The following is a 68,735-nucleotide window of genomic DNA, read 5'->3' as shown; positions in this document are numbered from 1 at the left end:
GAAATGTAGAAACGTGTGTTTATATTGGGATAGACAAAAGTTGTCCAACATGGTATGTTCACAATGGCCTAAATCTATAAACTTACTGTTCAAACATGCTAAGTATAGAGCACCAAACACCAACTGTGACTTCCTTGTTCTAATACTTTTGGAAGGCACTTTATGTGGCTAAAATAGTTACCTTAGTCGCTGGATATTTGAGGTGACTCCCGAGAGCCTGTATATTCCATCCACAACACCATGTTTCTCAATGAACTCTGCACATGTCCTTAAAACTTGAGGTACTGAAAAAAAATATTGAAAAAAATATTGTTTTAACCATACATTCGACATCAAAAGACACACATACATAGCAAACCAAATTTCAAAAATTGGAGGGTCCAGTCTGGCAACATACAGATTTTGAGAGGTGAAGGTCAACATATAACACTGTCGTCACTATGATTTTGTTTACTAAGTTATGTGAATAAGGTATGATTTATGAGAGAAATCGTAATATAGGTTTTCTGTAATAGGCAACTTTTTCAGTCTAGGGAGGTGAATGGAAAACGTGGCAACTTGGGTTTTAGCAGTTAGGAAAATTCTGGCATTCCATTTCAACTGCTGACATGAAGCAGAAAGAGGAGTGCCTCTATGAACTAGACAGGGTCAGTTTAAAGGTCCAATGCAGCCATTTTATTTCGATATCAGATCATTTCTGGGTAATGATTAAGTACCTTATTGTGATTGTTTTCAATTAAAATGGTCAACAAGAAACAAAAATAGCTTTTTGGCTAGGACTGTCTGGGAGTGGTTTGAGTGTGGAGGGGAAAACAGAAAACTTGCTGTTATTGGCAGAGAGGTTTGGAACTCTTATTGGTCTATTAACTAATTTACCGACTGATGAGACCAAAACGCCATCCCGCTTATTTTCAAAAAGCTCTTACACTAAAAGGGCATAATCAATCATTTTCAGAATTTCACAGTATTATTCCAGCCTCGTTGTGTGAAAAAACAAATAAACCACACAAAAATCACGTTTTTTGACTGCACTGGGCCTTTAATACTGTGTGTGCTATAAACAGAATCTGGATCTTTGGCTCATTCTTTGAGTCAACCCTTTTTTTCCATGGCAGAGAAGGATAGAGAAGGGCAGTTTGGGAGAAACCGAATGCCATTAGTATAAATTGTATCAGTATGTATTTCTTCTAAACATACTTTAGACAGTAGCTCTGCTTTTTATTCCATAAGGTTGTTGATTGTGAAGAAGGTGTAATTTCTCAGGAAGTAAAACATGGTTTGTTTGTTTCAGAGGAAGGTGGACACACCCAATCCTTGCAGCTGGTATTACTTGTGACACTTCCTCTAATAGAAAATGGCCTTTCAAAATGTTACCACCCAATTCTCTATTGCTTTCGAAACTTTATTCCCTAGTGGGGTATCTCTTTTCTTAAAATATGTTATCTACAATTCTGTATTCAAGAGGAACGTAGGGTCGCTTTCTACACTAATATATTTTTGGAAATCAAGGAACACCTTTATAATACATTTAAACTGAAAATAAAAAATGAATAGCTACTCTTTTGCACAGTATAGCATAGACTACAGCAGTTAATATGTTAGTCTACCTCCTTGCTATACTGAAAGAAAAACAAACGGATATAGCTAACTTCGTTTTGCCAAGATGATTCCACTCTGGACTGAAATCGGCAAACCATTATATTCAACAACCTGAGAAGAGAAATGTAGCTGTACAGTGCACAATGTTCCTGTAAGCTCCCCTTTTCCACAAGTAAAGCATGAGACACATAGCTCAACTTCCCACTTTGCTACCAGGCATTCCCATTTTTTTTATTTTACCTTTATTTAACTAAGCAAGTCAGTTAAGAACAAATTCTTATTTTGAATGACGGTCTAGGAACAGTGGGTTAACTGCCTTGTTTAGGGACAGAACAACAGATTTTTTACCTTGTCAGCTCAGGGATTCGATCTTGCAACCTTTCGGTTACTAGTCCAACGCTCTAACCATGAGGCTACCTGCCGCCCCACGATGAGGCCCTTCCCAGAACTCTTTACAATGGGATGAGGAACCATCTAGCCAGTGGCGTGGCCCAGTGACAGTGGATTGTTTAACATTTTAGCCACACAATGACAAGCGTGGATGTCTTGTCCCCAGAGAATGCAGAGCTATTGTACATAAGCTATACAATACCTTATAGTGGAACAGTGGCATAAATCAATGTCTAAGCTTAAACATTGTTTCCCTTACTTTGACTCTTAACATATCTCATGAACAACACAACCTGAACAATAAAATCAGTAAGCACATAGACATGAGGATGTCGCTGATATGCAGCTGAACATTAGCCAAGCAAAACGAAAACAATTCATTCCATCTTCGGAGCTTTGAAACAATCTGCCCAGAGGTTCCCATGGGCTGTATGAATGAAAGTCTGTTCTCCCACATCTGAACAGACACTCACAGTGACATGCCTGTGGTCAAAATGGTAGCTGCCTGGTCCGAATGAGATTTGATTCACCATTACTTTTGAGTATTTGCTCAGAACGAAACTCCTGCTTGCCTGGAAATCTTCTAGTGGATTCAAAAGGAATCTAAGAATATGGCTTATTGAATAAGATGCTGTTGATTGTTAGATTGGATAACATCCTCGTATGTAAATTGTCTGTGTAAATGAAGTCATTATAAACATTCTTTCTCTTCCCTGTCTAGGGTCAGACAGAGTTGGTGACAGTCAACAACAGCTGATATCGCAGTGTCATGTCAACAAAAGCAGATATCACAAGCCACTTGTAATTGACAAATAAAAACTAAAAGTATCATCATATTAGCCATATACAGTAAATTATAGTCCCTTCTCCCCCTGTAACAGAAACATGTGTCTTGTGTAAAGAGGATCTACTTTATCAAATCTGTTTAGCTGTTAAATCGGTTCAATCTGTTCAAAGTAAAAGGTTTCCAAGTCACATCGCATGACCTCACTTCATGTAACTATTTTTACCTCCATTCAAATACTATCTGGGTAAACACACCCATCCTCAAATTGTTGTCTGAATTATGATCTGTCGGCTGCTACTGCCCCCTGTGAACAGTGTTGCCCACCCAGAATCCTCACACAGAGACAGAGGGAGAGAGAGAGAGAGCAAGACGCAGGCCTCTTGGTGAGAAGTTGACAAAAACACCAGGAGCCACACCCTAAGTCACAAATCCCCTCTGTTATTGCGTAAAGGACTTCATGAAATGTAAAACATATGTCCATTGATGTCCAAATTGCAACATACATCTGCATCACACACCTGAATAAACTAAATAATGTACTGTCTAACTGTTACTTATGTAAACAGCAGGGATCTTTCCTAACCAATTTCACACTAAGTTTACCAAATCAGAGGTTTAACATATTCTTTGCCCGAAAACATAGGTGTTGAATAAGGCTCAATCTAATTCAGAATTCTCCTAAAATCTTAGAGGTGTTCCATACAGAACATGTATTGATAATTCAACTGCACCATTACATATCCTGTATCGAACAGTCATCGAGAATTCGCTGTGAGTTTAGGAAAAGCTGTTCTCAGACCAAAGCACCAACATTGTAATAGCTCAATAAAAATAAAAATGTCTACCTAATCTAGACCAAGTTGTTAAATTGTTAAATGTCTGGTCTGAGAACACCTTTTCTCAATGTAGGTGGATTTGGAAAAGTGTTTTCTAAATCATCCTGTATTATTATTTTGTCATTATAACTATTATTATTTGTTGTTTATTCAGGTTATTACTATGTCTAATAAATCTGAAAACATGAAATATGACAATGCCCTCAATAAATCCAGTACACATTAAATAACGACTATATATGGACCAATAATTGGGCTCTGTTGCTGTAACAATTTGTTTGCATTCTGAATTCATGAGGTCATTATTATGGGACATGATGAAATCTGCTGAAATCTGCTAGAAAAGGGAAGCAACATAATAAACATTGAAAGAAACTAGTTTACCGTCTTTTCCTGAATTCTGTAGATGTTCTGTCAAGTCACAGTCAAATGCATTCTCACTTCCTTTCTTTTTGGACCTCTGCTTGGCTCCTTTATTCTTCATCTGGATCCAGTTATTAGTCCAGGAGTTCAGAACAAACAAATCCTCAAATATACAACCATTGATCCAACAGACCCTGGGAAAGGCAAAAATTGTAGCCCAAAAGTAAAAACCATACAAACCGCCCAAAAAGGATTCATCCACTCACATCTTGACCAACGACACTAACAGTTTGGGAGACTGAAAAGTCCATGTGAGAAGAATAATGTTGACGTCACTTTTCCTTTAAGCTTTTTAGTGCTTTATACATTCCAATCAATCTATCAAAAATATAAGGGAAAAACCATAGTCAGTTATAATTGTGAAATATCTGGAAATGTGGTTTGGGAATGGCAGTCCTCTGAAGTGATTTATCCCAGAAGGATTTGCAGAAACAGCATCAGAATTAGTTCGTTTCCTGTTGTAGTTTTTTTTACTCAGTCTGCCTCTGTCTTTTTTCGCTCCTCTTTTCCTCCCGCCCAGACAATCTCCCTTTTCTTTGGCTCCCCTGTATCTGTGGAGATGTACCCAGTGAGGCGCAGGAATATTGTTTCTGTGTTTGTTTCTTTATCCTTCTTGCGTCCAGTTTTCAATTTATCCATGTTTCGAAGGTCATGGTAGTTGTGGCACTGGAGTGGCATGGAGGTTTGAAATTTCAACTGTGAGAAGGGGAGGGAAGTGAAGTCAGGGGAGGGGAATAGCTGACTGCTGTTTCTCTGGTTTAGAGATTACTGACCCCTTTTATCCACACTTTTTTTGTTGCCATGGTCCTAACAGGAAATGTGCTCTCTGCCTTCCTGAATGCTCCCAAAGTACACAATTTCCTGTACAGAGAGCCTTGTTTGGAAAACAAAAACAGTTCTGAAGGAAGAGGGAAGTGGGGGGGGGGGGGTGAAATGAGGGCTTGAAGGGCGCAGATGGGGAAAGGGGGGGTGTACACATGGTTCTTGTTACTGACTGCTTAGCTGTTTCATCATTTTCCCTCTACAGCAGACTGAAGCTTTCCAACCACGTGTTTAAAGCACGCTTCCTCCTATCGAATTAAATGTTCAACTGATAAGAATGAACCAATACTTTAAAAAACAACATTAATACAATTAAGTTGGCCTAAATACAAGGCTACTGGGTAGGTTGAATGACATTCAAGGTTTTCATTTAATTTCAAAGCATACAGCTGGATCTATAACACTAATAGTGTAGGATGTGGACTACTCAACATTAGACCATTTGAGGTCTGAAAACAGACATGAATGAACAATAACTTTAACGAACTGCTACAGTTATACATTTGTTTGATTTAAATTGTTTCTTGGAAATCTGTAGATCTGCTCAAAGTCTTGTTGCCCTCCTTGTTCAGACAAGAAATGAGTGCACTACCAAATTAATTCATTTTACATTACATGTGTCATTTAGCAGACACTCTTATCCAGAGCAACTTACAGGAGCAATTAGGGTTAAGTGCCTTGCTCAAGGGCACAGACAGATTTTTCACCAAGTCAGCTCTGGGATTCAAACCAGCAACCTTTCGGTTATTGGACCAACACTAACGGCTAGGCTACCTGCCACCCTATTGACATACCCTTGATGTTTCTTAGGTAGTGTCAGAGCCACACTGTAAATAGAGTACAGCCATATTAGCACCTTTATTCAAAAAAAATATTGGTGTTGTATCAATACGAGAATTCCTCCCTCAATACCCTATGACTTGACCCACTGTAAACAAGAAAAATAGAGCAGTGAATTTAACAGATGTTTTTTATTGATTAACATTCAGCATAATGTGTATCCAAGTCTGTACCGTGTTGTGTTAACAAATGGCATATGGCATGGCATGGCATATTTGCATATTTGCTTTCACTGGACATTTCACTGGACAAAACTATCAGAAATAAACAGCACAATGCGGAAGTGTCAATTATCACTGAGCAAGTCATTAAAGTCATTAAAACTAGTTTTTCAACCACTCCACAAACTTCTTGTTAAACTATAGTTTTGGCAAGTCGGTTAGGACATCTACTTTGTGCATGACAAGTAATTTTTCCAACAATTATTTAGACAGATTATTTCACTGTGTCACAATTCCAGTGGGTCAGAAGTTTACATACACTAAATTGACTGCCTTTAAACAGCTTGGAAAATTCCAGAAAATGATTTCATGGCTTTAGAAGCCTCTGATTGACTCAAATGATGTCAATTAGCCTATTGGAGGTGTACCTGTGGATGTATTTCAAGGCCGACCTTCAAAATCAGTACCTCTTTGCATGACATCATGGAGAAATAAAAAAATATCAGCCAAGACCTCAAAACAAATTGTAGACCTCCACAAGTCTGGTTCATCCTTTGGAGCAATTTCCAAACGCCTGAAGGTACCGCGTTCATCTGTACAAACAATAGTACGCAAGCATAAAACACCATGGGACCACGCAGCCATCATACCGCTCAGGAAGGAGAAGCGTTTTGTCTCCTAGAGATGAACGTACTTTGGTGCGAAAAGTGCAAATCAATCCCAGAATAGCAGCAAAGGACCTTGTTGAGATGCTGGAGGAAACAAGTATAAAAGTATCTATATCCACAGTAAAACAAGTCCTATATCGACATAACCTGAAAGGCCACTCAGCAAGAAAGAAGCCACTGCTCCAAAACCACCATAAAAAAGCCAGACTACGGTTTGTAACTGCACATGGAGACAAAGATCGTACTTTTTGGAGAAATGTTCTCTGGTCTGATGAAACAAAAATAGAACTGTTTGGTCATAATGACCATCGTTATGTTTGGAGGGAAAAAGGGGGACGCTTGCAAGCCGAAGAACACCATCCCAACCGTGAAGCACGAGGGTGGCAGCATCATGTTGTGGGGGTGCTTTGCTGCAGGAGGGACTGGTGCACTTCACAAAATAGATGGCATCATGAGGGAGGAAAATTATGTGGATATATTTTAGCAACATCTCAAGACATCATTCAGGAAGTTAAAGCTTGGTCGCAAATGGCTCTTCCAAATGGACAATGACCCCAAGCATACTTCCAAAGTTGTGGCAAAATGGCTTAAGGACAACAAATTCAAGGTATTGGAGTGCCAATCACAAAGCCCTGACCTCAATCCTATAGAAAATTTGTGGGCAGAACTGAAAAAGCGTGTGCGAACAAGGAGGCCTACAAACCTGACTCAGTTACACCAGCTCTGTCAGGAGGAATGGGCCAGAATTCACCCAACTTATTGTGGGAAGCTTGTGGAAGGCTACCCGAAACGTTTGACCCAAGTTAAACAATTTAAAGGCAATGCTACCAAATACTAATTGAGTGTATATAAACTTCTGACCCACCGGGAATGTGATGAAAGAAATAAAAGCTGAAAAAAATATTTCTCTACTATTATTCTGACATTTCACATTCTTAAAATAAAGTGGTGATCCTAACTGACCTAAGACAGGGATTTCTACTAGGATGAAATGTCAGGAATTGTGAAAAACTGAGTTTAAATGTATTGGGCTAAGGTGCATGTAAACTTCCGACTTCAGCTGTATACACACACACACACACACACACACACATACAGCGCCTTTGGAAGGTATACAGACTACTTGACTTTTTCTACATTTTGTTACGTTACAGCCTTATTCTAAAATGGATTAAATAAAAACAAAATCCTCTGAAATCTATACACAACACCCCATAATTATGAAGTGAAATTATGTTTTAATTCTTTTTTTTAAATAGACATTTCAAGCCATGAGGTCGAAGGAATTGTCCGTAGAGCTCCGAGACAGGATTGTGTCGAGGCACAGATCTGGGGAAGGGTACCAAAACATTTCTAAAGCATTGAAGGTCCTCATAAACACAGTGGCCTCCATCATTCTTAAATGGAAGAAGTTTGGAACCACCAAGATTCTTCCTAGAGCTGGCCGCCCAGCCAAACTGAGCAATCGGGGGAGAAGTGACCAAGAGCCTGATGGTCACTCTGACAAAGCTCTAGAGTTCCTCTGTGGAGATGGGAGAACCTTCCAGAAGAACACCATCTCTGCAGTACTCCACCAATCAAGCCTTTATGGTAGAGTGGCCAGACGGAAGCCACTCCTCAGTAAAGGGCACATGACAGCCCACTTGGAGTTTGCCAAAAGGAACCTAAAGACTCTCAGACCATGAAAAACAAGAATCTGTGGTGTAAAGAAACCAAGATGGAACTCTCTGGCCTGAATGCCAAGCGTCACATCTGGAGGAAACCTGGCACCATCCCTACGGTGAAGCATGGTGGTGGCAACATCATGCTGTGGGGATGTTTTTCAGCAGCAGGGACTGGGAGACTAGTCAGGATTGAGGCAAAGATGAACAGAGCAAAGTACAGAGAGATCCTTGATGAAGAGCGCTCTGGAGCAGTTTAGGATCTCAGAGTGGGGTGAAGGTTCACCTTCTAACAAGACAACGACCCTAAGCACACAGCCAAGACAATGCAGGAGTGGCTTCGGGAGATGTCTCTGAATGTCCTTGATTGGCCCAGCCAGAGCACAGATTTGAACCGATCGAACGGCTCTGGAGAGACCTGAAAACAGCTGTGCAGCAACACTCCCCATCCAACCTGACAGAGCTTGAGATGATCTGCAGAGAAGAATGGGAGGAACTCCCCAAATACAGGTGTGCCAAGCTTGTAGCATCATAACCAAGAAGACTCGATGCTGTAATTGCTGCCAAAGTTGCTTCAACAAAGTACTGAATAAAGGGTCTGAATACTTAAGCAAATGTGACATCAGTTTATTTGCAGTAAATTAGCAAACATTTTTTAACCTCTTTTTGCTTTGTCATTATGGGGTATTGAGGGGGAAAAAACGATTTAATCAATTTTAGAATAAGGCTGTAACGTAACAAAATGTGGAAAAAGTCAAGTAGTCTGTATACTTTCCGAAGGCACTGTATGACTGTCAAGTAGGGTCAAACAAGGGTGTTTGTAGTTATAAGTTATAATTCGGGCCCATAGCTTTTCCAGGTGAGATCATGTCAGGACCCTTACTTTAGCAACAGGTCTTTAGCCATAAGGGTTATTTAATGGAACATTTGTTTTTGCTTAAAAGAAAGGTTCCAGTCAAGTGACCAGGCCTGCTGAGCCATATCTAACAACCCACACAGGGAGTCAACAGTTTCAACATATCCCATTGCCTTCATTGGTATTTTTTCCAAGGACAGCTGACTAATAGTACATGTAAGTAGGGAGTATTGCCTAGAGCAGGGGTGTCAAACTCATTCCACGGAGGGCCTAGTGTCTGCAGGTTTTTGGTTTTTCCTTTCAATAAAGCCCTAGATAACCAGGTGTGGGGAGTTCCTAACTAATTAGTGATGTTAATTCATCAATCAAGTACAAGGGAGGAGCGAAAACCCGCAGACACTCGGCCCCCCGTGGAATGAGTTTGACACCTGTGGCCTAGAGTGTTATCCTTATTCTAAGCTCTTGATGTCGGCTTGGCTTACATTTAAAATCCTACATCCTATGGTATCATGTGATATCTTGTTTGCTGGGCTCAAAGGTTAATGTTTCCAATGGTGCTCTGGCCATCCTGGCCTCCATTGAACTGCTTTCTTTCTGCACAACAGGAAAAAGGGATGACATCATTTTGTCCATACAAAGGCTCAGACATCACACTCCTTCCCCTCTTTGAGTCCTTCCACAAAACTGTACTGGTGAAACTAGTGTTCCTTTCAGAGCACATCCTTCAAACTTGTAGTCAGAATACTAGATACAAATGTTTTACATTGCATAGTGTCCATCACATGGAGAGCAAAGCAAAGTGGGTAAAGAACAGGTACTTCTGTTTAAATTCTGCTAAGTACCCTACTTTATGAATCAGTCAATCCATTAAAAACAAATTAAACATAAAAAACAACTTTACACTATAGGCTACTTGAAGCCATGTTGCAAAAAAGCTACATAGCAAATCAAAGACTATCCCTAACTGAAACACAGTTGAGAATGACCTTTCGCTGATAGAAATAGATAAATGATCTTGAATTCACAACTTCCATCTTATTCATATGGGTTAACCCACCATATGTGACAGTATTGCTTCCGTCCCTCTCCTCGCCCCTGCCTGGGCTCGAACCAGGGACACTCTGCACACATCAACAACTGACACCCTCGAAGCATCGTTACCTATTGCTCCACAAAAGCCGCAGCCCTTGCAGTGCAAGGGGAACAACTACTTCAAGGTCTCAGAGCGAGTGACCGATTGAAACGCTATTAGCGCGCACCCCACTAACTAGCTAGCCATTTCACACCGGTTACACATACACCCAATGAAAACCTACAAGACTAAACATGTGGTTTTCAAAGGAAATGTACAAAAAACAGAAAGGCCTCACCCAACATGGCACTCTTAATGAATCAGTCACTATGGCATCCCTAAATATTTTCTAACATGAATCATTCACTATCGTTTAGGTAGAGTAGGACCACAGAAACAAACCAAAACAATGAAGAACTTATATAGCTTTAACCTCACACTATTCAAATATCAATGAGGCATAAATTACAGAATATTTTTATGTTTTATTTAACCTTTACTTAACTAGGCAAGTCAGTTAAGAAGAAATTCTTATTTACAATGACGGCCCAAACCCGGACAACGCTGGACAAATTGTGCACTGCCCTATGGGACTCCCAATCACGGGCAGATGTGATACAGTCTGGATTCAAAGCAGGGACTGTAGTGACGCCTCTAGACCGCTGCGCCACTCGGGAGCCCAAGCATACAGTACCAGTCCAAAGTTTGGACACACCTACTCATTCCAGGGTTTTTCTTTATTTTTACTATTTTCTACGTTGTAGAATAATAGCGAAGACAAAACTATATAATAACACATATGGAATCATGTAGTAACCTAACAAAAATTGTTAAACAAATCAAAATATATTTTATATTTAGCTACCCTTTTCCTTGATGACAGCTTTGCACACGCTTGGCATTCTCTCAACCAGCTTCATGAGGTCGTCACCTGGAATGCATTTCAATTAACATGTGTGCATTGTTAAAAGTTCATTTGTGGAATTTCTTTCCTTCTTAATGCGTTTGAGCCAATCAAGTAGTGTTGTGACAAGGTAGTGGTGGTATACAGAATATAGCCCTATTTTGTAATATTTTGCCATATTATGGCAAGAACAGCTCAAATAAGCAAAGAGAAACAACAGTCCATCATTACTTTAAGACATGGTCAGTTAATCCAGAAAATGTCAAGGACTTCGAAAGTTTCTTCAAGTGCAGTTGCAAAAACCATCAAGCGCTATGATGAAACTGGCTCATGATGACCGCCACAGGAAAGGAAGACCAAGCGTTACCTCTGTTGCAGAGGATAAGTTCTTTAGAGTTACCAGTCTCAAATTGCAGCCCAAATAAATCCTTCAGAGATCAAGTAACAGACACATCTCAACATCAATTGTTCAGAGGAGATTACGTGAATCAGGCCTTCATGGTCAAATTGCTGCAAAGAAACCACTACTAAAGGACAACAATAAGATAAAGAGACTTGCTTGGGCCAAGAAACACGAGCAATGGACAGTAGACCAGTCGATTGGTCTGATGAGTCCAAAATTGCGATTTTTGGGTCCAACCGCCGTGTCTTTGTGAGATGCAAAGTAGGTGAACGGATGATCACTGTATGTTGTTCCCACCATGAAGCATGGAAGAGGTGTGATGGTGCTTTGCTGTCAGTGATTTATTTAGAATTCAAGGCACACTTAACCGGCATGGCTACCACAGCATTCTGCAGCGATACGCCATCCCATCTGGTTTGAGCTTAGTGGGAGTATCATTTGTTTTTCAACAGGACAATGACCCAACACACATCCAGGCTGTGTAAGGGCTATTTTACCAAGAAGGAGAATGATGAAGTGCTACATCAGATGACCTGGCCTCCACAATCACCCGACCTCAACCCAATTGAGATGGTTTGGAATGAGTTGGACCGGAGAGTGAAGGAAAAGCAGCAAACAAGTGCTCAGCATATGTGGAAAATTCTTCAAGACTGTTGGAAAAGCATTCCAGGTGACGCTGGTTGAGAGAATGCCAAAAGTGTGCAAGGCAAAAGGGTAGCTACTTTGAAGAATTTCAAATATAAAATACATTTTGATTTGTTGAACACTTTTTTGGTTAGTACATGATTCCATAGTTTTGATGTCTTCACAATTATTCTACAATGTAGAAAATAGTAAAAAATAAAAATAAAATAAAAATTGAATGAGTAGGTGTGTTCAAACTATTGACTACTATTGGTACTGTATGTGTGAAAGAGCAGGCCATACCAAATCCATATACTCAAATATATATATATATATATATATAAACAAATCTAAAACACACAATAGTCCTATTTCATTGGATAACATTTTTAAAATAGAATGTATTCTTGGTTTATGCCTATCTAAAAAGTGTCACATATAAAGGGGGTGTGTGGTTCATAACAGCCTAAATGGGACAACCCACAATGAACTATGAATCAGCAATAACAAAGTAGACCTCTGGTTCTATTAAAAACGTATTATTTAAAGATGCACTATGAAGAAATCACTCCGCTATTTCCGGTTTGCAAAAATTTGTTTAGTCACAAACTGAAATTATGCAATCAAAGTATAGTGTAGAGAATCATTGTACCATCTAAACCACTGTGAAATATATTTTCCTTAACCAAAAATATTGTAATTTCAGCTGGTGTACAAAACCAAAAGAAGTAAAACGAAACTTAAGAACGGGAAGCATAGAAATTGCACACAGAGCAGATCTGCCGCTTCTTAAGACTTGCTTTCAATGCGAATGGCAGATCTATAACACACATTTCTACGTGAATGTGGTCAAGTCGCCCAAAACGTTACATATTGCAGCTTTAAGGCAACAGAAAGTATCATACAATATTACACATTTGACGTCTGTATGAGTTACTTCACAAATCTTGAATCAGCATATCCAAAATGTTGATCCAAAATATCAACCTTGTGATAAGTGTATAAAATGAAGCCATCTACACTGTAATATTGTAACAAGATTTATAAAAATTACAATTCATCTTAATGTAACATACTTTCATAAATATGGAACCATGTGAGAATGATCAATATATGTAAATGAGTCCCTTGTGTCCCATATTAGCTACTACATTCATCAAATAGGAATGAATTGAGAGCAATTCTTCATTTTCATTTGACAACAAGAGATTTTAAGAAATGACCAAATCCAGGTCTAACACCCAGGATTCTTTAGAATCAAAAACATGACAACATACTCTATTCGAATGCATATTACTTGTTGAAACAATCAAGTAACAACACACCTTAGCGGGAAAATCCTTAGTTGAAACAATAACAAAGCGCCACATGACTCTGTTTTGGCAAAAAGCTGAGTGACGGGCCTGGAGAAATGTAAAACATTCAAATTAAATCGACAGAGCAAAGTACTGACCATACAAGATATCAAAATTATATTTTTAAGCATGTTTTGAGGCTATACAGTGTTTATTTACATGTACAATGTTTACAAACATTGGTGTAAAATAAGCTTATATATATATATGTTGGTTTCTGATGGGGTACAACAGTTGAACTAAGCTCATAAAGCATTTATAAAAGTTACATTCTTCAAGAATCAATGGATAAATATCATTAATTTATAAGTCCCAAAATTGATGTAGCAATTGCAGATTTCCCCTTTAAGTCTAGGATAAATCAAATAATGCTCTGTTGTAGAGAAAAATATATATTTTGGTCTTACTCTCACCCCTAGAACCTGGTCACCAGGTTTGACTGTATAGGGCTTCCAGACTTACATTATGAGGACCTAGCAATTTTACATGCCCTGCTTGGAATGGTTTACAGTGAAAACTGAGTAGATCACATTAATTATGGTCAACAGCTACTGCCACTAACCTTCTGTTTGCGACCCTCTGGTAAGTAACATGTAGGCATGGACATGCCAGATCAATAATCCTGTACACACTGCAGTAAATGAAGAGAGGTGCTCTGAAGCATCAGTGCATTGGTTCGCCAATGTCAACGGTGACATTAATGTACAGAGGCGGCCTCTCAACTGATAGAGTACTGTAGGAACAGGTGTTAAGGCCATCCTTTCTCCAGACTTTAGGTGTCCGTGCTAGCAAACGCATCCTGTGAAGGAGAAATTATTTCAGAATGAAATGAATTCAGCGACTAATAATATTTAGAATATAGCAAGCTATTTATTATTGATGTGTCCACCGTGACTCACCTGTCTTTATTGATTTCGTTGCCGCTGTCTCTTTTATGAAATACCATGGTATAGCGTGCTATGAGAGGGGGGGGTCGTATAATTTCCATTTTCTGGAGCTCCACCCTACCAGAGACAAATTAAATCAATCATCAATCAATCAATAACATTCTGTATTGACTAAGATGTAATGAGAGATATGCAGAGGTCCAACATTTAGCAGTGGTCTCACCTGATGCGAAGGTCATCATCCTCCCCTCCCCATCCCCAGTAAGTGTTTGAAAAGCCGTTCACTTTGTGAAACTGGTCCTTCGTCATGGCCGTCACCCCTCCAAAGTACCCTTTGTATCGCAATCTACGACAGCAAAAAGACAAAAAACAAGACATTACAGACCTGTCCCCAGAACGCAATTAATAACTGAAATGTTTATGTTTGGACTTGGTAATGAATACTTATATTGATAGCGGCAACATCACTTTGTCATACAAAAGCATGGATGCTGTTTTGATGGCATATAGACATTTACCTGCTTTTAGATATAGGTGGATATGAGTTGAGAGCTGAGATACTTACTTGTACCCTGTGGCGTTCCTGCCGACCACTAAGTGTTTGGGCTGTTGGTCACACTTGTATAGGTTGTAGTCGTTCTCTGGAACCAGATCCACATCATGAAAAACGAAGCAATCCCAATCGTAGTCCTTGAGTGCCTCCAAGTACCCAACATTAAGTAGCTTGGCACGGTTAAACGTCACCTCTCCAGCCTGTCAAAACAAACAAATCAACTACAAATATCAATTTCATATCAGACTCAAAATCAGTGCAGCACTTTCCCCCATCAATATTCTCCAGTCAAGTGAAACATGTTGAACATTTAAATACTCGTCATGAAACGGTTATACAAATTTGAATTCACTCACAAATTATTAGAGTGAAACTGACATAATTTACTGTTACTACACATCATGAGAGTAATACCTGGTGGATGACGTAGATGCTGTAGTGCAGCTGCTGCCTCTGAAGGAAGGGGTGTAGGTGATGCAGGAGGTAGAGGAGGTGTTTCTCCCGGTTACGATGAGGAATGAGGATAGCCACACTCTGCTGGGCGAGGCAGTCTGGAGGCTGGTATTGGCCCTCAGCCACTCCACTGTTCTCACTCTCCACCTCCTTCAGCATTAGAGAGTCCTCAAATGTGAGGTTTAGAGCTCCCTCTGTAGATAGACAATAGTAGGCCTAATGAATAGAGGCCGACCGATTAATTAGGGCCGATTTCAAGTTTTCATAACAATAGGTAATCGGCCTTTTTGGACGTCGATTATGGCTGATTATATTGCAAACCACGAGGAGACTGCATGGCAGGCAGACCACATGTTACGCGAGTGCAGCATCAAAAGGACCTTGTGGCTGCAAGGAGCCAAGGTAAGTTGCTGCTAGCATTAAACTTATTTTATTAAAAAAACAATCTTCACATAATCACTAGTTAACTACACATGGTTGATGATATTACTAGGTTAACTAGCTTGTTCTGCGTTGCATATAATCAATGCGGTGCCTGTTAATTTATCACCGAATCACAGCCTCCAACTTCGCCAAACGGGTGATGATTTAACAAAAGCGGATTTGCGAAAAAAAGCACAATCTTTGCACAAATGTACTTAACCATAAACATCAATGCCTTTCTTAAAATCAATACACAAGTATATTTTTTTAAACCTGCATATGTAATTAAAATTAAATTAAATAAATTAAAATGTATGTTAGCAGGCAAAATTAATTAGGGACATTTTGTCATTTCTCTTGCATTCAGTGCAAGCAGAGTCAGGGTATATGCAGCAGTTTGGGCCGCCTGGCTCGTTGCGAACTGTGTGAAGACAATTTCTTCCCAACAAAGACCGTAATTAATTTGCCAGAATTTTACATAATTATGACATAACATTGAAGGTTGTGCAACGTAACAGTAATATTTACTGTTGGTCCCGTGTGGCTCAGTTGGTAGAGCATGGCGCTTGCAACGCCAGGGTTGTGGGTTCATTCCCCACGGGGGGACCAGGATGAATATGTATGAACTTTCCAATTTGTAAGTCGCTCTGGATAAGAGCGTCTGCTAAATGACTTAAATGTAAATGTAAAATTTAGACTTAGTGTTGCCACCTGTTCGATCAAATACGGAACGGTTCCGTATTTCACTGAAAGAATAAACGTTTTGTTTTCGAAATGATAGTTTCCGAATTTGACCATATTATTGACCAAAGGCTCGTATTTCTGTGTGTTTTTTATTAGAATTAAGTCTATGATTTGATAGAGCAGTCTGCTTGAGCGGTGGTAGGCAGCAGCAGGCTCGTAAGCATTCATTCAAACAGCACTTTACTGCATTTTCCAGCAGCTCTTAGCAATGCTTGATGCACAGCATTGCTTATGACTTAAAGCCTATCAACTCCCGAGATTAGGCTGGCAATACTAAAGTGTCTATAAGAACATCCAATAGTCAAAGGTATATGAAATACAAATGGTATAGAGAGAAATAGTCCTATAATAAACTACAACCTGAAGCTTCTTACCTGGGAATATTGAAGACTGATGTTAAAAGGAACCACCAGCTGTCATATGTTCTCATGTTCTGAGCAAGGAACTTAAACGCTAGCTTTTTTTACATGGCACATATTGCACTTTTACTTTCTTCTCCAACACTGTGTGTTTGCATTATTTAAACCAAATTGAACATGTTTCATTATTTATTTGAGAATAAATTGATTTTCTTTATGTATTATATTAAGTTAAAATAGAAGTGTTCATTGAGTATTGTTGTAATTGTCATTATTACAAATATATATATATATTTAAAAATCATCCGATTAATCGGTATCAGCTTTTTTTTTGGTCCTCCAATAATCGGTATCGGCGTTGAAAAATCATAATCGGTCGACCTCTAATAATGAAAATACAGACAACCAAATAGTAAAGCCTTCTGGACAAATTCATTATCTGTGCTTTAAATCAATCAACTCCATTGCAATATATTTACATGCACTAGTTTCCTAAAAAAAAGTATCTAAATATTATGAACTGCAAATCATTCCTAGTTAAATAAAAGTTGTTGTTTTTTAATATGAAAAAATGCATAGTCTGGACCAGGGCTGTTCCTGGAGCGCTATCGTCCTCTAGGTTCACTCCAACCCTAATGTAACACGCAACTGGGTTTGGAGCGAAAACCCACAGGAGTTTAGCTCTCCAGGAACAGGGTTGGAGAGCCCTGGTATGGACAGATGATTGCAAACACGTGTGCGCGCATTTTGTTTGGGCCATTGACAAACACAAACTGTCTTCAAACTTGAATGTGTTTATGGAAACCCACTGTAATGCTGTGCAATCTGCATCCCATAGGTGTAGGCCTATAGATTGATTCCATATGAAACCAGGACAAAAAAAGACAATGATTTGGGTGATTGTCACAAGATTTAATCTATAGAATGGTCCTTTGGAGGAAGGATTGTTGACATTTGTATCTAAAAGCAGAATAATAAAATATATTAAAAAATCCAAGTTGGCATATTTATGACATGTGGGCCTTACCCACCTTACATTTAGAGTTATGATCCAATTTGTAAGCATCACCAACAGAGTGAATGTGAAAATGGATTCAAAATGGTCACCCTATGCTGGTGATTTGTATGATAAGTAATGATACAAGTAACAGGAGGGCTGTGATTGGTTACATTGTATACTATGCCACTTTCTCTGTATAAAATAGTCCAGAGATCTCACTCTGGAACTTTGATATGGTCATAGAGTATCTTTTGTTCAACAATATATTCAACAAATTGGGGAAATAATTTATTTTTTCAAAATTCATGTTTATATTTTTAATATTCATAAATTAATGTAAGAAAATTGTTATTGAATTCAGAATCCTACTCATATTACAGAGCAAGCAGTAAAGCTTCATATACCACCAATCTATGAAACATTACGGAGTCTTATGCGGTTAGGCCCACATGTCATAATTATTTCTCAATTATGCTTTTAGATACAAATGTCAAATGCATGTCAACAAACCTTCTTCCAAAAATGTCGATGGATTAAATATCGTAAAAATCCAAAAAGCAATTGTCTTTTTTTGTCCTGGTTTCGTATGGAATCACTCAATACAATTACAACAGCTGTACACTTCCTGTCAACAAGGAGCCGTTGTATGTCGGCTACATGCTAATTGTTACCGCATAGGTAACCTCATCCCCAAGCTATTGCGCACAGTGCATATAGCCTTGGATATCAACCACTCAAATTTAGCCTTAAATGGGAGTGACCATATAATTATATGGGACTGACCAATTTAGTACAGTACTTGTCATCATTTAATTTTAGTGAATCACACGACTGAGGTGTGGCTCTGAGCTTGTGGTGTGCTAGAGTACAGGGAGGGTTACACGGAACCCAAACTGGCTGCGCACGTGTGCCATCGTGCATAAATGTATTTTGTCCCCCCACACCAAACGCGATCACGACACGCAGGTTAAAATGTCAAAAACTCTGAACCAATTACATTAATTTGGGGACAGGTCGAAAAGCATTAAACCTTTATGGCAATTTAGCTAACTTGCACTTGCTAGCTAATTTTTCCTATTTAGCTAGCTTGCTATTGCTAGCCAATTTGTCCAGGGATATAAACATTGAGTTGTTATTTTACCTGAAATGGACAAAGTCCTCTACTCCGACAATTAATCCACACATAAAATGGTCAACCGAATCATTTCTAGTTCTCTCTCCTCCTATGATTTTTCTTCTCTTGACTTTATATTGCGATTGGCAACTATCATAAATTAGGTGCATTACCGCCACCGACCTCATTCATCTTTCAGTCACCCACGTGGGTATAACCAATGAGGAGATGGGAGAGGCAGGATTGCAGCGCGATCTGCGTCAGAAATAGAAAGGAGTTCTATTTTAGCCCTCGGCAACGCAGACACTCGTTGGTGCAATAATTGAATAATATAGATTTCTACATTTATTTTTGTGATGCTCGCGGTGTAGTCAGCCTGTTAGGGGTAGTGTTGTAGGAGATGATTAAGCCAATGCCTACGTGCCGGAAGTATTGAATAACGAAGGCCAAATTTGACGTTTTCGTCCATCAGACTGGGAATGAGATTATCACAGATTGCTACAGTATGTGAAAATAATCAAAATGAGCCACAGCCTAGCAGTGTTTAGGAGTAACAAATGCTTGTTACACAATCCCTACATAAAACATTAAAGTATTTACTTGATTACCAATGTTATTCTCTCCACATTAAGCCACATCGTACATAATGTTCTTTAAAAGGAATGATATAGTAACATGGCATTATCATCATTCTTTACAAGGAATTATACAGTAACATGGCATCATCAGTATGTAGTTTATAGAAAGGCCTGTATCAAGCTTACAATTACATCTGTGGATACTTGAGTCTGTACTTACGGAGCAGTGGCGATTTCTCAGGACAGCTTTGTTTTGATGGTGAGGTGTCAAGGAGAGGATTGGAGAAGACCTGTGTCACTGATCTCCACGAGTCTCCTTCTCCCCCACTCAGGACCTCAGTATTATCAGCAAGTGTTTGCGCTGGCAAAAGGGTTCCCTGAATTGCTTTCACTGTTTCACCGGCAAAAGTGGCGTACCAAGCCAAGACGGAGACGGAGAGCAGCAACAGTATCATATACTTGCACTTCCGGAAAAACATGGACACAGCAGGACAGACTCCCATGGTTTCTTAGTTGTAGATGTTCAGCATCAAATCCCCCAAAATGTGGTAGGCTTCAGTCTTGGTTTACGACATCTGGTTCTCCTCTGCAGCAGCCACAGGAGGAATAACTGGGTAGAGAGCACCAGTACCCCTGATCACTCATCCCATGATGACACAACATTCTGGGGAAGTTTCATAATCATTGTCACTAATGTAAAAATAAAAAGCATTAGGCCTACTTTGAATTATTTTGTTGATTTTCCACTGGTGCAAAGTTTAAATTCAGAGAAAATCCAGTCCATGTGAATGAAGGTGGGTCAGTTAAAAGGAACTCAATTCTTCTGCCCGCTGTACCTGGACATAAATTAAGAAATACTTAAATTTTCATCGACACTACCTACTTGCATTTGTAGCATTCCACCAGGGCATTATGTCACAACTAGCCTTGGGCACCCAGGCTTCAGTGAATACCTGTGACAGAGGCTAGGCCTATGCGACAACAGAATTCACAGTAGGCTACTTTACCTTGGCTGTACACTCACTGTGGTGTTTAATCTATATACTCCCGCCACCCAAAAGGAAAAGTAACTTAAGTGGAACGATTCTCTTTTCCTCTTCACTCACACCTGTTTGCTCTTTGGTTTCATGTTGTTGACACGGCTTCAAGCCATTGTCTTTCAATGCACACAATTCATGGATGTCCTGGATAGTAATCCTAGGCTGTAACTGTAGACTGCTTTTGTGTGTGCTTAGCTTAAACACATCACATTGCCAAGTTGTTCTTATTTCTCGTCACATAACCAAAATGGGATACCTATAATCCTAATCTAAACTGTGTTTAGGCAAGCTAAAATGACTAAAGAACAGGCCCATGACAAAAAACAAACAGTTGATGTAAAATGGTAACTTTACAAATTAGCAGCTAACTTGTTAGCTAGCTACCTATTAGGTGTTGTGGAATTGAAACATGACATAGCCAGTAGCCTTCTGCCCAACTGTAGTGACAGTGAGTGAATGTATTTGTTTTTTGAATGCTGCCTGCTACACATTCAATGTTACTCAAACTGGCTGTAGCTAGCTAACGTTGACTAGATTGGTGCCGACATATTTTTGGGTGGTCAAAGTTGGAAAGAGTTGATTAAGCACCACGCAAAATTAAATACTACGTTCACCTGATTTGCAAACTCTGAACAGTGACACATACTTTAGAAGATGACAAATGGCTAGTGTTACTCAACCAAGAGGCTAGCAGGTAGCTAACTAGCTAGCAGTAAGTAGCTCGTGAAGTGTATCGTTATCCAATGCAAATAGCATTGTAGTTAGCTAGCCAGCCAGCTAACAGCTACTGCGACCATTGTGTCAGATAGCTATCAAGGTAGAAATTAAATCCCAAAATACAAGTTACATTTTACACAGCATTTGCCGTTTTTAACGACAAATATTTTTTTCTTGGAGAAGGAAGATGTCTTGCCTGTGAGATGCCTCGAGTTCTGATGTTGTTTTTGGGCTGGATCCTGGCTGGCTACTACTTTCGCAAACACCGCTACGTGGAAGAATGTGAGTGTTAGGACCAGGTTCAAGACTCATGTCCAGTTCAAAACAACTGGGAACTCGGAAAAATACGTGGTCAAATATGTCATCTTCAGGTCGGAAAGTCGGAGTTCTATAAAGATTTGTAATTCCGAGTTGGATGACCGTTCAAATCGATTTTCCCAGTCGGAAGGCAGATAATTCCGAGTTCCCAGGTGTTTTGAACGCGGCACCACAGGTAAACATAAAGGGATATGGGATTATAATGATGACAGAACTACCCGAGTTTGTATTTTGAATTTCGTGGTTGCAAGTACAATTGGCAAATGTGTCATTTAATTTTGCAAGCTTGTATCATAATGGGTGAAAAATGTAACAACGATCACAAACATGTAATTTTACATTTGAATACATTCAATAAGATTTGTAAGAATAATTTTAATAATTATTACAAAACTATTTACGAGTTTAAATATTCTGCTGTGAATCAAAAATACACTTGCAAATTTTGAATCTGCGCACGCTCTGAATTCTGTCACATTACCATTACTTAATTCCACTGTCTATTTATTGATTAATTGGTGACTGAAAAAGTTGGCATGGTGGAGAAAGGCTGCATGTTGTCAGATGTTTAAATTACCATAGTAGTTAGTAAAAATTTGAAAAACAATAGGCGTGCGAGTTTCAGTGGCCTTACAGGTTCGTTACAAATAGGTGACAGAGGTGGGATCAGCACGTCAACTAGCGAGCTTGGCTAACTTTAGATCGCGGCTTGAACAGACGCTTTTTTTTACCGAGCTGCGCACCAAACTTCAGAAAGATTGTGAAAAAAACAAGTTTACAGTCATTACTATTACTGTTTTTATTTGTTCAAGATAAGAACTTTCCTGTGACTGGAATAAGAATTTGATCATTTATTTCGGCATGTCTATGCGAAGTCGTGACAAAAAAAAGAAAGGAAGAAGCTAGCCGTTCTATTGCTAATCAACAAGAGAGAAACGTGCTTATAGACAACTGCCATAACTACGCTTGCCCTATGGATAATATCATGCTTTCGAATGCTGTTGAAGATGACGAATTCCCCTCTTTACCGGTTACTCCGTGCAAACCTCCACCCTCCAATAAACCCAACGTGAACTCTGACATCATCAAATAAAATGTATTTATATAGCCCTTAGTACATCAGCTGATATCTCAAAGTGCTGTACAGAAACCCAGCCTAAAACCCCAAACAGCAAGCAATGCAGGTGTAGAAGCACGGTGGCTAGGAAAAACTCCCTAGAAAGGCCAAAACCTAGGAAGAAACCTAGAGAGGAACCAGGCTATGAGGGGTGGCCAGTCCTCTTCTGGCTGTGCCGGGTGGAGATTATAACAGAACATGGCCAAGATGTTCAAATGTTCATAAATGACCAGCATGGTCAAATAATAATAATCACAGTAGTTGTCGAGGGTGCAGCACCTCAGGATTAAATGTCAGTTGGCTTTTCATAGCCGATCATTAAGAGTATCTCTATCGCTCCTGCGGTCTCTAGAGAGTTGAAAACAGCAGGTCTGGGACAGGTAGCACGTCCGGTGAACAGGTCAGGGTTCCATAGCCGCAGGCAGAACAGTTGAAACTGGAGCAGCAGCACGGCCAGGTGGACTGGGGACAGCAAGGAGTCATCATGTCAGGTCGTCCTGAGGCATGGTCCTAGGGCTCAGGTCCTCCGAGAGAGAGAAAGAAAGAGAGAATTAGAGAGAGCATACTTAAATTCACACAGGACACCGGATAAGACAGAAGTACTCCAGATATAACAAACTGACCCTAGCCCCCCAACACATAAACTAATGCAGCATAAATACTGGAGGCTGAGACAGGAGGGGTCAGGAGACACTGTGGCCCCATCCGATGATACCCCCGGACAGGGCCAAACAGGAAGGATATAACCCCACCCACTTTGCCAAGGCACTGCCCCCACACCACTAGAGGGATATCTTCAACCACCAACTTACCATCCTGAGACAAGGCCGAGTATAGCCCACAAAGATCTCCGCCACGGCACAACCCAAGGGGGGGCGCCAACCCAGACAGGAAGATCACGTCAGTGACTCAACCCACTCAAGTGACGCACCCCTCCTAGGGACGGCATGAAAGAGCACCAGTAAGCCAGTGACTCAGCCCCTGTAATAGGGTTAGAGGCAGAGAATCCCAGTGGAGAGAGGGGAACCGGCCAGGCAGAGACAGCAAGGGCGGTTCGTTGCTCCAGAGCCTTTCCGTTCACCTTCACACTCCTGGGCCAGACTACACTCAATCATAGGACCTACTGAAGAGATGAGTCTTCAATAAAGACTTGAAGGTTGAGACCGAGTCCGCGTCTCTCACATGGGTAGGCAGACCATTCCATAAAAATGGAGATCTATAGGAGAAAGCCCTGCCTCCAGCTGTTTGCTTAGAAATTCTAGGGACAATTAGGAGGCCTGCGTCTTGTGACCGTAGCGTACGTGTAGGTATGTACGGCAGGACCAACTCGGAAAGATGGGTAGGAGCAAGCCCATGTAACGCTTTGTAGGTTAACAGTAAAACCTTGAAATCAGCCTTTGCCTTAACAGGAAGCCAGTGTAGGGAGGCTAGCACTGGAGTAATATGATCACATTTTTTGGTTCTAGTCAGGATTCTAGCAGCCGTATTTAGCACTAACTGAAGTTTATTTAGTGCTTTATCCGGGTAGCCGCAAAGTAGAGCATTGCAGTAGTCTAACCTAGAAGTAACAAAAGCATGGATTAATTTTTCTGCATCATTTTTGGACAGAAAGTTTCTGATTTTTGCAATGTTACGTAGATGGAAAAAAGCTGTCCTTGAAACAGTCTTGATATGTTCGTCAAAAAAGAGAGATCAGGGTCCAGAGTAACGCCGAGGTCCTTCACAGTTTTATTTGAGACGACTTTACAACCATCAAGATTAATTGTCAGATTTAACAGAAGATCTCTTTGTTTCTTGGGACCTAGAACAAGCATCTCTGTTTTGTCCGAGTTTAAAAGTAGAACGTTTTCAGCCATCCACTTCCTTATGTCTGAAACACAGGCTTCTAGCGAGGGAAATTTTGGGGCTTCACCATGTTTCATTGAAATGTACAGCTGTGTGTCATCCGCACAGCAGTGAAAGTTAACATTATTGATTGGTGATCGATGGTATTGGTGATCGATGGTATCAAAGGCAGCACTAAGGTCTAGTAGCACGAGGACAGATGCAGAGCCTCGGTCTGACGCCATTAAAATGTCATTTACCACCTTCACAAGTGCAGTCTCAGAGCTATGATGGGGTCTAAGACCAGACTGAAGCATTTCGTACACATTGTTTGTCTTCAGGAAGGCAGTGAGTTGCCACGCAACAGCTTTTTCTAAAAAATTTGAGAGGAATGGAAGATTCGATATAGGCCGATAGTTTTTTATATTGTCTGGGTCAAGGTTTGGCTTTTTCAAGAGAGGCTTTATTACTGCCACTTTTAGTGCGTTTGGTACACATCCGGTGGATAGAGAGCCGTTTATTATGTTCAACATAGGAGGGCCAAGCACATGAAGCAGCTCTTTAAGTAGTTTAGTTGGAATAGGGTCCAGTATGCAGCTTGAAGGTTTAGAGGCCATGATTATTTTCATCATTGTGTCAAGAGATATAGTACTAAAACACTTAAGTGTCTCTCTTGATCCTAGGTCCTGGCAGAGTTGTGCAGACTCAGGACAGCTGCGCTTTGGAGGAATACGCAGATTTAAAGAGGAGTCCGTAATTTGCTTTCTAATGATCATGATCTTTTCCTCAAAGAAGTTAATGAATTTATTACTGCTGAAGTGAAAGCCATCCTCACTTGGGGAATGCTGCTTTTTAGTTAGCTTTGCGACAGTATCAAAAATAAATGTTGGATTATTCTTATTTTCCTCAATTAAGTTGGAAAAATAGGATGATCGAGCAGCAGTGAGGGCTCTTTGATACTGCACGGTACTGTCTTTCCAAGCTAGTCGGAAGACTTCCAGTTTGGTGTGGCGCCATTTCCGTTCCAATTTTCTGGAAGCTTGCTTCAGAGCTCGGGTATTTTCTGTATACCAGGGAGCTAGTTTCTTATGACAAATGTTTTTAGTTTTTAGGGGTGCAACTGCATATAGGGTATTGCGCAAGGTTAAATTGAGTTCCTCAGTTAGGTGGTTAACTGATTTTTGTCCTCTGACGTCCTTGGGTAGGCAGAAGGAGTCTGGAAGGGCATCAAGGAATCTTTGTGTTGTCTGAGAATTTATAGCACGACTTTTGATGCTCCTTGGTTGGGGTCTGAGCAGATTATTTGTTGCGATTGCAAACGTAATAAAATGGTGGTCCGATAGTCCAGGATTATGAGGAAAAACATTAAGATCTACAACATTTATTCCATGGGACAAAACTAGGTCCAGAGTATGACTGTGGCAGTGAATAGGTCCAGAGACATGTTGGACAAAACCCACTGAGTCGATGATGGCTCCGAAAGTCTTTTGGAGTGGGTCTGTGGACTTTTCCATGTGAATATTAAAATCACCAAAAATTAGAATATTATCTGCTATGACTACAAGGTCCGATAGGAATTCAGGGAACTCAGTAAGGAACGCTGTATATGGCCCAGGAGGCCTGTAAACAGTAGCTATAAAAAGGGATTGAGTAGGCTGCATAGATTTCATGACTAGAAGATCAAAAGACGAAAACGTCATTTTTGGGGGGGTAAATTGAAATTTGCTATCGTAAATGTTAGCAACAACTCCGCCTTTGCGGGATGCACAGGGGATATGGTCACTAGTGTAACCAGGAGGTGAGGCCTCATTTAACACAGTTAATTCATCAGGCTTAAGCCATGTTTCAGTCAGGCCAATCACATCAAGATTATGATCAGTGATTAGTTAATTGACTATAACTGCCTTTGAAGTGAGGGATCTAACATTAAGTAGCCCTATTTTGAGATGTGAGGTATCACGATCTCTTTCAATAATGGCAGGGATGGGGGAGGTCTTTATCCTAGTGAGATTGCTAAAGCGAACACCACCATGTTTAGTCTTGCCCAACCTAGGTCGAGGCACAGACACAGTCTCAATGGGGATAGCTGAGCTGACTACACTGACTATACTAGTGGCAGACTCCACTAAGCTGGCAGGCTGGCTAGCAGCCTGCTGCCTGGCCTGCACCCTATTTCATTGTGGAGCTAGAGGAGTTAAAGCCCTGTCTATGTTGGTAGATAAGATGAGAGCACCCCTCCAGCTAGGATGGAGTCCACCACTCCTCAGCAGGCCAGGCTTGGTCCTGTTTGTGGGTGAGTCCCAGAAAGAGGGCCAATTATCTACAAATTCTATCTTTTGGGAGGGGCAGAAAACAGTTTTCAACCAGCGATTGAGTTGTGAGACTCTGCTGTAGAGCTCATCACTCCCCCTAACTGGGAGGGGGCCAGAAACAATTACTCGATGCCGACACATCTTTCTAGCTGATTTACACGCTGAAGCTATGTTGCGCTTGGTGACCTCTGACTGTTTCATCCTAGCATCGTTGGTGCCGACGTGGATAACAATATCTCTATACTCTCTACACTCGCCAGTTTTAGCTTTAGCCAGCACCATCTTCAGATTAGCCTTAACGTCGGTAGCCCTGCCCCCTGGTAAACAGTGTATGATCGCTGGATGATTCGTTTTAAGTCTAAAACTGCGGGTAATGGAGTCGCCAATGACTAGGGTTTTCAATTTGTCAGAGCTAATGGTGGGAAGCTTCGGCATCTCAGACATCGTGGCTACCCTCTCCTTACTCGTCAATTCCAGGTCTGAAGCCATTGAGAAAATGGTAAGCGCGAACACCATGGATATCGAAGGCTTGAAAAAGACTGTTTGTATGTGGTGAAAACGAGTGGCAAAAGTTGAAGAAGATGGAACCTGAGACTCTAACACGGAACCCAAACCGGCTGCGCACATGCGCCATCGTGCATAAATGTATTTTGTCCCCCTACACCGAACGCGATCACGACATGCAGGTTAAAATATCAAAACTAACTCTGAACCAATTACATTAATTTGGGAACAGGTCGTAAAGCATTAAACATTTATGGCAATTTAGCTAGTGAGCTTGCACTTGCTAGTTAATTTGTCCTATTTAGCTAGCTTGCTGTTGCTATCTAATTTGTCCTGGGATATAAACATTGAGTTGTTATTTTACCTGAAATGCACAAGGTCCTCTACTCTGACAATTAATCCACACATAAAACGGTCAACCGAGTCGTGTCTAGTCATCTCTTTCCAGGCTTTTTCATCTTTGAATTTATATGGTGATTGGCATCTAAACTTCCATAGTATTACTACACCGACCGGCAACACAGTTCGTCTTTCAATCACCCATGTGGGTATAACCAATGAGGAGATGGCACGTGGGTACCTGCTTCTATAAACCAATGAGGAGATGGGAGAGGCAGGACTTGCAGCGCGATCTGCGTCAGAAATAGAAAGGAGTTCAATTTTAGCCCTTGGCAACGTAGATGCGCGCGAGCAGTGTGGGTGCAGTAATTGAATAACATAGATTTCTAAATATATTTGGTGTGGTCAGCCTATAAGGCGTGCCAGAAGTGGAGAATGAGGATGTGCGAGGAGAGGCTATCCGCATCTGCCAAGAAGTTATGCCTGCAGAGAAGAACAAAATTGGTGATAACATCGAAGTTGTGCATCGCCTCGGCAAGAAGCAACACAAAATGATTCAAGACCAAGGGGTATCATCATCCTCTTCACTGCCAGATTCTACAGGGATGCTGTCTGGAAAGCTGCTAGGAAGAACCCCTTCCTTCAGAGCCATGGTATGCGTTTCGCCGAGCATCTCAGCCCAGAGGACATAGAAAGAGGGAACAAGTTGTGGCCAACGATCAAGAAAGCATGAAATGAGGGAAAGGCTGCTTACTTCGTCGGAGGACGAGGCTTCATCAATGGTTCAGAAATCCATATTCCTCCCTAGAATCTCACCAGAAGGAACAGATTGATGGTTTCGGCCATGGTATTCTCATTTTCCTTGTATTGATTAACGTTACCTAACAAGCATCAGGTGACTATTTTTAGAAATACTCAGGTTCCTCAATTTATTAGGTTGTTCTTGTATGACCAGAAGGCCTATTTTATTTACAAACTTACGAAGAAGACTGAAAGTTGTATTTATTTTTTATGTATACAGTAACTAAGATACTGTTTTAAAGGGCATACAGGTCTGCTCTGACTTTAGTCCATCGGTATATAGCCCACCCAATTTACCTACCTCACCCCCATACTGCTTTTATTTATTTACTTTTCTGCTCTTTTGCACACCAGTATCTCTACTTGCACATGATCATCTGATGATTTATCACTCCAGTGTTAATCTGCTAAATTGTAATTATTCGATTTATTGCCTACCTCCTCATGCCTTTTGCACACATTGTATATAGATTCTCTTTTTTTCTACCATGTTATTGACTTGTTTATTGTTTACTCCATGTGTAACTCTGTGTTGTTGTCTGTTCACACTGCTATGCTTTATCTTGGCCAGGTCGCAGTTGCAAATGAGAACTTGTTCTCAACTAGCCTACCTGGTTAAATAAAGGTGAAATAAAAATAAATAAAAAAACACGGTTATTGTTCTATTTAGTTATTAATACTTATTTCCAAGTAAAAAAGGTCTTAGGAACATGTATATGTAAAACATTTTTTATTCAATTTTTTATGATCAGTTTTCAAATGCGCTTAAAATAGTAGGTACCCTTTTATTTAAATTATTATTTTGTATTTTATTTCTCAGAATAGTTCCTGATTACACTAAAGAGGGTTTTTAGTTTCTCTTACTACAACGAACCCTTGGTTTGGTCTTGAACATCATTTTCTGTTGAGTTGAATTTCAAAAGCTGAATAACATCTAGTTCAGAGTTTATGGAATAAGCTATTTTCACTTTAAGTTGACTTAAATGGTGCAGATCTCGGTTCCTTATCGCTTACGTTCACTGCTCCTACGTTTGACTCATCCTACTACAGTTTATACTTTTATATAATCTTTGTTGTTTTGTCCTTGTCTATAGTTTCTCTTAATGCTTGGGGGTTATGAAACGATGTGAAGCGCAAGGACTTATTTTGATTTGCTGAACAATTTCGAACAGATTTCTGCTTTTTTCAAGAGTCTCACTCAATTTCAGCTGATGCCAACTTCTGGAAGTCAGTGGGGCAACGATATTTGGCTTTCCCATGGATCTGAACGCTCCGCTGGTGTCACTACAATGAAAAAAACCTTTGGTGGTAATATTCTACACTCGGAATGTGACTCCTTTGGTCACTTTATTTGTCTTGTGATCAGTTACAATGACATTGCGCTCATTACTGTAAAGTTCTACGGGTACAACACCAAACATGAGAATGATGAGTTGCTTGAATCTATAGAAACATATACTTCATTGGTTATCTAAATTTCCGACTTCGTTATTATTGATAGGAGGGGACTTTAACATTAGTATAGATAATTCAACTGATAGATGCCCCCCAGGTAGGCCAACCAATCAGAATTTGGGTTTAATACTTTTTATGGAAAAGCTTGATCTTGCTGATATATGGAGAGAGAGGTTTCCGGCCACAGATCATTTACTTGGAGTAACAAAACAGGCTCCAGACAATCCAGAATAGATTTTTGGCTTATATCCAAATGTATTGATGGTGAGTGTGTTACTACAAATATTTGTACTACTCCCCTCACAGACCACAGGGCCATTTACATTGATATCAAAATATTTACCCCCGATACTAACCTTGGTAGAGCATCCTACTGGAAGCTAAATAGCTCGTTATTAAATAATGATATAGTGAAGTTTGAGGTTAAAGATCTGCTTTCACACTTTTGGGAAAGGTCTTGTGAAGAAAAATCTTATTGCAAGAACTGGGAGCTCTTTAAATTTGAAGTGTCCAAATACCTTAGAAAATATGGTAGTAATCTTGCTAAGACCTAAAGAGCTGAGGAGGAAAAGGTGATCATTAAGATAACTTCCCTTTCTCAGAGGTCCCCAGCCGGCCTCTCGGGGGAGGAGAAGATGGAACTGATTGAGTTACAAAATAAACTGGATAATATATATAGATTAAAAGCAGAATGAGCCTTTATTAGATCTAGGAAAAAATTTATTGAGGAGGGAGAACAGAATTCATCCTATTTCTTTAGACTTGAGAAATTTCACTCTACAAATAACACTATCCATAAGTTAAACATTGATGGTGTAATTACAGATGACCAAAAATGAATCGCTAAATACTGTAGCAATTTTTACAGAAAATTGTTTAGTTCTACGTACTCTCAGGAATCCACAGATATGTTTTTTACTCACTGAATAATGTTCACTCTATCAGTGATTATAGAATCTAAACAGTGTGATGAACCCATCAAAGTTGAAGAGATTATAGAGTCTATCAAACATCTAAAGAACAATAAATCACCAGGTGTTGATGGAATTACATCAGAATTTTACAAATTATTTTCTGAACAAGTAGCTCCCTTCCTATTTGAAGTATTTTTAGAGTATTAAAAACAATGTTCTCCCTCCTACAATGAGTCAGGGGTTAATAACACTGATACCTAAACCTAAAAAAGAAGTGCTGCTCATCGATAACTGGCATCCAATTTGTCTTCTTAATAATGACTATAAGATATGAGCCTTACTACTTGCAAAAATAATTAAAGAAGTCCTGGATGCAATCATTGATGAAACACAGTCTGGCTTTATGAGGAACAGACATATTTCTAACAATATCAGACTAGTATTAGACATACTTGACTACTCATTATTTTTAGATTTTTATAAAGCATTTGACACAGTAGAGCATCAGTTCCTCTTCCACTCCCTTCAGAGACTTGGCTTTGGGGATTTTGTCTGTAAGTCTATTAAGATTCTCTATACAAATGTTAACAGCTCTATCAAATTGAAATATGGCACCTCACCTAGATTTGAGTTAAAGAGAGGAATTAGGCAAGGTTGTCCTATCTCGCCGTACCTGTTTTTATTAATCACCCAACTTCTTACAAATTCTTTAAATAATAGTCCTGTACAAGGTATTTCCATAGCTGGTAAAGACATTATTATAAGCCAGCTGGCTGACGATACTACACTTTTCCTGAAAGACGCTAACCAAATTCCCATATCGATCAATGTGATACAATCCTTTCCAAAGTGTCTGGTCTATATCTTAACATTATTAAATGTGAACTCATGGCTGTCAAAGATTGTGTGACACCTTCATATTATGGTATTCCAGTAAAAGAAGAGCTTACATATTTAGGCATAACCATTACAAAGGATCAGAAGTCTAGAGGCTTACTAAATTTTAACCCTCTATTTAAAAAACCCAGAAGATGCTAAATCAATGGCAACAGAGGGACTTATCTTTAAATGGAAGAGTCCTAATAACCAAGGGTGAAGCTATCTCTAGACTAACATATGGCGCTCTATCTTTATATCTTGACGGTAAAATAAGCAAGGAGATAGCCCAGATGCTTTTCAACTTTCTGTGGAGGAACCATACCCATTACATTAGGAAAACTGTTGTAATGAACACTTATGAGAATGGTGGGCTGAATTTTCTGGACTTTACTACCTTAAATAATACTTTTAAGATCAATTGGATTGTCACGCCCTGACCTTAGTTATCTTTGTTTTCTTTATTTATTTTGGTTAGGTCAGGGTGTGACATGGGTGATATGTGTTTTGTTCCTGTCTAGGGGTTTTTGTATGTCTATGGGTGTTTTCTAGTCTAGGTGTTATATGTCTATGGTTGCCTAGATTGGTTCTCAATTAGAGGCAGCTGTTTATTGTTGTCTCTAATTGGGAACCATATTTAGGCAGCCATATTCCTTGGGTAGTTCGTGGGTTATTGTCTATGTGTAAGTTGCCTGTGTCTGCACTTATTGATTATATAGCGTTACGTTTGTTATTTTGATAATGTGTTTAGTGTTCTTCGTTTCGGTAAATAAGAAGAATGTATTTATATCACGCTGCGCCTTGGTCCTCCTCTCTTCCACATTACGACGATCGTGACATGGATAAAACAATTCCTAAGAAGACCCACTTCTATGTGGAATTTTATGTGAAACTTTATGCTTTTCATCGGCAGATTTTCTTGTCATGGTCCTTAATTTATAAGCATTTTTCTCCATACATATTATATATGGAATAATCGGGATATATTGTATAAAAATACTTTTGTTTTTAGAATATTGGTTCCGAAATAATATCCAGAGGGTCAATGCAGAGGGTCTTTTACTTAGTTATAAGGAATTCTTATCACTTTTCAAGGTCCCTGTAACACCTAAAGATTTTGCAATTGTTTTAGATGCCATTCCCTCAGGTGTTGCTTTATTATTCAGAAACGTGTTAAGACCTGACCCTCAGAGCCTGCCTTCCATTGACTCATCAGTAAGAAAGATTTGTTTCTCTTTTGGTCTATTCAACAACAGAGCGATACGAACCTTGTTTCAGCAGGATGTTATATCTATCTATACCTTATGTCATGCCTTATTGGAATGGATTTATTGATAATATCTGTTGGAAAAAGTTTGGATGTTGCCACGCACATACCTACTTGTTACCAAAATTAAGGAAGTTTCCTTTAAAATTATTCATAAATATTATCCTGCCAACCACTATATGAAGAAGTTTAAGGAAAACATCAACTCAAATTGTTCCTTTTGTAATGACCACCCAGAAACAGTGTTGCATCTTTTTTGGCATTGTATTCATGTAAGAAAACTGTGGCAAGACATAGGTAGTGTAATAGTCCTGTGTGTGTAGCTGGTGTAGAGTCAGGTGCAGGACAGCAGAATTGAGTAATCAACGTATTTTACTCAAAATACACAGCAACATAACGAGCCCACAAAACGGACCGATGTACAAAGAACAATCACTCACAAACAAAACATGGGGAACAGAGGGTTAAATAATAAACAAGTAATTAGTTGAGTGAAGCCAGGTGTGAAAGACAAAGACAGAACAAATGAAAAATGGATCGGCGGTAGCTAAAAAGCCGGTGACGTCGACCGCCGAACGCCGCCCAAACAAGGAGAGGGACCGACTTCGGCGGAAGTCGTGACAAGTAGATTTATAATTTAACACATTTATGAAGATCTTACACTATTGTGGAGAGATGTACTACTTGGATTCTTTACCTACGATAGAAATAAGCTGAAACATTTTAATGTAATTCATTTCATTATACTTTTGGCGAAATTTCATTCACAAATGTAAATTTACAAACAAAACACCACATTTTCTTACCTTACAAAAATAAATTGAACTGTATTTTAAGACAATTAAATACTCTACTAACAAAAAAGCTGTTAGGATAATACATGTATGTCCCTTAGGTCCTTGTGTAATGTGATATTGTACCCCCTAGCCCAATTGTCCTTTGTATATTATTTATATATTCTTGTGTTCCCACATATACTTCCTGTATTGATTTGTTGTTAATAAAAAACAATTTTATTTTTTTTAAAGCTGGTTAGCTGCCTGGGAAAATGGAGGGAGAAATCGAACAACCCGGGAACAGCAATCAACAACCACCAACCGACTGACAGCCGGTGGTGGATTGACCGGCCAGTGTTCATGCCAGAATCTTTCAAGGGGAAAGAAGGCGAATGGCTGTTTGGATTGAATAATTTGAGTTAGTAGCGCAAGTGAGTGGATGGCGCGCGGCAGATAATTTGAATTTTCTCATACTGTTGCTGAGGGGAAATGTGCTGCGATGTTGTAATACTTTACCTCAGGATACCAAGAACGATTACAACAGCGTGAAAGTGGCTTTTGCAGAGGCATTTTGAGTCACCGGAACATGCTGACTGAATCATGCATTTTTTCAGGACAGAAAACGTAAAGTGGGTGAGTGCATTCGTGACTTTTGGCATGAATTATGCAGGCTTCAAAGGCTTATCCAGATTATAGCACGAGCACACGTGATTCGCTGGCATGAGACCATTTTATTACACACATTGGGTGCAGTGATCTTTCCATGCACCTGCGCAAGGCAGTACCAAAAACATTGGAAGAGGCAATTAGCATTGCTACAGAGCTTGATCAGATAAGGCAGCTAGAATTGCTGGAAAGCAAAGAAACTGCACAATACAAAGTGAACATGTGTGGGACAAGCGAGGTTACTCTGCCTCCAGATAGAGACCATGTCAGAGTTCCAAAAGAGATGTTCAGTCATTGTGTGAGAGCGTTGCACAGTTTCGGACCGAGGTGCAGTATGGAGGCAGCCACATCAGAGGGAGACATACCAAAGCAGCAGAGTGTTTCCAGGGTCTTCTACAGTAGCAACAGCAGACGCGGGAGGATACAGACCGGACCAGGGGAGAGGGAGATCTAGGTTCCCCGGGAGCGACAGAGGACAATCTACGTCGACCAGTAGCAGGGCCTGCTGGCACTGTCGTTGCACATTTAAAAAAAAACTGTCCTGGAGCTGGTCCACAGTCGTGAACATTGACGGTTTGAATCTGACCTGGGATTTTGTAGTCGCTAGCGACGCAGACCACTGTGCCCTGATGGGGACAGACTTCCTGGTAAAATATGCGGCTGTACTTGATTTGAGAAAGAAAACGTGTTTTGGTGAAGCAGATTCCGTTGATTTTCAGGGAGGGGCAGGGGGAGTGTGTAAAGTGGTGGTGATGAATGACACGATTATCCCCTCCAGAAGTGAAATGTTTATAACGGGTAAAGTTGAGGTACAGTAAACAATAACAAAACTCACGGTCTTCTTGAGCCCTGTGTTAAAGTCACTGATACAAGTAACCTGTTGGTAGCATCAGGGCTCTACCCTAACTTTTTTCCCAAGGAGTACATGCGCTCCTAAATGAAAAAATGTAGGAGTACTCAAAGAAATTTTGGAGCACAGTGAAAAATGTAACACAGAGTTTATTAAAAAAACAATTTATTACATACATATTTATACTGCGTGTGTGGGTGTACTAAGGGACACACATCTGTGGAACAACACATACCACAAAAATCACACATTGACCCATGTCTACTAGACGCAAAGGATATCAGTTGTCCAGCTGCTTTTGTATGTTGGCCGTCTGGCACGCTTAGAGGTCAGCCAGCGGTCCACGGCAGGAGTGGGATCGAACTGCTCTAAGCTTTAGTGCTTCCAGTCTGGTCACTGTCTTCCTCAACTCTGATGTGGCTTGGGGGAGGATTAGGCCATTCCTTTGCAGGGTGAGGCTAAGTGAGGATAGCTCCTCAAACATGTCTGAAAGAAAATGGCAGAATACACAAAAGAGTGCATTCCCATTTCCCTCTTTATCTGTTAAGAAGTGAGTTAATAAACTGTCACCTGTCATTTACTTGATTCTGAAAGTTAATTTGAGTCTTGAACCTATTTTTTAAAACTAGTGTGGTATTACATTTCCTGTGTAAAACTGACCTTCTTTGCCCGCCCTTGAACTTCCGCTGTTGTTGATGCTACAGCCAGGTGCTCCATGTGCTGCAGAACAACGGAGTACTGGCCTTCGTCAGTGGCAAGGTTCTTGTTTTGTCCATGCCGTAGAAACAGTTTGAAGGCTCTGTGGACATGGGGGATCCAGCGAGGTCCCTTGACGCTAGACAGTGTGCAAATATCTACACCGAGCTCTTGCCCGAGAACACAGAGCTCTCGTTTGGATTGTCCGCTGAAGTGATACGTCTTCCATATCAGATTCAGAAGATCGTACACGACAGACACCTTTGGCTCTTTCTTCTGAATGGTCAGTATTGCCAGCTCTAGTCTGTGAAAGTCAGAACAGAATCTTCCAAACAATTCACCATCTCCTTCCCCCCTGTCTCTTGTGCTAACAGAAAACAATAATTCTGTGGTATTTACCATTCCAGCACTTAGCGCACGCACACAGACACACACACACAGTATTGTTTAACATTCTCTGCTAGCAAATAAAACTAAATCATAGAGAATTTATTAGTTACAAACCTATGTGGCATACAGTGGATTGGGATTATATGCTCCCCTGCCTCTCTCTGCAGGTGGGCAATCACTCCCCCACGGTGGCCCATGTTCACGGAGGCACCATCTGCTCCGAAGGAGATGCACTTCTTCATCCATGACCCTCCATCCTCCTCTGGGCAAACAGCACGAAATGTGGCTTTGGTGGCATTCAAAACACATCTAATGACAACACAAAAAAACAATTATACAAAAGTATTTCTGACAAACTAAATTATCTCCATTATGAATAATGATTCAATTTTACACAAGAATAAAGCCTATAAAGAGGAACAACTTACCAATGGCATGGGAGTGCTCAAGGGTCTGTTGTCTGACCAGGAGATTGAATGGCTTCCCATCCTCCAACAGGCGTACGTATACAATCTTGCATTCGGTGTTGGATATATCAGTGTCTCTGTCTATTAGAACGGCAATATACTTTGCGGCTTTCAGCTTCGCTGACAGGCTCTCTCTCATTGTGTCAGCAACTTGACCGATCATCTCCGCACATCTTACATCATTGTTGTATGTGGGATTAATGTCAACTCCGTTTTTGTGGTGGAGTCTGATAAGCAGCCCAAATTTGATGAAAGGTTCTTCTTCTTTCGCAATGAAGTATGCAATGTTTATCTTTATTTTTAGCTGCCTCCTCTTCTCCTCCTCAGACAGCAGCACTTACCTCCTCAAGGCTGCTGACACCGTGCCTGATGGTTTTTACCTGTCTCAACAGGTACAGATCTCTGCACTGGATATGCCGCCGCAAGATGTTATGTTTTGCTACGCTATCTCTTTCAGATGCGGGTTTCCTGACACACGAAGGACGAGTTGCCCGCCTGTTTCTGCCCTCTACAATATTTGCAGTACATGACGTTGTTTTTTAACTCTAGCCATGGGAACGTTTTGAGCCAATTCGCATTGAATCTATATGTTCTCCCTCCACCGGCTACAGTGGACGTTGAAGTGACAGCGGGGGCCACGGTAGCTTCACTAACGTTGTTCTCAGCATCCCTAACATTAGCCGCCATGTCAACGTTAGCCGCCTCAGGTAAACCTTGGGAAGAGGCTTCATTAGCTGAACCTTGCGAATCGCCCTTGCCGGATTCCTCTTTCTCCTCGTCTCTTTTTCGTTTAAAATAAAATTGAATGGGCTTCATTTTTAGCGATGTCTGCATGTTAACTTATAGCCTATACCGATACTATTTTCCAGTGTTCACCTTTCTCTCTCTGACTGGACTGCGTCATCACAGAAAACTCTACTATGGTTGGCGCATGCCGCTTGTGGAATGTGGGAATTGTAGTTTTTAAACAATTAGCAGAGGGGGAAAAATAGATTATGGTAGGTTGTAATCTTTAATCGCACACTGTTTTTTCCGGTTCGCACATATCTATTTTTAGGGGCAAATGCAAGTGAAATACTCGCATTGTAGAGCCCTGGGTAGCATGTAGCGTTTGCAGCTCAGTGAAGGGGAAACTGCCAGTGCGTGTGATGAATGTGACTCCGGAATCACAGTTACTGAGGGAGGGCACTGAACTGGGGGGTTTCTCTATCTGGGAGAAGGGTAGTGAAGACACTCGTTGCTGGACTACAGGATTCTAACCAGCCGCCATACTCTCCGACCACAGCAAAGTGGTACGTAGAACAGATAATGCAAGAGCTGGACAGATTGCAGCCAGCTAACTGAGGTGCAGCTGAGAGCTGTAAAGGAAATGGTGGGAAGGTATGTGGGAGTGTTTAGCACTGGTGATTTTGACTTGGGCTGCACAAAACTAGTCCAGCATAGGATTGACACAGGGGACACCAGGCCAATCAAACAAGCGTTGAGGTGGGTGCCTGTTCATCTGCAAGTAGAGTAGGACAAGCATTTGCAGGACATGTTAGAAATGGGAATAGTTAACCCATCCAGCAGTGCATGGGCAGCAGCAGTGGTGTTAGTAAGAAGAAGGATGGCTCAATCAGGTTCTGTGAGGATTACAGAAGGTTAAACAAAAACACTGTTAAAGATGCTTATCCACTTCCTAGGATCGACGAGACCTTGGACTCGCTTGCCGGTGCTCAGTGGTTTTCCAATTTAGACTTAGCCAGTGGGTACTGACAAGTCGAGATGCACCCGAGGATCTTTGCAAAATTGCTTTTGTGACAAAGAGAGGGCTTTTCGAATTCCAGGTCATGTTTTTTTTGGTTGACAAATGCTCCAAGCAGCTTCCAGTGTCTGATGGACCTGGTTTTGGTTGATTTACAGTGGACAACAAGTTTGGTGTACTTAGACGACATCATAGTGTTTGGTCGTACATTCCAAGGGCGTGTGAAGCATTTAGACAATGTTTTCAGCAGATTGGAGCAGACAGGACTTAAGGTCAAGCTATCTAAGTGCTACTTGTTCAGGTCGTAGGTGAGCTACCTGGGACACATCATCTCGTCTGAGGGAGTGTCCACTGACCCCATGAAAACAGAGACAGTCAGGTCATGGCCTAGCCCCAAGTCACTGACAGAGACAGTCAGGTCATGGCCTAGCCCCAAGTCACTGACAGAGACAGTCAGGTCATGGCCTAGCCCCAAGTCACTGACAGAGACAGTCAGGTCATGGCCTAGCCCCAAGTCACTGACAGAGGCAAGAAGCTTTTTAGGCCTGGCGTCATACTACAGGAGGTTCAGACCAGATATTAAAGCTATGGCGGAGCCTTTTTACAGATTGACAGATAAGTGGGAAATGTTTGAGTGGAACTGAGCGTGTGAAGTGGCCTTTAATTAATTAATGTCCAAGTTTACCGCATCCCCCCATACTTGCTTTCCCGAACCATAATCTAGATTTCATAATGGATACTGACGCATGTGACACAGGCATAGGGGCAGTCCTCTCCCAGAAACACGAGGGTAGAGAGAGTAGTAGCGTATGCCAGTCGGTCACTGTCAAAACAGGAGAGGAAGTATTCAACTACCAAGAAGGAGCTTCTTGCTGTGGTAGTGTTTCTTAAACATTTCAGATGCTTTTTGCTGTGGAGGAAATTTCTACTGAGAACTGATCACAGCTTACTGAGGTGTCTGAGTAACTTCAAACAACCTGAGGGACAGTTGGCTAGATGGTTAGAGTTACTGGATCAGTTTGACTATGATATTGTCACACAGGCTAGGGAGACTGCACATTAATGCAGATGGTGAGTCACGCCGACACACACAGACAGTGAGTGTAGACACAGCCGTCTCACAGGAGGCCACTGTCAATCTGAGAACCATCGTATACAAGCCTCAGGATGTCACTATTGAGCCTGTAGTTGGAGCTCAGACAAGCCAGGCAGTACCCAAAAATGCAGCTTTCCTTTTGGAAGCACAGGATAGAGATCCAGTGGTCTCCCAGTTAAAGAAATTGAAAAAAAGAGGGTAGAGCAGAGCTCCCTGTGGAGTTGAAATGGGACCCAAAGATCAGGCCTTTCAAACAAGTGTGGGGGGCATTACATGTGAAGAATGGGGTGTTATGCCGTGAGTCAAAACTATGAAACAGATGACACCATCTGGAGAGGGGTTGTACCAGATGAGCTCGTACATGAGATACTTACCTTTATCCACAATGATAGAACCGGAGGCCATTTAGGAGTTTAAAAACTCACCAGTAAAATCAGAGCAAGATTTTATTGGCCAGGCTGGCAGAGAGCTGTAAAGCAGTGGTGTAAGGGCTATGTGGCGCTGCATACAAGTAAGTTACAGGGTCCAGCCCCCAGAGCGCCCATGACAAGTTCTGTCACAGGCCGCCCTTTTGAGAGGATAGCTGTAGACTTAATGGGTCTGTTTACAGAGACGGGGCGAGGTAACAAACACATTATGGTAGTGTCAAATTACTAGGTGGTCAGAAGCATATGCTATACCCAATCAGGAAGCAGTAACAGTGGCCAAGAAACTGGTAGAGGAATTTGTGTTGAAGCTAGGCATTCCTCGCTCTATCCATAGCAACCAGGGGCAACATTTTGAATCTACTCTTTTTAGAGAGATGTGCAATCTTTTACAAATCAACAAAACACTAACCATTCCGTACAACCCACAATCAGATGGTTTAGTGGAAAGAATGAACAGAACTCAGATCAATATGCTGTCACTTTTTGTTGATGACAATCAAAAAATTGGGATGAGATACTCCCATATGTGATGATGTCATACAGGTGTAGTGTTCAATCTTCCACGGGGTTCACACCATACAGGGTGCTGTTCGGCACTGAAATGACTTTACCGGTTGATGTGGTTATGGGATCACAACAAAATGAAGGGAAACAGTATGTTTCTCAGTATGTGCAAAAGGTGCAGGGGTATTTAAGCACTGTAAGAGAAGCTGTAAAGAGAAATCACGTAAAAGCCACAGTTAAACAAAAGCAATACTTTGATCTAAAGGTGACACCACAGAGGTATGAGGAAAATGAATATGTGTGGTTTAGGGACTACCAGAGGAAAAAGGGGTTGTCACCCGAAACTGACAGAAATTCAAGGGTTCTTTCAAAATTGCAAAGAAACTGTCAGAGGTGCTGTATGAAGTGAGTGCTGTGTAATGGACCTTATCATGCCGTGGTACACTACAACAGGCTCAAACCTGGCTTTGGGATTAAATCAGAGTATGAGGTCACTGGCACGGGACAAGAGACTGAGTTGAGCACTGACTCATTTGTGCCTAGTCAGACATACTACCCCTCAAGGAAACAGGGTGCTCTGAGGAAAAAGCAAACAATTTTGCCTCAGTTACCCTTCAGGAGAAGGGTGGGGGAAATTGTGAGACTGGGGGCTCCAAGGGATGTTAATGTCTCAGTGGAACGAGAACTGGACACTGTCAGGATTGAAAGCTCATCCGAAGACAGAAACTCATACCACACAAACGGATGTGAACAATGAGTTGCCCTGTGCACCTGCAAGAGAAAGTGTCTCCTTTGAGACGAGTCAAGCACCTGAGTCAATTGCAGCAGAAGATCACATGGGTCAGACCCCAAATAACTATTAGGAGGCCTGTTTGGCAATGTTATGCAAATTAGTTGCTGTATGTGAGGATGCGGGAGGCATGCTTAGGGAGAGTTTTTGGGAAGGCGTTTTGTGTGGCGGGTCAGTCATGGGATGCACTGTCTGTTCATCCAAATAAAATACGAACCTGATTATTTCATGGGAAATCAGTGTCCTAGACTGTTTACGCCAGTCAACAAACATGCGAGTTTTGGTAGCCTTACAGGTAGGTTTGTTAAAACACAAAACTTATTTGCATTTGGTGGTCAACCCCCAAATTTGACCATTTAAAGACTTGATAGTTGCATCCTTCCTCAGGGAACTTTCTGCTGATAGCTGACAACAGGGTGTCTCGGAGCTCTGCGGACAATTCCTTCGACCTCATGGCTTGGTTTTTGCTCTGACAAGCACTGTCATCAATTGTGGGACCTTATATAGACAGGTGTGTGCCTTTCCAAATCATGTCCAATCAATTGACTTTACCACAGGTGGACTCCAATGAAGTTGTAGAAACATCTCAAGGATGACCAATGGAAACAGGATGCACCTGACTTCAATTTCAAGTCTCATAGCAAAGGGTCTGAACACGTATGTAAATATATATACACTGCTCAAAAAAATAAAGGGAACACTTAAACAACACAATGTAACTCCAAGTCAATCACACTTCTGTGAAATCAAACTGTCCACTTAGGAAGCAACACTGATTGACAATAAATTTCACATGCTGTTGTGCAAATGGAATAGACAACAGGTGGAAATTATAGGCAATTAGCAAGACACCCCCAATAAAGAAGTGGTTCTGCAGGTGGTGACCACAGACCACTTCTCAGTTCCTATGCTTCCTGGCTGATGTTTTGGTCACTTTTGAATGCTGGCGGTGCTTTCACTCTAGTGGTAGCATGAGACGGAGTCTACAACCCACACAAGTGGCTCAGGTAGTGCAGCTCATCCAGAATGGCACATCAATGCGAGCTGTGGCAAGAAGGTTTGCTGTGTCTGTCAGCGTAGTGTCCAGAGCATGGAGGCGCTACCAGGAGACAGGCCTGTACATCAGGAGACGTGGAGGAGGCCGGAGGAGGGCAACAACCCAGCAGCAGGACCGCTACCTCCGACGTGGAGGAGGCCGGAGGAGGGCAACAACCCAGCAGCAGGACCGCTACCTCCGCCTTTGTGCAAGGAGGAGCTGTTTGATTTCACAGAAGTGTGATTGACTTGGAGTTACATTGTGTTGTTTAAGTGTTCCCTTTATTTTTTTGAGCAGTGCATATATTTTTTTTTTGCAAGAATGTCTAGAAGCCTGATTTTGCTTTGTCATTGTGGGGTATTGTGTGTAGATTGCTCAGGAAAATGTTGAATGTAATCAATTTAGAATAAGGCTATAGCGTAACAAAATGTGGAAAAGTAAAGGCACTGTATATGCATGACTTACATACATGGAGTGCTCCATGTTCCGGCTGGTAGCAGGCCTCAACCTGGATGCAGGGAAATGCCCTGCCTTGGAGTATGGTTATATCCATCTCCACCAGGCTCCTGGAAATTATGACAAACCTGCTTATATTAACAAAAGAAAAAGGTAACTTTATTTAGTCAATGGAAGTCATGACAGCCATAGTTTCTTTACAAGGGAGAGTACAGTCGTGGCCAAAAGTTTTGAGAATGACACAAATATTCATTTTCACAGTCTGCTGCCGCAGTTTGTATGATGGCAATTTGCATATAGGTGTTAGTTGGTGGTATATAATAGTGGTATAAAATAGTGGTATATAGGTGTTAGTTGGAGGTATATAATAGTGGTATGTAGGTGTTAGTTGGTGCTATATAATAGTGGTATATAGGTGTTAGTTGGTGGTATATAATAGTGGTATGTAGGTGTTAGTTGGTGGTATATAATAGTGGTATATAGGTGTTAGTTGGTGGTATATAATAGTGGTATAAAATAGTGGTATATAGGTGTAAGTTGGTGGTATAAAATAGTGGTATATAGGTGTTAGTTGGTGGTATGTAATAATGGTATATAGGTGTTAGTTGGTGGTATATAATAGTGGTATATTATAGTGGTATGTAGGTGTTAGTTGGTGGTATATAATAGTGGTATATTATAGTGGTATGTAGGTGTTAGTTGGTGGTATATAATAGTGGTATATTATAGTGGTATGTAGGTGTTAGTTGGTGGTATATAATAGTGGTATATTATAGTGGTATGTAGGTGTTAGTTGGTGGTATATAATAGTGGTATATAGGTGTTAGTTGGTGGTATATAATAGCTGTATATAGGTGTTAGTTGGTGGTATATAATAGTGGTATGTAGGTGTTAGTTGGTGGTATATAATAGTGGTATATAGGTGTTAGTTGGTGGTATATAATAGTGGTATAAAATAGTGGTATATAGGTGTAAGTTGGTGGTATAAAATAGTGGTATATAGGTGTTAGTTGGTGGTATATAATAATGGTATATAGGTGTTAGTTGGTGGTATATAATAGTGGTATGTAGGTGTTAGTTGGTGGTATATAATAGTGGTATATTATAGTGGTATGTAGGTGTTAGTTGGTGGTATATAATAGTGGTATATAGGTGTTAGTTGGTGGTATATAATAGCTGTATATAGGTGTTAGTTGGTGGTATATAATAGTGGTATATAGGTGTTAGTTGGTGGTATATAATAGTGGTATATCGGTGTTAGTTGGTGGTATATAATAGTGGTATATAGGTGTTAGTTGGTGGTATATAATAGTGGTATATAGGTGTTAGTTGGTGGTATATAATAGTGGTATATCGGTGTTAGTTGGTGGTATATAATAGCTGTATATAGGTGTTAGTTGGTGGTATATAATAGTGGTATATCGGTGTTAGTTGGTGGTATATAATAGCTGTATATAGGTGTTAGTTGGTGGTATATAATAGTGGTATATCGGTGTTAGTTGGTGGTATATAATGGTGGTAGATTGGTGGTGCAATGTTTTCCTTTTACCCTCTTCCTTTTTGACTTCTTGTATCACAAAATGTTATGAGATTAAACACACTACCGCACAGTAGGTGGCAGCATGCACAAACAAATGTGCGAACGCTAGGATACCAAAGAAGAAGGTTTGTTAGTGCAGGGCTGAAATAAAAGCCTCTTCTCCATGTGTGTCCCCAGACAGACTGATGCATTGATAGACTACCACTACTAGCCTACATCTGATGAGCGTCCACTAATAGGCTACTTATTGCAGACTCTGATGCTTCTCTTCATTGGCATATGGTGATTTTATTGTCATTGGATGCATTGTGAAAACAAACCTTTTATTCCAGTGTATAGGTCTAACATGTGCAGTAACTTGGTGAAATACACACATGCAGAAAACAACCAGACAGTAGTATGACACCATATTGAAGAACCTACAGTAGTCCTAATGTAATGTTTCCCAACCCTGGTCCTCGAGTACCCCCAACAGTACACATTTTTATTGTAACCCTGGACAAGCACACCTGATTCAACTTGTCAACTAATCATCAGGCCCTCAAAGAGTTGAATGAGGTGTGTTTGTCCAGGGCTACAACAAAAATGTGTTCTGTCGTGGGTACTGAAGGACCAGGGTTGTTAAACACTGGCCTAATGAGAAAGACAGTAGGAAAGAGACTGATATAGCCTACATTAGTAGGCCTATGTCCTGTGCCATTGTGCTCAGAGTGAATTACATAGTTTTATTGTCTCCTGTTATACCTCATGTATTTTACAGGTCATAGTTGAACTTTGACAATGTGAATCTATTGTTATAGAAAATAGGTATGGAAAGTATTACATCATTGTTAATTAATGTCTGCTCAACAATGACTTGAATAGGCTATTCTATTCTCAAGATGATCAAGAAAACTCAGTAAATTATGTATTTGATGATTTTCAGCATTTTGTAATGTCCTCATAATGAACAACACAGATTATTGTAATATAATGGAATCTTGGCCACCTATCCTGTGTCACCATTCTGAATACATCAAAGCTTTTAATATCATAATTTCTGCTACAACTACCCAGCCAACAAAGAATGCAACACCAACTCAGGTTTTGACAAGGCCCTCGGCCCACCAAAAGACACTTCCCTACTTCATAGAATTCTTTCTGGACTCCTCAAAGCTCAAGGACAGAGTAACTGTTCCACTTCCAAAGCTTACTCTTGGCTTATGGATTCTCTGCTGACCTGATGGGGAGTCATTGTCATTGGTCTTGAGGCTGATGGATGAGGAGGGAGTTGAGGCGCAGGATCCCCCCACACTGCTGGACCTCTTCCTGGAGGCTGAGCTGTGTCTCAGAGTGGCCTTGGCTGCCACTTTGAAAGAATGGGCCACAGTGCTACAGCGAACCTCCTCTATAGTGTTCCTGGACGGTTTGAAGAGGATGATGTAGACTTTATTGAAGAAAATACAGGCCAGCAGTCCAAAGCTGGAGGCTAGTATGGCGATGACCTCCACAGCCGACACAAACTTTCCATAAGTGCTGAAGTAGGCAGGGATGAAAGAAATCCAGACGATGAAGAAGATGAGCATGCTGAAGGTGATGAACTTAGCCTCGGTAAAGTTCTCTGGCAGTTTTCGTGATTTAAATGCAAAGAAGAAGCATATGGCTGCCAGCAGGCATGTGTACCCAATTAGGAAGCCGAGCGCCATCATAGAGCCCTCATTGCATGTAATGAAAATGATCTCATCAATGTCATGGTTCCTGTAGCTCGCAGGAGGAGCATTGTAAAGCCAGACCACACATATCATCACTTGCACAAATGTGAACAGGAACACCAACAGGAACTGCAAGTTTAGCCCCCACCACTTACGATGGAGACTGGTGGGGATCTTGGCTTCGAACACTAGAAGTACTCGGTTAGTTTTGACCAGGATGCAGGAGATGCAGAGAACAAAACTTATCCCGAATGCAGGCTGGCGTAGACGGCATGTCCAGTCCTGGGGTTCACCAATGAAGATGAGGGAGCTGGAGAAACAGCAGATGAGTGAGAACAGGAGGAGGTAGGATAGCTCTCTGTTTGTGGCCTTAACAATTGGGGTGTTGCGAAATCTGATAAACACTCCCATCACGAATGCTGTCAAGAATACCCCCAGCACAGAGCATAATGCCAAGGCGATCCCAAAGGGCTCTGTCCAAGACAGAAACTCTATCTCCTTCAGGAAACAGGATGTGTGGTTCTCATTAGACCATGAGTCATTGGGACACTTGGTACAAACACTGGCGTCTGCAGGAATAGAGAAGTAGTGTTTGTATTATTGATAGAAACATATGAAATAGCAACAGATTATATAATGGGGTATTTCAGATTTTTCACTGTCTTTCTTACCTTTGTGATCACTATACTCTCCTTCTGAGCATTCTGTACATTCAAAGCAACACGTTGGCATGCTTTCTATGATCCCCTTTCTGGTGCCTGGTTCACAATCTTCACTACAGTTAGAGAATGGCACCTAATGAAATGACAGAAACCCAGACAAAGATCATGCATAATATTACTGCATTGTCGGAACTAGAAGCACAAGCATTTCGCTACACTCGCATTAACATCTGCTAACCATGTGTATGTGACAAATAAAATTTGATTTGATTTGATTTTGGATACAGAACCAATAGAAACAAATGCAGCACATACTGTATATCAGGAAGAACAAATATATAAGTTATCTCAATATCAAATCATTTCTGGGTAACAATTAAGTGCCTTACGGTAATAGTTGTCCATTAAAATGGTCAAAAAGCAACAAAAATAGCTTTTTAGCAAAGCACTTTCTAAAGCAAGAATTTTGATAGGACTGTCTGGGAGTGGTCTGAGGGGGATGGATGTGTAATCTGTAAACTAGCTGTTATTGGCAGAGAGATTATGAACTATTTTATTGGTCTATATTAATTTACTAAAGAATAGTTAATGGTCTATATTAATTTTGGTAGGCCATCATTGTAAATAAGAATTTGTTCTAAGCTGGCTTGCCTAGTTAAATGAAGGTTAAATAAATACAAATAAATTCACACCGCCTGGTGATGTCACCAGGCAAGCCAAAACTCCACCCATGCAAAACCTGCAAATCAGAAAGTCCTGTGTTGATTGTTTTTTCAACAAGCAACTATCAGTAAATAACACTGACCAAATTCTTCACACTTTTACAGTATTCGTTTCACAAGCTGTTGTACAATATAATACAAAACACAGAAAAAAATATGACTGCACTGGGCCTTTAATATACCTGTTTGGAGCAACATACCTCAGTATTATATCCATTCCACAGAATCTTTGTGTTATCAATGAAAAGTTGTACTCCTCTCTTAGCTCGCATGTTGTAGAAGCCGACCTCTTCAAACACAACAGAACCATCCTCAGGAGACCGGTGCCAATTGATAATGGTGTAGTTTCCTGACGGATCAGCATTCTCATCAAAATGTACCTTTTCTCCCATACTGTTTGAGAAGTTTAAATGTCTGAGCTGCTTGAGAACCTGTAATACAGAGCCAGGTATTTGATCAGGAAGGGATATAGGAAAGTATACAAAGGGGTCAACAAAGCTGGGAGCAAACAAAAGAGTATACAAATGGATTTGTCAATTAGATTTCCTACTCTTTTTAAAGTATCCATTCACCTGCCATGCTTCTATTTTCTTTATATCTGCACATGAGTTGTTAGAAAAAAGACCCCGTCCAGGAATGCAGGTGAGAATGTCCTGCAGGGCCTGTGCAATGGAGTGAACTGCAACATACACATTATAGGAAATACGAAGATGAGTGTAATCCAGATATGGGGTCTCTGCACCCATAATGTCCTCCTCGCCAGTACACAATGGTCTGAAACTGGTGCTCCCATTCTCACTGTCTCTCAATCTCTGGCTGTCTTCCAGATAGCAGTTAAAAGTCTCCTCCCAAAACTCCCTGACAAACTCATTGTGGCTGGATTTCTTTGGCGTGACCTCTTGTAAGAAGTCTTTGAAGCCAGGTATTTCGCCTGCTCTGAGCGCAAAGCCAATGGTCCCAACTACAACATCAAGGTACTCTGGTTTGGCGATGAGGGAGGTAGTTGCCCAAGCCTCGCTGGCCAACCAGATGCGGTCGGTGATGTTCCGTCTGACCATCTCTTTGATAAGAGGCTCAATGTCAGGCCCACTGGCAAAAACGACAATAACTTTAGCTGAGGAGTTCTCAATACGGTCAACCAATCCTTGGATCTGCCACTCCTCAAAGTACTGAGAGATCAGCTCACTCAGATGGATACAAAGGTCTCGTTCTTCCATCTCTTTCTCAAATTTTTCAATCCCTGGACGTCCATACTCATCATCAGACGCCACTGCAATGACCCAATTCCATTGGAAGTAGTCGATGATATCTGCCATGGCAGTGGCCTGGTGCTCATCTGTGGGAATGGTCCTCATGAAGGATTTGAACTGGTTCTTGTTGCTCAGCAGGCGACTGGAAGAGGCATAGCTGATCTGCAGCAATACAGGGGGAATAAAGTTACTGATATGTTATTGTTGATTGATTTAAATAAATCAGGAAATTGGAATTGAGATTGTAGCTCACCTGTGGGATGTAGAAGAGGCCCAACAGATTGGCAACAGCAGTGGAGACTGCAGACCCAGAAGCCCCCACCACTGCTATAGTCGATGGGATGTGATCTGTGCAGTTACAGAATTCATCCAAGTTCAGAGAGTCAATCTTATTCTGTGCTACGAAACTGAGGGTAGCCTCCAGGGCCTTGGACACGGTGTTGCAGGTGTCAAAGATCCTGTAGCCCAGTGTGATGTTGGGCAGGAGAGTACTGCTGTTGTTGATCTCCTCTATTGCAAAAATCATGGCCTGAAGCCAACGGAATCCCCGGAAATTGTACCTGCAAGGGGTGGCACACCATAACATGCATTTAGATACCTTTTGGTTTTCATGAAGTACAATCCAATAATACTGACTGCAATACATTAATGTATATATTTAAAGACCATTTCATTGTCAGTTAGCACAAAGCATAGTTTTATACAGTTCTGCATAAAAATAAACATACAGCCTCAATTGCCGATTCAAACCTTACCGTACACACTCTGTGGATTCTGGCCGCGCTGCCAGGTCTTGGTCTTTGGAGGTAACACCAAAGTGCATTGGAAACAGCCCGCCCAGCAGAATATCCCCAGTCTTCTGTGCTCTCTGATGAGGCCCATAGGTGGAGATGACAGAACTGAAGCCCAAAAGCACCAGGTAATACAGGTAAAATCTCATTGTTTAGCTCTCAGGAGGGGCTTGTCCTCTCAGCACATTAGACTTCAGAGTTAACCTCAGTCTTGTCCCCTCCAGTGACTCTGGCTGTCGCCTTGTTTCTGACTCATGCTGTTCTTGATCTGAAAAACATCCGTGTGAGAAGTCCATTAGAGAGAATTGGAAATGTGTATATTCTTAGTTTAACAAGTCAATTGTCTTGCACAATCCTGTAAAAAAAAGTTTTTAAAAGACAATGTTTTAAAGGTTAATGAAATATAGCTAACCATGTTTGGCCCTAATGACTGCCATTGTTAGATCTTGTCCAATGTAGAACACTGAGGAAAAAGTCACTCTGCACCGTGAACCCTTTTGGGTATAAAAGCATTACAAGTTCCTGAGCTCCTATTGTTGTAGTCTTTTTCCCTCTTGTAGACGCACAGGAGGAGTGACATGAACTAAGAGCAGCGTCACACTCCACTGCTCTTCCTTCCTGCTAGTGCAATGCTGTGGCCAGTGTACCCTGTCACCATGGAGAGGGAGTAATAACGGCCTGGGTCTGGCTAATTATCCTGGAAAAATGCTAGAGCAGGATTGTGCTATTGAGCAGAAGCCTGCTAGAACACTCTCTGGAAAAGGATACTGAACAGGTTATACAGAGGTCGGCATGCCCCGTCTATACCAACCTAACTCTCAAATGTGTGCCCAACTAAGAAATTAAACGGAATGTATGAAAATCTGATACTGTACATCCACATCTGCAGTAGATAAGTCTACGGTTGCTGTGACTGGCAAAAATTGAGATTACAATAATGAAAACCCAAGGAGGATGGATAACAAGGATACCATCAACCATAATTTAATTTCACGTGGCATAGTAATGTAAAAAGAAATTCTCAGACCTTTAACTAGACAAAGGTTAGGGAACAAATTCTTATTTACAATGGCCAAACCCGGACGACGCTGGGCCAATTGTGCGCCGGCCTATGGGACTCCCAATCACGGCCAGTTGTGATACAGCCTGGATTCGAACCAGGTTGTCTGTAGTGACGTCTCCAGCACTGAGATGCAGTGCCTTGCGCCACTCAGGTGCCCCAGGTCACATAATTCCCATAACAGAATGCATAATTGAAAGCAAACATCTTCCAGGTAGGTACTCTTACCTAGTTCCTTAGTCCTTACTTTATGAATACACAAAAATGAGTTTCCTTCAAAATAATTGATAAATACAACAGGCATTCCATGGCATACATTTAAGCTAATGCATCTTTAGTAAACAAACATGTGAAACAGGTGTTTCAAGATCAACCCAATGATTATATACAAACAGTTAATTTCCCAAAAACACAATGTTTGTGATTGCATTTTAATGGTATACAATAACACTCTCCATCTTATATGAAGAGCTATATACAGAGCTGAGGCAAGAGAAACTTACCTTGATAATGCTTGATTTCAGACGAACCAAAGGAAATACAACTGATAGAACAAAAATGTAATGCTGTTGGAACAAAGACTCTCCTGCAATTCTAGTCTCGAATTAATTCAGCTCAGTTGTTTTGCCGAACCCCGCATCTGAACGAGATGAAACATTAACTAGGAGGGCAGTCCATTTCCTTTAGGAGATTAAGCCAATCTTTGGTCACTCCTTTTTCAAGTTTGTTGTAGTTGAGTAAATTCGAGAGAGAAAAAAAAGGTACTTCCCAAATCTTACAGTTATGCATTGAAATGGCAGACAATTCTTTACAGCACAGGAACAGTATTGTTTGTTTAAATTCAGGGGTTAGTGCTGTGCCAAATACCATTCCAAGATCTGAAGAAAATTGCAAAGACAAATACAATCCATTCATATTTTATTTTGTAGGCCACAAAAAAAATGTCTTACCTTCAAAAGAAACAATGTCTCCCACATGTATCATGCCAAATGTACTATTTAAATAAGGTAATGAATTAAGCGCAAATACAAACTTAACATGATAAATTACAGTACAGAAAAACAAAGCAGACTTGTCCTTTGCTATAGGAGACTTGGAAAAAACAATAACATTTCTATACCACAAACTTGTTCTTTGTTATTGAATTGCTTTTGGTGGCTGTGTCTGCATGAGCTTGATATCCAATGACGAGTTTTGGAGGTAGGCCTAGTCCTTCCTTGTACTTTCGTCTGAAAATATGAATCATATGGTAAAACATTCATTTAACTGACCAATCAAATGATCAAAAAGGTAGCTTTGAAAATAAAGAAAAGCTTTAACATCTGGATGTATGGGGGAAATTGTTGATGCCAATTATCTGTAGCCAATGCTATATGTAATACTAATATCCTGGGCGCAATGGATTGCACCATTAGGTTTTTCCTTGGTCTAACCATTTTTCATTAGGTTGCTATGCAAATGTCCTCATCCTGAACAATTATAGTTTACAACATGATGGCCAACAGGACACATCTGGCTTCTGTGGGATCTGGCCCAAGCCTGGCTGTAACTGGAGTGAAGCCGGCAGATAAAATCCATAACTGTTCAAGGCAAATATGACTAGTCTGTCGAGACACCTGTGAATCAGGGCAGACATGACACTACAGAAACGAGTAATTTGGTCCGGCCACACTGCATAATGTCAGACTTACCCAATATAGGTAACTGCTTCGCCATTCTCTGTATCGGTGGTCCAGATGGCGATTTTGTCACCTTTGGCTCGAACATTGATGACAGCACCGCAAACGTCCCTGCTGAAGGAGCCAAAGCCCTCTCCAATGAGGCAAAGGAGCTGTTTAAAAAAAATTTAAAAAAAAATCATGAAATGCATAAATTAAAGATAACTTGCCTTTGAGGACTACAGTTTGTTTGTTGTTGGAGCGCAATCTGAGGGGACAGTATTAATTCAGTGGTCCCACATCATTAGTTTCCTCAGTGTTACAGGGCCCTGGGTATGAACCCCAACAGGCAACTGGGTCCTAGACCTCCTGACAGGCCATCCCTAGGTGCTGAAGGTAGGCAACAACACGTCCACTTCACTGAGCCGCAACACAGGGGCCCCACAAGGATGTGTGCTCAGCCCCCTCCTGTACTTCCATGACTGCGTGGCCACGCACGCTTCCAACTTATCAAGTTTGCGGACGACAGTGGTAGGTAGGCCTGATTACCAACAACGACAGAGCCTACCTGTGGTGAGGGGCCTGGCGAAGTGGTGACAGGAAAATAACCTCTCCCGCAACAAAACAAAGAAGCTGATAGTGGACTTCAGAAAACAGCAGAGAGAGCACTCCCCTATCCACATCGACGGGACCGCAGTGGAGAAGGTGAAAAGCATCAAGTTCCTCAGTGTACACGTCACTGACAATCTGAAATGGTCCACACAGACAGTGTGGTGAAGGCGGCGCAACAGCACCTCTTCAACCTCAGGAAGCGCAAGAAATTCAGCTCAGCACCTAAGACCCTCAAACTTTTACAGATGCACCATTGAGAGCATCATGTAGGGCTGTACCACCACCTGGTATGGCTACTGCAACACCCGCAGGGCTCTCCAGAGGGTGGTGTGGTCTGCCCAACGCGTCACCGGGGAACACTGCCTGCCCTCCAAGACATCTACAGCACCGGTGTCACAATGCCAAGATCATCACGGACTTCAGCCAACTGAGCCACAGCCTGTTCACCCCATTATTATCCAGAAAGCGAGGTCAGTACAGGTACATCAAAGCTGGGACTGAGAGACTGAAAAACAGCTTCTATCTGAAGGCCATCAGACTTAAATAGCCATCACGCCCAGCCTCCAGCCCTGAACTTAGTCACTCACTAGCCAGCTACCACCCGGTTACTCAACCCTAAACCTTGGAGGCTGCTGCCCTATGTACAGGAACACTGGTCACTTTAATGTTTACATACTGCTTTACCCATTTCATATGTATACACTATTATAGTCAAGGCCTATCATTTTAATTTATTGCTGTACATATACTATATATTATATCCACCTTGACCATAATGTCTTTACATCACATAGTTATACTCTGTACTCAGACATTGATCGTCCGAGTATTTCTATATTTCTTAATTCCATTATTTTACTTTCAGAATGTGTGTATTGTTAGATTATACTGCACTGTTGGAGCTAGGAACAAGCATTGCTACACCCGCAATACCATATGCTAAATACAGTATGTGACCATTAATTTTATTCAGATTTGAATCAGCTTTCTGACAAATATTGAACAAACAGTATTTCTGGTTTTCATAGTGATACAAAACTGAAAGTGTTGGGCAGAGTGGACCGACTACTGACAGTCTCCTTCCAGAAGCGGTCGAGTTCAGTGTGCCTCTGCTGCTTCGACAGTGTAATCAGCCAGCGTCCTCCACACTTGTTACGCCTGTCTTCCCACATTGGCTCAATGCCATCCTGGGGGAAGTGACAGTATAACTTTAGTCCAATTAATATAGGAGTACATGTACGAGAAGTATTATGGATAATGTAAATCTCAAACTGATGGATACTTTTCTCCAAAAGTCTACATCACCTTGAAAACTGAGTAGTCGCAACCAGATGAAAGCTTGCTCACCAGCTGAATGTTGTTGTACAACCTATTAAAAAAACAAAAACATTTTCAGTCAAGAAAACAATAAGTGGTGGTGACCTACATCATAGGTTCTCAATATACTTTTGTTGGTTGAATTTACTGAAACTTGCCTAGAAGTTGCAATAGCCACAGTAGGTGTAAAACTGTCAAGGATACAGTCTACTGTAAATCAAGAACAAACTGCAAAACTCACGCCCAGAAGTCTTCCACTGTGTCAAACTTTGTGATGATCCTCAGATTGTCCTGCCACATTTTGCTCTTATCGTTCTTGTAGAACCAGAGAGCCCATCTGAAACAATGCACAAGTGATTGAATAAAAGGAGGGGTTGGTGGACCTTCATCAAATATTTACATTGTTATCTGAATTGTAATCTGATTCGCAAGTGATTTCACTTCCTGCACATTAAAAGTACATATTGCAACAGAAACAATTTACCGTTAAAGAACCAAACAGAGTAAATTAAAATTAGAGGGACCTACCCAAATTTGTCCAATATAAATTACCTTTCGTTGCTAAACGTTTTCCGTTGAGTAAACGGTTGGTTGCGAAAACGTTTAGCAGACGAAACGTTTTGCAACAATCAGCGTAATGAATACACCCAGGTATGAACTATAAATGTTATTTATTGACAAAACAATAAAAACTTCCAAGTAATTTAAATGTACCAATAATCTCTCAACCGGAAAACACACCTGTTTTGTAGGGGATGCTTCACATGTGGTCCCACAACAACACGCACCACTTTGTTATCAACCCTTTTTTTGGCTCCATCAATCTTTTTTAGGGCTCCTTTGTCCTAAAAAAAATGGGAGAAGACATTTATAAAATAGGCATATAGGAAACGCGTAGGGAGACGACTTCGATTTAATTAAAAGGCAACGGTATCAAACAAGCAATCATTATTTTAACAAAACTGTTCTAAAAAAAAGTTTGTCAAATTGAAAATTGCGAAATCAAGTAATTTAACACTAGAATTCCAGCAAAATATAGTCTAATGAAATCTTACCAAGCGACCTGCAATGCACGCCATCATGAACGTAATTAGTTTGACGAAGCAGGTGTAGCACTTGAGGTGTCACAGATAATTGAAACGGGTTCTTCCGGTGGATTTTTAACGAAATATGGATTAAACCAGAGAGGAAGAGGCAAAGCGAGAGAGTGCTCTCCCGTCATAATCTTTCCACGCGTGAATACAGCGATAAGCAGACCGCCTTGAAGACAGCTGCCTTCATGCCTTCGGGACGACTCCCATTGTTATGGCGGAGATAAGACCATCTCGTCATTATATACAGTATCTCTTATTAAACTTCAGTTATGACATGTTGGCCTTTCACCCATGTACTTTAAGCATTTACCACAAGATGGTGCCGTAGGCAACATACGGTAGTTTCCATTATTCTTTAGGCACGTTATGGACATTTGTTGGGAGGAAATCAGATGATTTTTAAAATATAATTAACAAATCAATACAAAAAGTACATGGGGGGAACACAAGTATATTTAAATAATATACAAAGGACATTTGGGCTAGGGGGTACAATATCAAGTTACACAAGGGTCTGAAGGGGCCTACACACATTTAGAATTCTAGCGGCCTTTTTGTTGGTAGAGTATTTAATTGTCTTAAAACATAGTTAAATTTATTTTTGTAAGTTAAAAAAATGTAGTGTTTTGTTTGTAAATTTACATTTGTGAATATAAAATTTGGCCCAAAAAATTATGAAATGAATTGCATAAAACGGTTTCAACTTATTTCTATCGTAGGTAAAGAATCCAAGCAGTACATCTCTCCATAATAGTGTACCATTTTCATAAATTTGTTAAATTATAAATCTACTGATGTCATGCCACAAATTCCTTACATGAATACAAGTTTCCATACACTAAGTTGATTGTGCCTTTAAACAGCTTGGAAAATTCCAGAAAATTATGTCATGGCTTTAGAAGCTTCTGATAGGCTAATTGACATCATTTGAGTCAATTGGAGGTGTACCTGTGGATGTATTTCAAGGCCTACCTTCAAACTCAGTGCTTCTTTGCTTGACATCATGGGAAAATCAAAAGAAATCAGCCAAGACCTCAGAAAAAGAATTGTAGACCTCTGCAAGTCTGGTTCATCCTTGGGAGCAATTTCCAAACGCCTGAAGGTACCATGCTCATCTGTACAAACAATAGTACGCAAGTATAAGCACCATGGGACCAAGCAGCCGTCATACCGCTCAGGAAGGAGACACGTTCTGTCTCCTAGAGATGAACGTACTTTGTTGCGAAAAGTGCAAATCAATCCCAGAACAACAGCAAAGGACCTTGTGAAGATGCTGGAGGAAACAGGTATAAAAGTATCCATATCCACAGTAAAACGAGTCCTATATCGACATAACCTGATAGGCCACTCAGTAAGGAAGAAGCCACTGCTCCAAAACTGCCATAAAAAAACAGACTACGGTTTGCAACTGCACATGGGGACAAAGATTGTACTTTTTGGAGAAATGTCCTCTGGTCTGATGAAACAGAAATAGAGCTGTTTTGCCATAATGACCATTGTTTGGAGGAAAAAGGGGGAGGCTTGCAAGCTGAAGAACACCATCCAAACCATGAAACACAGGGGTGGCAGCATCATGTTGTGGGGGTGCTTTGCTGCAGGAGGGATTGGTACACTTCACAAAATAGATGGCATCACGAGGAGGAAAATTATGTGGATATATTGAAGCAACATCTCAAGACATCAGTCAGAAAGTTAAAGCTTGGTCGCAAATGGCTCTTCCAAATGGACAATGACCCCAAGCATACTTCCAAAGTTGTGGCAAAATGGCTTAAGGACACCAAATTCAAGGTATTGGAGTGGCCATCACAAAGCCCTGACCTCAAACCCATATAAAATTTGTTGGCAGAACTGAAAAAGTGTGTGTGAGCAAGGAGGCCTACAATCCTGTCTCAGTTTCACCAGCTCTGTCAGGAGGAATGGGCCAAAATTCACCCAACTTATTGTGGGAAGCTTGAGGAAGGCTACCCAAAACATTTGACCCAAGTTAAACCATTTTAAGGCAATGCTACCAAATACTAATTGAGTGTATGTTAACTTCTGACCCACTGGGAATGTGATGAAAGAAATAAAAGCTGGAATAAATCATTCTCTACTATTATTCTGACATTTAACATTTTTAAAATAAAGTGGTGATCCTAACTGACCTAAGACAGGGAATTTTTACTCGGTTTAAATGTCAGGAATTGTGAAACTGAGTATAAATGTATTTGGCTAAGGTGTATGTAAACTTCTGACTTCAACTGTATAATATAAGTGTGGAGAAAAGTGATGCTTATAAATTAAGGATCGGGAAAAGAAAACCTGCTGATGAAAAGCAGAGAGTTTCACTGGAACTTTGTCAATATTATAATTGCAAACCAACATGAAGTTAAGGCCACCAAAAGTAGAGAAGACATGATGAGGAATACAATTCCACATAGAAATGGGTCTTAGGAATTGTTTTATCCAATTGATCTTAAAAGTATTATTTAAGGTAGTAAAGTCTGGAAAATTCAGCCCAACATACTCATAAGTATTCATCACAACAGATTTCTCCACAGAAATCAGAGGATTCCACATGTGCAGTACAGAGCTTCTGGACTGAAGGGAGTAGGCCTACACTCCGTTTTCACAGTGAATTCTAAAGCATATTCATTTTGCACTCTTAGAGCATGTTAATATAGCAAAGCATAATCATTGACATTTAAGAACTCATGAAATTTAGTAGAAGCAATAATGAAAATAAGTATGCAGTGTTTTATTTAATTATGATTTATTGTCATAAATCATACTATATGTTTGTCTATGGTTGTAAAATTTCCAAACACAGTAAATAAGCAATGAACCCAAAACATTTCCTATTAGAGAATAAGATCTATTGAAGTGGGGATTTGATACATCTTCTAGAGGACTGTGATCATCAACTGGTTATGAAATACATGAGTAAATTATGAAATACTGTATGTACCTTATTACCTTTTACGTCATAAGTCACCTAAATGTGCCCTGTTCTGGAATGTTCATATAGGTTTTGCCATGAAGGTGAGCATCAAGCTCAAGTCACTACCATGCATCCCTAAAATAATGAATTCACCACCATAATGTAACCAAAAAACAACAATTAAATAAAACAATAAACAAATAATTTATTAAAACCCCAGTCTATTGGACATATTCTCTAAAACAACCCCTTGAGCTGTTGACATGACCAATTATGGACAGGTTGCGGACCAAGTCCAAGTTCTACAACAAATCAGTCTGGTCCTCTTTTTCAGAAATGGCACAGACATCTGAAATGTAACATAATCTGTCTAAAATGCTTGTACTTCAGAGATGTGAAAGTTAACAGGAGAGAAGCTATAGGATGGGTTTGTGCCCACGAATACCGAGGACAGAATCCAGGACAACCCAGAGGGTCCGCACCTTAGCACACGGCCAAGAAGGTAAGATTACCTTAACTTAATACTAATAGTGACATGCACTGTAGCCTTCTGTACTGCAGCCTTGGTCATACGGAGTGGATCTGTATGGTCTCATCTGCTGCTCTACGGGCAGTATGTCTTCCATGCATGAACTGAAAATATCTAATATCAAAACGTATTTATGAAACAGGGAGAAGAAAATCCACTGCTACAGTCTATCACAAATATATTTTCAAAAGAAAAGAGCTAATTGTTTGCTTGATGAAGTTCATATGGGTTAAACATACAGCTGGTCATAGCTTTGTTTGATTTTGACAAATTGTATTTGTCACTCTGATCTTGTTATCAAATTTGTAATGCATGTGGAAGATGATCTAATCCTATTTATGAAATACTAGATACTGAATGTACTGCTTGCAAAGGTTTACAATAGTAGTAGTTTTGTCTGTAGTGTCTTACAAGCAGTATGTACAACAGTTTACAGTAGATCTATAATTAAAATCAACACTGCTTGTCATTGGTTGATAGATAGATTCAGTCTATACATTTGAATTCTGTTTTGATGTAATATATGCCTACCATTACTCAGTGTTCTAAAACAGTTGGTTTTACAAATTATGTGATGAACGGCATTTTGATGGACAGATCTTCTGCTCTTGCAGGATGTCTGGTGCCAGGCTGTTACTGTTCGTACAGAGCCTGTCTCGTAGGAAACCCCTGGAGCCAGAGGGGGAGGTGTCCAACTTTAAACGATGTCTGACTACCCTTGACCTGGTGGCTCTGGGGGTTGGCAGCACACTGGGGGCTGGCGTGTATGTGCTGTCAGGAGAGGTGGCCAGGGCCGTAGCTGGGCCCAGTATAATTATATCTTTCCTTGTGGCAGCAATAGCTTCCATTTTCGCAGGGCTGTGCTATGCTGAATTTGGAGCGCGTGTGCCCAAGACTGGCTCTGCCTACCTGTACAGCTATGTGACAGTGGGGGAGATTTGGGCCTTCATCACTGGCTGGAACTTGCTGCTGTCATATGTCATAGGCGAGTGACATCTGATATGGAATATAGAATATTTGATGCAAAATATGTTTTATTGGAAGCTACTGTCAGAGCTCAAGCCCATAAGGATTGTATAAAGGATGACAAGAATCAATCAACAATAACAATTAGAGCTCACTGTTGCATTGACAATGTCTCATTGACATATTGTAATGATCCTTCACACATAGCCAACATCACCTCCTTTGGTTTCTTGATTTCTTCTCTGATCAGGAACATCAAGTGTAGCCAGGGCATGGAGTGGGACTTTTGATGACCTCATTGGAAATGCCATTGCCAACTCTTTAGGTCAACATGCAGCAATGGATATGCCAGGCCTCGCTACTTACCCAGACTTCTTTGCTGCTGCTCTCATCATGCTGTTGGCAGGCAAGTGCTATTAATAACAGAAAGGTTTCATGGTGCAAAATAACTGGTCAATGGTGACAGTAAATAACTATATATACAGTTGAAGTCGGAAGTTTACATACACCTTAGACAAATACATTTAAACTCAGTTTTTCACAATTCCTGACATTTAATCCTGGTAAAAATTCCCTGTTTTAGGTCAGTTGGGATCACCACTTTATTTTAAGAATGTGAAATGTCAGAATAATAGTAGAGAGAATTATTTATTTCAGCTTTTATTTCTTTCATCACATTCCCAGTTGGTCAGAAGTTTACGTACACTCAATTAGTATTTGGTAGCATTGCCTTAAAATGGTTTAACTTGGATCAAACGTTTCCGGTAGCCAACCACAAGCTTCCCACAATAAGTTGGGTGATTTTTGGCCCATTCCTCCTGACAGAGCTGGTGTAACTGAATCAGGTTTGTAGGCCTCCTTGCTCGCACACGCTTTTTCAGTTCTGCCAACAAATTTTATATGGGTTTGAGGTTAGGGCTTTGTGATGGCCACTCCAATACCTTGACTTTGTTGTCCTTAAGCCATTTTGCCACAACTTTGAAATTATGCTTGGGGTCATTGTCCATTTGGAAGACCCATTTGCAACCAAGCTTTAAATTTCTGACTGATGTCTTGAGATGTTGCTGCACTATATCCACATAATTTTCCTCCTCATGATGCCATCTATTTTGTGAAGTGCACCAGTCCCTTCTGCAGCAAAGCACCCCCACAACATGATGCAACATATGCTTCACGGGGGTGGCAGTTCCTCGGCTTGCAAGCCTCCCCCTTTTTCCTCCAAACATAACGATGGTCATTATGGCCAAACAGCTCTATTTTTGTTTCATCAGATCAGAGGACATTTCTCCAAAAAATACAATCTTTGTCTCCATGTGCAGTTGCAAACCGTAGTCTAGCTTTTTTATGGCGGTTTTGGAGCAGTGGCTTCTTCCTTGCAAAGCGGCCTATCAGGTTATGTCGATATAGGACTCGTTTTACTGTGGATATGGATACTTTTATACCTGTTTCCTCCAGCATCTTCACAAGGTACTATTGTTCTTACAGATGAACATGGTACTTTCAGACGTTTGGAAATTGCTCCCAAGTATGAACCAGACTTGCGGAGGTCTACAATTTTTTTTCTGAGGTCTTGGCTGATTTCTTTTGATTTTCCCATGATGTCAAGCAAAGAAGCACTGAGTTTGAAGGTAGGCCTTGAAATACATCCACAGGTACACGTCCAATATACTCAAATGATGTCAATTAGCCTATCAGAAGCTTCTAAAGCCATGATATCATTTTCTGGAATTTTCCAAGCTGTTTAAAGGCACAGTCAACTTAGTGTATGTAAACTTTTGACCCACTGGAATTGTGATACAGTGAATTATAAGTGAAATAATCTGTCTGTAAACAATTGTTGTAAAAATTACTTGTATCATGCAAAAAGTCCTAACCGACTTGCCAAAACTATAGTTTGTTAACAAGAAATTTGTGGAGTGGTTGAAAAACGAGTTTTAATGACTCCAACCTAAGTGTATGTAAACTTCCGACTTCAACTGTATATATACACTGAGTGTACAAAACATTAAACACACTTTGCTAATATTGAGTTGCACCTCCCACCCCAACTTTTGCCCTCAGAACAGCCTCAATTCGTCGGGCATGGACTCTACAAGGTGTCGAAAGCGTTCCACAGGGCTGCTGGCCCATGTTGACTCCAATGCTTCCCACAGTTGTGTCAAGTTGTCTGGGTGTCCTTTGGGTGGTGGACCCTTCTTGATACACACAGGAAACCGTTAAATGTGGGGGGGAAACAGCAGCTTTGCAGTTCTTGACACAAACCGGTGCGCCTAGCACCTACTACCATACCCGTTAAAAAGCACATAAATATTTTATCTTTCCCATTTACCCTCTGAATGGCACATGTACACAATCCATATTTAATTCGTCTCAAGGCTTAAAAATCCTTCTTTTAACCTGTCTCCTCCCCTTCATCTACACTGATTGATGTGGATTTAACAAGTGACATCAATTTGGGCTCCCGAGTGGCGCAGCGGTCTAAGGCTCTGCATCTCAGTGCTAGAGGCGTCACTACAGACACCCTGGTTCGTATCCAGGCTGTATCACAACCGGCCGTGATTTGGAGTACCACAGGGCAGCACACAATTGGCCCAGCATGGTCCGGATTTGGTTGGTGTAGGCCGTCATTGTAAATAAGAATTTGTTCTTAACTGACTTGCCTAGTTAAATAAAATAAAAAAATAAGGGATCTAAGCTTTCGCCTGGATTCAGCTGGTCAGTCTACTATGTAATGGAAAGAGCAGGTGTCCTTAATGTTTTGTACACTCAGTGTATATATATATATAGTATACTGTATAAGGAGCTTACTCTTGGTTCTAATAATTTATCACTTCCATAGGGATCCTTGCATTTGGCGTTAAAGAGTCTGCTATTGTGAATAAGGTTTTTACAGCAGTTAATACAGTGGTCTTGGTGTTTGTTATCATCGCTGGCTTCATCAAAGGTGACATTGACAACTGGTACATTAGTGAGGACACTATCCTGAACATAACAACAAATGAGTATGAACTTTATAATTTTTTTTACTTTTAATCCCAGCACTATTATGAAATACGACATAAGTGTTCTAATGAAGTACAGTAAATTGAAATTCAAATAACATGAAGTGTGTCATTCCCCTTCAGAAACTTCACATCGGCACTAAATGAAACCACAAATTACGGTGTTGGTGGCTTCTTCCCCTTTGGTGTTGAGGGAACATTGGCAGGAGCTGCAACCTGTTTTTACGCCTTTGTTGGATTTGACTGCATAGCCACAACAGGTAACTGTTGTATAATGTGCTGAAAACCTTGAGCATTTTAGAATGATCTGAAGTATAATCAATGTGCCTTAGTCTCATCTGTATGTATAACCTCTGTTTGTGTAATCTCCCAGGGGAGGAGGTGCAGAACCCTCAGAAGTCCATCCCTCTGGGCATTGTAGCATCCCTGCTGATCTGTTTCCTGGCTTACTTTGGTGTGTCGGCAGCACTGACCCTCATGATGCCCTACTGCATGCTCAGCGTCAATAGCCCATTACCTGTGGCCTTTACATACATCGGCTGGGGCCCTGCAAAGTATGCTGTGGCTGTAGGCTCCCTCTGTGCACTTTCAACAAGGTATGGTATTATGTATAATTACATAAGTTGTCCCCTGTAGTGTCATTTGTAAAGTTTAAGTGGTGGAATGTAAATGGTGTGTTGGTTTCTCAGTCTTCTAGGATCCATGTTTCCCATGCCCCGGGTCCTCTTTGCGATGGCCAGGGACGGGCTGCTCTTCAAGCCACTCAGTAACATGAGTTCTCAACAAAGTCCTGTGGTATCCACTCTATCTTCAGGTGTTGTGGCAGGTAACGCTGCTGAACAGCACAAAATCATCAAGCCTAGGTCATCTAACTATGTATTGACCTTTACAAAGTCAAATGCAGATGCTGTTCCTTGTTTGGGTTGGTATTCACAATGTACTATGTATCACGTTTTTGTTTTTGCAGCAATCATGGCTCTGTTATTTGACCTGAAGGCACTTGTGGACATGATGTCAATTGGAACACTCTTTGCCTACACTCTTGTAGCAATATGTATTCTTATATTGAGGTATGCTTGATTGATCTGAACAGAGACATTTTACACAATATGATTTAACACCAAAGCATGTATGCATTTTATCTGGTTACTGTGTATGCCTTTTTATTTAGGTACCAACCAGATCTTGGTGAGGAGTCCAGTGATAATACATCTGAATCATTTTCGATGATAGAGGCCCTAAACCCTCCTTCTCAGCCCAATGCTCAAACCTCTAAAAATGTATCCATGTTCACAGTCTTTATCAGTGAGCGATTTTCTTTATATCCTGTTTCCTTTTATATCCAGTGTCATACTGTCTTAGAGGTCTGACACATTTGTTTTGTCCCCCAGTCCTTTTAGAAATTACTCTGAGCGTTGCCCTAACCAAGGCTGTGGATTCCCTGATGAACCAGGAGTGGTGGAGCATTTTAATCGTCTCTGTGATCCTTTTGATGCTGGTCCTCACTGTTTTCATCATCTGGAGACAGCCTCAGAATACAACCAAAGCTGCTTTTATGGTAACATTGTGTCAAAGCTTAGCTCAGATTTGGTTTTCTCCACAATTTACACCCATTTTGTTTGTTATCTCTGCAGGTTCCTTTTATACCAGCACTTCCTATTGTGAGTACATTTGTCAATGTCTATCTGATGGTTCAGTTGGGAGGAGATACATGGATTCGCTATGCTGTTTGGATGGCAGTGGGTAAGGAACCTAGGACTATTGGGCACACACTGGTTGAATCAACGTTGTTTCCACATCGTTTCAATTAAATTAAGTTGAATCAACGTGGAATAGACGTTGAATTGACTTCTTCAACAACGCATACATTTAAAAATAAATTATGTCATGCTATTGTAGCAAAAATATTAGTGACGTTGTATTTTTTCACAGGGTTATTGATCTACTTTTGTTATGGAGTTCATCACAGTGTGCAAAAGCAAAGGCTGGAAAATGCACACAATCAGGTCAACATACAAAGTCTTAACACAAATATGGAGTAAAACTTTGTGACGGATGAGGATTCCTGTGGCCCTGATATCTGACCTGGAATTGAAATACAAGATTTCAAAAGAAGGGAAACATCAATACATTGTATTTGATATAATTATAATAATTGTTATTGATATTGCCATATAAAGCTGTTTTGATTTGAAAGGGGCATTCCATAAAATACCCTACTGCTAATCACTCACTTTAACTCTTGAAATATATACCCCTTGAATTTGAACAACAAGGTGAATAGTTTGCATAAAGCAACTCGGGTTATCATGTCAACAATTTAATCTTTGAAGGTGTTGCCCCGACACTTTGTTTAAATAGAAAATCATGTGGATTATGCGATATGTAAAACTACTTGTAATGATGAATTTTAAATAAACTTATACTTAAATCATGTCACAAGAGGCCAGTAATGTAACCAACATTAACAAATGTTTACCAATATACTTCATTGTAGCCTACAGTACACTGAAAATACCAGTGGTTTTTATGATGTGGCGAGTGGGTGGTATTGGAGTTAGTGCTGCTGCCTTCATCATACATATACCACTGTTGGCAAGGGTTCGAATCTATCTCACCATTTTCCTGACACTCCTCTATCATTCCTGTCACTCCAACTATCTGTCCATCAAAATACATTACGAATTTAAAGGGGGAAAGTGCCGTAGATTTTGCGGCATGATGTATCTGTTGTGTTTTATACATTATTATATGTAATACAAATAAAATGTTTACTTTCTGTTGGTCTTCATACTGTATTGAAAGGTCAGTTGGCTCATTTATTGCTACCCTTTAAACAATGAAAGTAATTCATAAATACCACAGTATAATCACAAAGAGAGCTGTTTCTCTATTGAGAGTGATTAGATGTCCACCTTGTGTATACTAGATTGTCAGTTCACACCTAGTCAGAAATACCTGGACCTTGTCACATTGGTGTCAGAAGTGGGATGGATGGCACATGAATTGTGTTTGCTGCAGAAAAACATGAAGTGGCTTAAATGTGTGGTCTGTCCCACAAGTCAGCCTGGTCTCATAGACTTGACGTAACATAGTAAATGTAAATCCATGACACTCAAAGTAGTATGATATGTTACCTTTGGTATGGTTACATAAGACAGAAGGATAATTAAGGCAAAAAACGAAAGTAGGGTGGACGTGAACGTCTAGCAACCCAAAGGTTGTGTGTTTGAATCGCATCACGGACAATTTTAGCTAATTAGCAACTTTGCAACTACTTACTACTTGGACAGAAATGTAAACGCAACATGTAAAGTGAGGGTCCCATGTTTCATGAGCTGCAATAAAAGATCCCAAAAACATTCCATACGCACAAAAAGCTTATTTCTCTCAAATTTTGAGCACAAATTTCTTTACATCCCTGTCAGTGAGCATTTCTCCTTTGCCAAGATAATCCATCCACCTGACATGTGTGGCATATCAAGAAGCTGATTAAACAGCATGATCATTACACAGGTGCACCTTGTGCTGAGATCAATAAATGGCCACTCTAAAATGTGCAGCTTTGTCACAATGCCACAGATGTCTCAAGTTTTGAGGGAGTGTGCAATTGGCATGCTGACTGCAGGAATGTCCACCAAAGCTGTTGCCAGAGAATTGGATGTTAATTTATCTACCATAAGCCACCTCCAACGTTGTTTTAGAGAATTTGGCAGTACAACAAACCGGCCTCACATCCTCAGACCACATGTATGGTGTCGTGTGGGTAAGAGGTTTTCTGATATCAACGTTGTGAACAGAGTGCCCCATGGTGGCGGTGAGGTTATTGTATTGGTAGGCATAAACTAAGGAGAACAAACCAATTAAATTTTATTGATGGCAATTTGAATGCACAGAGATAGAAATACCTGGACGTTGTCTCATTGATGTCAGATTTTTTTTAATATATATCTGTGACCAATAAATGCATATCTCTATTCCTTGTCATGTGAAATCCATAGATTAGGGCCTAATTGATTTATTTCAATTGACTGATTTCCTTATATGAACTATAACTTAGTAAATTCTTTGAAATTGTTGCATGTTGCGTTTACATTTTTTTTTCTGAATATTTACCATATTACATAACCCTTTAACCTAACTCCTAACTTTAACCCTAATCTTAAACACTAACCCCTAGCCTAGTTAATGTTAGCCACCTAGCTAACATTTGCGTTAGCCACCTAGCTCACGTTATCCACAACAAATTGGAATTCATAACATACACTACCGTTCAAAAGTTTGGGGTCACTTAAAAATGTCCTTGTTTTCCATGAAAATATACATGAAATTAGTTGCAAAATGAATAGGAAATATAGTCAAGATGTTGACAAGGTTATAAATAATGATTTTTAATTGAAATCATAATTGTGTCCTTCAAACTTTGCTTTTGTCAAAGAATCCTCTATTTGCAGCAATTACAGCCTTAAAGACCTTTGGCATTCTAGTTGTCAATTTGTTGAGGTAATCTGAAGAGATTTCACCCCATGCTTCCTGAAGCACCTCCCACAAGTTGGATTGGCTTGATGGTCTCTTACGGTCAAGCTGCTCCCACAACAGCTCAATAGGGTTGAGATCTGGTGACTGTGCTGGCCACTCCATTATAGACAGAATACCAGCTGACTGCTTCTTCCCTAAATAGTTCTTGCATAGTTTGGAGCTGTGCTTTGGGTCATTGTCCTGTTGTAGGAGGAAATTGGCTCCAATTAAGCGCTGTCCACAGGGTATGGCATGGCGTTGCAAAATGGAGTGATAGCCTTCCTTCTTCAAGATCCCTTTTACACTGTACAAATCTCCCACTTTACCACCACCAAAGCACCCCCAGACCATCACATTGCCTCCACCATGCTTGTCAGATGGCATCAAGCACTCCTCCAGCATCTTTTCATTTTTTCTGCATTTCATGAATGTTCTTCTTTGTGATCCGAACACCTCAAACTTAGAATTGTCTGTTCATAACTTTTTTCCAATCTTCCTCTGTCCAGTGTCTGTGTTATTTTGCCCATCTTAATCTTTTCTTTTTATTGGCCAGTTTGAGATATGGCTTTTTCTTTGCAACTCTGCCTAGAAGGCCAGCATCCCGGAGTCGCCTCTTCACTGTTGACGTTGAGACTGGTGTTTTGCGGGTACTTTTTAATGAACCTGACAGTTGAGGACTTGTGTGGCATCTGTTTCTCAAACTAGACACTAATGTACTTGTCCACTTGCTCAGTTGTGCACCAGGGCATCCCACTCCTCTTTCTATTCTGGTTAGAGCCAGTTTGATCTGTTCTGTGAAGGGAGTAGTACACAGCGTTGTACGAGATCTTCAGTTTATTGGAAATTTCTCGCATGGAATAGCCTTCATTTCTCAGAACAAGAATAGACTGATGAGTTTCAGAAGAAAGGTCTTTGTTTCTGGCCATTTTGAACCAGTAATCGAACCCACAAATGCTGATGCTCCAGATACTCAACTAGTCTAAAGAAGGCCAGTTGTATTGCTTCTTTAATCAGAACAGTTTTCAGCTGTGCTAACATAATTGCAAAAGGGTTTTCTAATGATCAACTAGCCTTTTAAAATGATAAACTTGGATTAGCTAACACACCGTGCCATTGGAACACAGGAGTGATGGTTGCTGATAATGGGCCTCTGTACGCCTATGTAAATATTCCATAAAAGAAATCAGCCGTTTCCAGCTACAATAGTCTTTTACAACATTAACACTGTCTACACTGTATTTCTGATCAATTTGATGTTATTTTAATGGACCAAAAAATAGCTTTTCTTTCAAAAACAAGGACATTTCTAAGTGACTCCAAAATGTTTAACGGTAGTGTATATGTTTTACAAATTTGTAACATATAACATATATGGCAATTCATAGCACATCATACTGATTGTAATTCGTAACATATTGTAATGAAACAGGCAGGGAGCAGGTCTCGAACCCTCGAACTTCTAGCATGAAGTCCAGTGCGTTATCGACTGTGCTGCAAAAGCATGCTCG

General features: G+C 40.6%; 5 protein-coding genes across 5 annotated transcripts in view; 1 reads left to right on the top strand and 4 right to left on the bottom strand.

Moving 5' to 3' along the window:
- The window catches only part of LOC120021478 (rho GTPase-activating protein 31-like), an 11,581-nt gene extending 6,897 nt beyond the window's left edge, over positions 1 to 4,684 (bottom strand). The window contains exons 1-2 of the mRNA XM_038965253.1: positions 3,997 to 4,684; positions 182 to 284 (exon numbers count right to left, since the gene is read on the bottom strand). Of these exons, the coding sequence (XP_038821181.1) occupies positions 182 to 284; positions 3,997 to 4,096 (203 nt within the window). The 5' untranslated portion in view covers positions 4,097 to 4,684. The remainder of the gene's footprint in view (positions 1 to 181; positions 285 to 3,996) is intronic.
- An 8,968-nt stretch (positions 4,685 to 13,652) lies between these two features.
- On the bottom strand, positions 13,653 to 20,346 carry LOC120021475 (beta-1,4-galactosyltransferase 4-like). Its single transcript, XM_038965250.1, has 7 exons — positions 20,234 to 20,346; positions 19,733 to 20,122; positions 15,256 to 15,488; positions 14,854 to 15,041; positions 14,512 to 14,634; positions 14,301 to 14,405; positions 13,653 to 14,200 (listed from the first exon to the last, which is right to left on the bottom strand). The coding sequence occupies exons 2-7, from the start codon at positions 20,013 to 20,015 to the stop codon at positions 14,065 to 14,067; spliced, it is 1,068 nt and encodes a 355-aa protein (XP_038821178.1). The 5' UTR covers positions 20,016 to 20,122; positions 20,234 to 20,346; the 3' UTR covers positions 13,653 to 14,064.
- Positions 20,347 to 45,556: 25,210 nt separating this feature from the next.
- On the bottom strand, positions 45,557 to 49,700 carry casr (calcium-sensing receptor). The gene is made up of 6 exons (XM_038964529.1): positions 49,516 to 49,700; positions 49,014 to 49,320; positions 48,083 to 48,922; positions 47,711 to 47,941; positions 46,798 to 46,921; positions 45,557 to 46,695 (listed from the first exon to the last, which is right to left on the bottom strand). The coding sequence occupies exons 1-6, from the start codon at positions 49,698 to 49,700 to the stop codon at positions 45,557 to 45,559; spliced, it is 2,826 nt and encodes a 941-aa protein (XP_038820457.1).
- A 2,025-nt stretch (positions 49,701 to 51,725) lies between these two features.
- Positions 51,726 to 55,277, bottom strand: eif4e1b (eukaryotic translation initiation factor 4E family member 1B). Its single transcript, XM_038964742.1, has 7 exons — positions 55,254 to 55,277; positions 54,940 to 55,043; positions 54,440 to 54,535; positions 54,187 to 54,250; positions 53,955 to 54,068; positions 52,303 to 52,442; positions 51,726 to 51,840 (listed from the first exon to the last, which is right to left on the bottom strand). Exons 1-7 carry the CDS (start codon positions 55,275 to 55,277, stop codon positions 51,726 to 51,728), a joined length of 657 nt encoding a protein of 218 aa, XP_038820670.1.
- A 4,079-nt stretch (positions 55,278 to 59,356) lies between these two features.
- zgc:175280 (cationic amino acid transporter 2 family protein) lies at positions 59,357 to 64,751 on the top strand. The gene is made up of 11 exons (XM_038964741.1): positions 59,357 to 59,726; positions 59,958 to 60,113; positions 62,547 to 62,709; positions 62,833 to 62,969; positions 63,083 to 63,305; positions 63,399 to 63,535; positions 63,677 to 63,779; positions 63,881 to 64,014; positions 64,101 to 64,267; positions 64,344 to 64,452; positions 64,642 to 64,751. Exons 1-11 carry the CDS (start codon positions 59,357 to 59,359, stop codon positions 64,749 to 64,751), a joined length of 1,809 nt encoding a protein of 602 aa, XP_038820669.1.
- Positions 64,752 to 68,735: the final 3,984 nt, after the last annotated feature.

This window comes from Salvelinus namaycush, chromosome 26 (genome assembly GCF_016432855.1).
Source record: "Salvelinus namaycush isolate Seneca chromosome 26, SaNama_1.0, whole genome shotgun sequence".
NCBI classification, from domain to species: domain Eukaryota; kingdom Metazoa; phylum Chordata; class Actinopteri; order Salmoniformes; family Salmonidae; genus Salvelinus; species Salvelinus namaycush.
The sequence above is the reverse complement of the archived record's forward strand: the minus strand, read 5'-3'. Positions and strand labels throughout refer to the sequence as shown.

Coding starts and splice junctions, on each gene's coding strand:
- LOC120021475 (XM_038965250.1), bottom strand. CDS start 20,015: ATGGGAGTCTGTCCTGCTGTGTCCATGTTTTTCCGGAAGTGCAAGTAT. Junction 14,635..14,853: donor AGGAACGCCACAGGGTACAA/GTAAGTATCTCA, acceptor TTGCTGTCGTAG/ATTGCGATACAAAGGGTACT. Junction 14,201..14,300: donor AACGAAATCAATAAAGACAG/GTGAGTCACGGT, acceptor TCTCCTTCACAG/GATGCGTTTGCTAGCACGGA.
- casr (XM_038964529.1), bottom strand. CDS start 49,700: ATGAGATTTTACCTGTATTACCTGGTGCTTTTGGGCTTCAGTTCTGTC. Junction 49,321..49,515: donor GAATCCACAGAGTGTGTACG/GTAAGGTTTGAA, acceptor CACCCCTTGCAG/GTACAATTTCCGGGGATTCC. Junction 46,922..47,710: donor GGAATGGATATAATACTGAG/GTATGTTGCTCC, acceptor TCATTTCATTAG/GTGCCATTCTCTAACTGTAG.
- eif4e1b (XM_038964742.1), bottom strand. CDS start 55,277: ATGGCGTGCATTGCAGGTCGCTTG. Junction 54,251..54,439: donor ACAGTGGAAGACTTCTGGGC/GTGAGTTTTGCA, acceptor TTTTTTTAATAG/GTTGTACAACAACATTCAGC. Junction 51,841..52,302: donor GAAGCAGTTACCTATATTGG/GTAAGTCTGACA, acceptor TCATATTTTCAG/ACGAAAGTACAAGGAAGGAC.
- zgc:175280 (XM_038964741.1), top strand. CDS start 59,357: ATGTCTGGTGCCAGGCTGTTACTGTTCGTACAGAGCCTGTCTCGTAGG. Junction 59,727..59,957: donor GCTGCTGTCATATGTCATAG/GCGAGTGACATC, acceptor TTCTCTGATCAG/GAACATCAAGTGTAGCCAGG. Junction 60,114..62,546: donor TCTCATCATGCTGTTGGCAG/GCAAGTGCTATT, acceptor TCACTTCCATAG/GGATCCTTGCATTTGGCGTT.